The following is a 71,751-nucleotide window of genomic DNA, read 5'->3' as shown; positions in this document are numbered from 1 at the left end:
GCCATGAGGATAGATGAGATCAAAAAAATGAAATTCAAAGACTTAGCCTTAGGGCACTCCAACACAAATAGAGGCCAGGAGAAGAGAAGAATCAGCAAAGAAACTGATAAAAAAGCCACCAGTAATGCAGGAGGAAAACCAAGAGAGGTTAATGTCTTGGAAACCCAGTGAAGAAAGTATATTAAAGATGGGAATTACAAACATTCCCATAGAAATTTTTCATTTGTTCCAAAAGGGTTGCATCACTTAAGAATGCATTTGTTGGGCTTCCCTGGTGGCGCAGTGGTTGAGAGTCCGCCTGCCGATGCAGGGGATGCGGGTTCCTTCCCCGGTCCGGGATGATCCCACATGCCGCGGAGCGGCTGGGCCCATGAGCCATGGCCGCTGAGCCTGCGCGTCCGGAGCCTGTGCTCCGCAACGGGAGAGGCCACAACAGTGAGAGGCCCGCGTAACGAAAAAAACGAAGACCTAAGCAAATGAAGAGATATAGCATGTTTACAGATTGGAAGACTCAATATTGTCAAGAGCATATGTCCTTCAACACAAGCAACCTTCAAGTATCTACTGTATCATGTCTGATAACATCCTGTTAGTCAAAGACAGTCACACAGTCAAGTCCAACATCAATGAAGGGAGAATATCTGCTCCTATGAGGCTGAGGGGGAGGAATAGAGTTCCAAAGTATAACTCGATTAACCACAATGTTCACTGAACGTTAGTGCTATTAGTATCCCTAGGACTTAACATATATGGAAAATGGTTGCTGAACAATGACTAAATAAGTGTCTTTTTAGAAAAGTATGCCAAAATATCACTTTATATTTCAGTTTGGAAGGATCCTTGTTTCCAAAATCATAACTAGAAAGTCATGACCTTACCATATGGTCATGATATCACCTCACCATCCACATCTTTTAGACTCTACCATCACTATAGTCTCACTCTGGTTGCAAAAGGAGTTACGACAGCAGCTGAATGGCAGCACCAAAATACAATCATTCTCTTTATTTTTTCTTTTTCTTTTTTTGCCACCTTGAACCCCTACGTTGTGTTTTGTTTTGGTTTAATTTTTATTGGCGTGCAATTGATTTACAATGTTGGGTTAGTTAAAATACAATCATTCTTGAAAGTCTGGGAGGATGGGTGTGAAGGGGGCCATGGTGTCTGGAATCGAGCAAGGGGATTGCAGGAAGTGAGGCCACCAGGTCTGGCTACCCTAGCCCCAGCTCCCATTCTCGAACGTTCCAACAACACTTGTGTCTTCTGGTTGCAGAAAAGCTTTCTTTTTATCAGAAGGTTCCATCTACATCCTACTCCTCTGGCTCTTTGTTACCCCCAAGTAAGGACTGTGGCCTCCACCTACTGCAGTTCTCGGCTCTGTGCTGCTCTACTGTCCCATACCGTTCCCCTCAGGTAATTAGCTCGTTGGAATCAGGTCTGCCAGCTGCCTCATTTAGGCGTAAGCATTCTAGAGATCAAGGAAACAAAGAAAAGGCTGTTCTCTAATATGTATTTGTTGAAGGAATTAATTAAAAAATGACTTTCTGGGGCCGGATTATTCCATTATGTTCTCACACATTTTCTCCATTTAGGAAGAAAACCCCAACCTTTCTACAAAGAAAGGATGTCTAATTATCTCAGGCTAATGAAAGACACATCCATTCTGGAATTGTCTTCATATATACCAGATATCACACGCTATCCTGTAGGAACTCAAAAAATTAGAAATGCAACGGGCTTCCCTGGTGGCGCAGTGGTTGAGAGTCCGTCTGCCAATGCAGGGGACACGGGTTCGTGCCCCGGTCTGGGAAGATCCCATATGCCGCGGAGCAGCTGGGCCCGTGAGCCACGGCCGCTGAGCCTGCGCGTCCGGAGCCTGTGCTCCGCAACGGGAAAGGCCACAGCAGTGAGAGGCCTGCGTACCACAAAAAAATAAAAAATTAAAAAAAATAAATGCAGTGTAATCCTCAGGACAGAGAAGAAAAAGGTTTTCTTCATTTCAAAGAGTTACTTAATTCCTAATCAAGCCTAAAACTTTAACCAACCAAACAATCGGCAGCTTATGCGCCACACAGAAAATACTGGATCTGATTCTCTTTGGAGCAGTCAGCATGAAACGTAATGAAATTCAAAATAGACAGGATACACATGCTCCAGAGGGAAGTCATTAATACCCATGAATAATGATAAAGCAAAATACCATCTGCCAGGATAATGTGGCAAATCTCTTTAAAATTCCAATTAGCTTATAAACCAGAAACAGTGAGCAAATATGCTTCCCTGGCCACGTGAGACCATGTGTCCTTGACGTCTCCATCGCTTTAAATGTAGACAAGAATGTGGGTGATGGAAACATTACCCATGTATGAATACATTTGGGAGGATACACCCATTATTCTTTAGGACACGGGTGCTATTTATGTAACTGGGTGGAACAGAATGTTGGAATCTGCTAATTAAGGCCACATTTATATTTTCACATATATTTTAATGATGAGGGTAAAAAATTGTGTCTGTTATAAACACAGTATATTAATTTTGCTGTAACAATGTGGTTGGACTTAATCCTTATATGTATTTGGAGTCAGAGATAATAAAGCATTTCTATCGCCCTGTTATCCCAGGGAAAATTGCCTAGTTTATGATGGTTTCAGATATTCTAAGCTATTTCCCTGAGCTGCATTTTATGAAGCACATAGCTATTAAAATCATAATGTCCATTATTAGAACTGTAGTACAGCCTGAAAAGAGATTGTTCTTATACAAATGCATAAAACAGTTCTATAGACTGGCTAGTCCATCACTTGTCTTTTGAAATATTTCAAGAAGCAAAGCAACCTATTTCTGAATACTGACATTTCCCAGTAACTCTTGCTTTTCCATGGTGTGTTGTAGTGCAAACAACACTGGAATTAGTATATTTGGAATTTCTAATCCCAGTGCTCTCATTACTGTTGTATGATTTTTAGAAATCATGTGGTTTCCCCAGCTATAAAAGGTCTTCCCTGCCTCAGTGTTACTGTAAGATTCAAAATAAGTAAACATGAAAAGGATCTTTGAAAAAGTTTTAAAACCTTCCAACAGTAAAAATCATTTTTATTATTATGACTGTATAAAGTAGGAGAATTGCCTGCGTTAAATTAAGAGGTAGAATTATACATTAAAAAAGGAGAACAAAAAGATCTCTCGGCAGTGCTTGGAGCACTGATTTGATGCTAGATTAGGAAGCTATTGTTTAATCAGTAGGATTATTGTTCCTGATGATCTACCTTCTTCCTGGGCTGGAACAGAGGCTGAGCCAATATCCAACCTGCAGCCAAACTCCTTTCAGCTTCAACTCCAAGGAGGCGTGCTTTAATCTGCAGCCTACCTGAACATGGGCAATAAGGAGTTACATTGGAATAGGAGGCTATATTCCAATTAACAACATAATCAACCTGCATTATCCATGAATTGAAAATAAGACGAATTTATCTTTTTATTACTTCCTAAAGTCTTTTGATTTGGCATGCTTCAGAGCCCAAAACCCCACATCCTCCCACACGTCACATCAGTGAGCACTGTGAGGCAGAGGAAACCCTGTAAAACTGCAAGTAATTAGCAAAACAGACGATTCACATGCAGACATTCCAGAATTTACTGTGACAATCATATCTGGAGACATGGGCTCAATATCAGTTTACTTCTGCACACCATTTGGCCTAGCAATTTATTTCTATGAATTTGTCCTAACAAAACACTTCTGTATGTGCACAAGGATGTATGTGCAAGGACGTTCAGGAAGTCATTTTACATTTTTAAAATTTTATTTTATTTTATTTATACATTTTTAACATCTTTATTGGACTATAATTGCTCTACAATGGTGTGTTAGTTTCTGCTTTATAACAAAGTGAATCAGCTATACATATACATATATCCCCATATCTCCTCCCTCTTGTGTCTCCCTCCCACCCTCCCTATCCCACCCCTCTAGGTGGTCACAAAGCACCCAGCTGATCTCCCTGTGCTATGCGGCTGCTTCCCACTAGCTATCTATTTTACGTTTGGTAGTGTATATATGTCCACGCCACTCTCTTGCTTTGTCACAGCTTACCCTTCCCCCTCCCCATATCCTCAAGTCCATTCTCTAGTAGGTCTGTGTCTTTATTCCTGTCTTACCCCTAGGTTCTTCATGACATTTTTTTTTCTCTTAAATTCCATATATATGTGTTAGCATACGGTATTTGTCTTTCTCTTTCTGACTTACTTCACTCTGTATGACAGACTCTAGGTCCATCCACCTCATTACAAATAGCTCAATTTCATTTCTTTTTATGCCTGAGTAATATTCCATTGTATATGTGTGCCATATCTTCTTCATCCATTCATCCGATGATGGACACTTAGGTTGTTTCCATCTCCGGGCTATTGTAAATAGAGCTGCAATGAACATTGTGGTACATGACTCTTTTTGAATTATGGTTTTCTCAGGCTATATGCCCAGTAGTGGGATTGCTGGGTCATATGGTAGTTCTATTTGTAGTTTTCTTTTTTAAATTTTTTTTATTTTGCGGTATGCAGGCCTCTCACTGTTGTGACCTTTCCCGTTGCGGAGCACAGGCTCCGGACGTGCAGGCTCAGCGGCATGGTTCACCGGCCCAGCCGCTCCACAGCATGTGGGATCTTCCCGGACCGGGGCACGAACCCGTGTCCCCTGCATCGGCAGGCGGACTCTCAACCACTGCACCACCAGGGAAGCCCCTATTTTTAGTTTTTTAAGGAACCTCCATACTTTTCTCCCAAGTGGCTGTACCAATTCCCATTCCCAGCAGCAGTGCAAGAGTGTTCCCTTTTCTCCACACCCTCTCCAGCATTTATTGTTTCTAGATTTTTTGATGATGACCATTCTGACTGGTGTGAGATGATATCTCATTGTAGTTTCGATTTGCATTTCTCTAATGATTAATGATGTTGAGCATTCTTTCATGTGTTTGTTGGCAGTCTGTATATCTTCTTTGGAAAAATGTCTATTTAGGTCTTCTGCCCATTTTTGGATTGGGTTGTTTGTTTTTTTGTTATTGAGCTGCATGAGCTGCTTATAAATTTTGTAGATTAATCCTTTGTCAGCGGCTTCATTTGCAAATATTTTCTCCCATTCTGAGGGTTGTCTTTTGGTCTTGTTTATGGTTTCCTTTGCTGTGCAAAAGCCTTGATGTTTCATTAGGTCCCATTTGTTTATTTTTGTTTTTATTTCCATTTCTCTAGGAGGTGGGTCAAAAAGGATCTTGCTGTGATTTATGTCATAGAGAGAAATGCCTATGTTTTCCTCTAAGAGTTTGATAGGTTCTGGCCTTACATTTATGTCTTTAATCCATTTTGAGCTTATTTTTGTGTATGGTGTTAGGGAGAGACATAATCTCATACTTTTACATGCACCTGTCCAGTTTTCCCAGCACCACTTATTGAAGAGGCTGTCCTTTCTCCACTGTACATTCCTGCCACCTTTATCAAAGAAGAGGTGACCATATGTGCGTGGGTTTATCTCTGGGCTTTCTATCCTGTTCGATTGATCTATCTTTCTGTTTTTGTGCCATTACCATACTGTCTTGATTACTGTAGCTTTATAGTATATAGTCTGAAGTCAGGGAGCCTGATTCCTCCAGCTCCGTTTTTCATTCGCAAGATTGCTTTGGCTATTCGGGGTCTTTTGTGTTTCCATACAAATTGTGAAATTTTTTGTTCTAGTTCTGTGAAAAATGCCAGTGGTAGTTTGATAGGGGTTGCATTGAATCTGTAGATTGCTTTGGGTAGTAGAGTCATTTTCACAATGTTGATTCTTCCAATCCAAGAACATGGTATATCTCTCCATCTATTTGTATCATCTTTAATTTCTTTCATCAGTGTCTTATAATTTTCTGCATACAGGTCTTTTGTCTCCTTAGGTAGGTTTATTCCTAGATATTTTATTCTTTTTGTTGCAATGGTAAATGGGAGTGTTTTCTTGATTTCACTTTCAGATATTTCATCATTAGTGTATAGGAATGCCAGAAATTTCTGTGCATTAATTTTGTATCCTGCTACTTTACCAAATTCATTGATTAGCTCTAGTAGTTTTCTGGTAGCATCTTTAGGATTCTCTATGTATAGGATCATGTCATCTGCAAACAGTGACAGCTTTACTTCTTCTTTTCCGATTTGGATTCCTTTTATTTCCTTTTCTTCTCTGATTGCTGTGGCTAAAACTTCCAAAACTATGTTGAATAAGAGTGGTGAGAGTGGGCAACCTTGTCTTGTTCCTGATCTTAGTGGAAATGCTTTCAGTTTTTCACCATTGAGGACAATGTTGGCTGTGGGTTTGTCATATATGGCCTTTATTATGTTGAGGGCAGTTCCCTCTATCCTTACTTTCTGCAGGGTTTTTATCATAAAGGGGGGTTGCATTTTGTCGAAAGCTTTCTCTGCATCTATTGAGATGATCATGTGGTTTTTCTCCTTCAATTTGTTAATATGGTGTATCACGTTGATTGATTTGCATATATTGAAGAATCCTTGCATTCCTGGAATAAACCCCACTTGATCATGGTGTATGATCCTTTTAATGTGCTGTTGGATTCTGTTTGCTAGTATTTTGTTGAGGATTTTTGCATCTATGCTCATCAGTGATATTGGCCTGTAGTTTTCTTTCTTTGTGACAACTTGTCTGGTTTTGGTATCAGGGTGATGGTGGCCTCGTAGAATGAGTTTGGGAGTGTTCCTCCCTCTGCTATATTTTGGAAGAGTTTGAGAAGGATAGGTGCTAGCCCTTCTCTAAATGTTTGATAGAATTCGCCTGTGAAGCCATCTGGTACTGGGCTTTTGTTTGTTGGAAGATTTTTAATCACAGTTTCAATTTCAGTGCTTGTGATTGGTCTGTTCATATTTTCTATTTCTTCCTGATTCAGTCTTGGCAGGTTGTGCATTTCTAAGAATTTGTCCATTTCTTCCAGGTTGTCCATTTTATTGGCATAGAGTTGCTTGTAGTAATCTCTCATGATCTTTTATATTTCTGCAGTGTCAGTTGTTACTTCTCCTTTTTCATTTCTAATTCTATTGATTTGAGGCTTCTCCCTTTTTCTCTTGATGGGTCTGGCTAATGGTTTATCAATTTTGTTTATCTTCTCAAAGAACCAGCTTTTACTTTTATTGATCTTTGCTATCATTTCCTTTATTTCTTTTTCATTTATTTCTCATCTGATCTTTATGATTTCCTTCCTTCTGCTAACTTTGGCAGTTTTTTGTTCTTCTTTCTCTAATTGCTTTAGGTGAAAGGTTAGGTTGTTTATTCGAGATGTTTCCTGTTTCTTAAGGTAGGATTTTATTGCTATAAACTTCCCTCTTAGAACTGCTCTTGCTGCATCCCATAGGTTTTGGGTCGTCATGTCTCCATTGCCATTTGTTTCTGGGTATTTTTTGATTTCCTCTTTGATTTCTTCAGTGATCATTTCGTTATTAAGTAGTGTATTGTTTAGCCTCCATGTGTTTGTATTTTTTACAGATCTTTTCCTGTAATTGATATCTAGTCTCATAGCATTGTGGTCGGAAAAGATACTTGATACAATTTCAATTTCCTTAAATTTACCAAGGCTTGATTTGTGACCCAAGATACGATTTATCCTGGAGAATGTTCCACGAGCACTTGAGAAAAATGTGTATTCTGTTGTTTTTGGATGGAATGTCCTATAAATATCAATTAAGTCCATCTTGTTTAATGTATCATTTAAAGCTTGTGTTTCCTTATTTATTTTCATTTTGGATGATCTGTCCATTGCTGAAAGTGGGGTGTTAAAGTCCCCTAGTATTACTCTGTTACTGTGGATTTCCCCTTGTATGGCTGTTAGTATTTGCCTTATGTATTGAGGTGCTCCTATGTTGGGTGCATAAATATTTACAATTGTTATATCTTCTTCTTGGATCGAACCCTTGATCATTATGTAGTGTCCTTCGTCTCTTGTAATAGTGTTTATTTTAAAGTCTATTTTGTCTGATATGAGAATTGCTACTCCAGCTTTCTTTTGGTTTCCATTTGCATGGAATATCTTTTTCCATCCCCTTACTTTCAGTCTGTATGTGTCTCTAGGTCTGAAGTGGGTCTCTTGTAGACAGCATATATATGGGTCTTGTTTTTTTATCCATTCAGCCAATCTGTGTCTTTTGGTGGGAGCATTTAGTCCATTTACATTTAAGGTAATTATCGATATGTATGTTCTTATTCCCATTTTCTTAATTGTTTTGGGTTCGTCATTTCTTTTCGTCAAGGTCTTTTCCTTCTCTTGTGTGTCTTGCCTAGAGAAATTCCTTTAGCAGTTGTTGTAAAGCTGGTTTGGTGGTGCTGAACTCTCTCAGCTTTTGCTTGTCTGTAAAGGTTTTAATTTCTCCATCAAATCTGAATGAGATCCTTGCTGGGTAGAGTAATCTTGATTGCAGGTTTTTCTCCTTCATCACTTTAAATATGTCCTGCCAGTCCCTTCTGGCTTGCAGAGTTTCTGCTGAAAGATCAGCTGTTAACCTTATGGGGATTCCCTTGTGTGTTATTTGTTGTTTTTCCCTTGCTGCTTTTAATATGTTTTCTTTGGATTTAATTTTTGACAGCTTGATTAATATGTGTCTTGGTGTATTTCTCCTTGGATTTATCCCATATGGGACTCTCTGTGCTTCCTGGACTTGATTAACTATTTCCTTTCCCATATTAGGGAAGTTTTCAACTATAATCTCTTCAAATATTCTCTCAGTCCCTTTCTTTTTCTCTTCTTCTTCTGGAACCCCTATAATTCGAATGTTGGTGCACTTAATGTTGTCCCAGAGGTCTCTGAGACTGTCCTCAATTCTTTTCATTCTTTTTTCTTTATTCTGTTCTGAACTAGTTATTTCCACTATTTTATCTTCCAGGTCACTTATCCGTTCTGCCTCAGTTATTCTGCTATTGATCCCATCTAGAGTATTTTTCATTTCATTTATTGTGTTGTTCATCATTGCTTGTTTCATTTTTAGTTCTTCTAGGTCCTTGTTAAATGTTTCTTGCATTCTCTTTATTCTATTTCCAAGATTTGGATCATCTTTACTATCATTATTCTGAATTCTTTTTCAAGTACACTGCCTATTTCCTCTTCATTTGTTAGGTGTGGTGGGTTTTTATCTTGCTCCTTCATCTGCTGTGTGTTTTTCTGTCTTCTCATTTTGCTTATCTTACTGTGTTTGGGGTCTCCTTTTTGCAGGCTGCAGGTTTGTAGTTCCTGTTGTTTTTGGTGTCTGTCCCCAGTGGCTAAGGTTGGTTCAGTGGGTTGTGTAGGCTTCCTGGTGGAGGGGACTAGTGCCTGTGTTCTGGTGGATGAGGCTGGAGTTTGTCTCTCTGGTGGGCAGGTCCACATCTGGTCGTGTGTTTTGGGGTGTCTGTGGACTTATTATGATTTTAGGCAGCCTCTCTGCTAATAGGTGTGGTTGTGTTCCTGTCTTGCTAGTTGTTTGGCATAGGATGTCCAGCACTGTAGCTTGCTGGTTGTTGAGTGAAGCTGGGTGCTGGTGTTGAGATGGAGATCTCTGGGAGATTTTTGCCATTTGATATTATGTGGAGCTGGGAGGTCTCCTGTGGACCAGTGTCCTGAAGTTGGCTCTCCCACCTCAGAGGCACAGCACTGACTCCTGGCTGCAGCACCAAGAGCCTTTCATCCACACGTCTCAGAATAAAAGGGAGAAAAAGTAGAAAGAAAGAAAGAAAGAAAGAAAGAAAGAAAGAAAGAAAGAAAGAAAGAAAGAAAGAAAGAAAGAAAGAAAGGAGGGAGGGAGGAAGGAAGGAGGGAAGGAAGGAAAGAAAGAAAGAAAGAAAAATAAAATAAAGTAAGATAAAATAAAGTTATTAAAATAAAAAAATAATTATTAAGAAAAAATATTTAAAAAAACAAAAAAAGGAAGGATAGAACCCTAGGACAAATGGTGGAAGCAAAGCTATACAGACAAAATCTCACAGAAGCATACACATACACACTCACAAAAAGAGAAAAAGGGAAAATATATATATATATATTGTTGCTCCCAAAGTCCACCTCCTCAATTTGGGATGATTCATTGTCTAGTCAGTTATTCCTCAGATGCAGGGTACATCAAGTTGATTGTGGAGATTTAATCCACTGCTCCTGAGGCTGCTGGGAGAGATTTCCCTTTCTCTTCTTTGCACGCACAGCTCTGGGGGTTCAGCTTTGGATTTGGCCTTGCCTCTGCGTATAGGTCGCCTGAGGGCGTCTGTTCTTCGCTCAGACAGGACGGGGTTAAAGGAGCAGCTGTTTCGGGGGCTCTGGCTCACTCAGGCCAGGGGGAGGGAGTGGCATGGCGTGCAGGGCGAGCCTGCTACGGCAGAGGCCAGCGTGACGTTGCACCAGCCTGAGGCGCGCCGTGCGTTCTCCCGGGGAAGTTGTCCCTGGATCCCGGGACTCTGGCAGTGGCGGGCTGCACAGGCTACCCGGAAGAGGGGTGTGGAGAGTGACCTGTGCTCGCACACAGGCTTCTTGGTGGCGGCAGCAACAGCCTTAGCGTCTCATGACTGTCTCTGGGGTCCGCGCTTTTAGCCGCAGCTCGCGCCCGTCTCTGGAGCTCCTTTAAGCGGCGCTCTTAATCCCCTCTCCTCGCCCACCAGGAAACAAAGAGGCAAGAAAAAGTCTCTTGCCTCTTCGGCAGCTCCAGACTTTTCCCGGACTCCCTCCCGGCTAGCCTTGGCGCACTAACCCCTTCAGGCTGTGTTCACGCCGCCAATCCCTCCCCGCGCTCCGACCGAAGCCCGAGCCTCAGCTCGCAGCCCCGCCCGCCCCGGCGGGTGAGCAGACAAGCCTCTCGGGCTGGTGTGTGCCGGTCGGCCCTGATCCTCTGTGCGGGAATCTCCCCGCTTTGCCCTCCGCCCCCGTGTGGCTGCGCTCTCCTCCGCGGCGCCGAAGCTCCCCCCTCCGCCACCCGCAGTCTCCGCCCGCCAAGGGGCTCCTAGTGTGTGGGAACCTTTCCTCCTTCACAGCTCCCTCCCACTGGTGCGGGTCCCGTCCCTATTCTTTTGTCTCTGTTTTTTCTTTTTTCTTTTGCCCTACCCAGGTACGTGGGGAGTTTCTTGCCTTTTGGGAGGTCTGAAGTCTTCTGCCAGCATTCAGTAGGTGTTCTGTAGGAGTTGTTCCACATGTAGATATATTTCCAATGTATTTGTGGGGAGGAAGGTGATCTCCATATTTTACTCTTCCGCCATCTTGAAGCTCCTCCCTCTATTTTTTTTTTTTTTTTTTTGCGGTATGCGGGCCTCTTACTGTTGTGGCCTCTCCCGTTGCGGAGCACAGGCTCCCGACGCGCAGGCTCAGCGGTCATGGCTCACGGGCCCAGCTGCTCCGCGGCATGTGGGATCTTCCCGGACAGGGGCACAAACCCGTGTCCCCTGCATCGGCAGGCAGACTCTCAACCACTGCACCACCAGGGAAGCCCCTCCCTCTATTTTATTTATTTTATTTTATTTATTTTTGACTGCGTTGGGCCTTTGTTACTGTGCGCGGGCTTTCTCCAGTTGAAGTGAGCAGGGGCTACTCTTCGTTGCGGTGCACGGGCCTCTCATTGCGGTGGCTTCTCTTGTTGCAGAGCACGGGCTCTAGGCACGCAGGCTTCAGGAGTTGTGGCATACAGGCTCAGTAGTTGTGCTCATGGGCTCTAGAGCGCAGGCTCAGTAGTTGTGGTGCATGGGCTTAGTTGCTCTGCAGCATGTGGGATCTTCCCAGACCAGGGCTCAAACCCGTGTCCCCTGCATTGGCAGGAGGATTCTTAAACACTGCGCCACCAGGGAAGTCCATGAAGTCATTTTAACAGCAAAGGATTGGAAACTATAAATCTATCTATAGGAACGAGATTGCATAAATTATGGTATATTTACACAATAGGATACTATGCAGCTGATAAAAAATTAGGAAGGTTTACCTATATACACTTGTGACAGAGATCTCTAAAAGATAGCACTTAAAGAGAAGAAACACTGTGGACTCTGGTGATAATGATGTGTCAATGTAGGTAACAAAGGTACCACTCTGTGGGGGATGGTGATAATGGGAGAGGTGGTGAATGTACGGGGGCGTATGAGGGAAATCTCTGTACCTTTGCTCGATTTTGCTATGAACTTAAAACTGCTCTAAAAAAAATTAAGTCTATTAAAAAGAAAGAACAAAGCACATTACAAAGCATTACATAAAGTACAACCCCATTTAGGTAAAATATAAAGCAAAGTAGAGATGTGTATATATGTATATAAGCAGATGAACAAAAAGGGGGCTGAAAGGATAAAAGAACACACAAAAAAGATGCAGTTCTTCCTCTGGGAAATGGGACAGGGACAGGGAAGAAGATACAGTGAAAAAAGACTTTAACCTTTTATTTTACGTACTTGAACAATGTTTGAACCGGGTCCAGAGTAAATGCAGTCTTGTATTCCTTGTGCAGGGGAAAATGCACAAAATGCTACTATAACAAACAATAGACAGGATCAAAGATGAGCTAGGTGCCAGTCATCTTTAAGCCAAATGCTGGTTCTGAGAACTAACGACCTCAAATAATGTTTGAAACTAGAATTTTCTATTGGTTTCATTAAAACCATAATACAGAGTCCTACTAGAACGTCACTAAAGTAAATTAAACAGGATTGGTTTAATTTATGGTTAAACTAAAGACAAAAATGCTAAAACCTTAGCATAATTTAAAATTATATATATATCTCATTTATTGAAATATAAAGATCTTCATTTACACGTTTTAAAACAAAAACATGAACGGGGCAATTTGTAATACAATTGTATCGGTAGACTCTTCCTATCGAGTTAGTTCTCCAACATTCACCACACCACCGTTTTGGGAACATTTACGTATTTTTCTCTTTATTATTTCTAAAATATAAATTTTGGACATTCAAAAGTGCAACAGTTAATGTGCCTGTGGGGAATATCACAGTTAAAAAAATATAAACAAAGGCAGTGATACAGCTTGTCATAAATGTTTTGGCAGTATTCTCCAAGTCTGTATAGAAATACATATATACATATTGATGTATAACATCATTTTATCTCACGTCCCTCTTCACAAAAATAGGACCATTTTGTACAGATTGGCAGACCACATTTTAAGGACATAATCAATCATTTAAAAAGTCACAAATTGTGTTTCTCAGGCCAACTTTGATTGTCTTCATAAAAATAGAAAGCAGGAAGGATTGACAAATTTTCATCTGGGGTCTTTGCAGGAGGCCAGAAAGGAAACAAATCTGTCATACACTGAAAACACTATTTAAGAGAGAAAGAAAAAAAAAAAAAATGCAGCCACATACAAACTCAGGTGACAGCATTTGTCAGGACTAGATCCTGCTGGTCTGAGAATTTTCATCCAGCCTCATGATGTCATGCAAGACTCAAAGGACATCAAAATGCAAAGCACCAACAAAAGGAGGCTGTATGATAAACAGGGAGCGATAAACAGAGTGCTTGAGCTGTGATCCTAGAAACACAAACGTATTTCAAGTCCAATTGGCTCTACAGAACCTAGTCAGGTTTTCTTTTTAAATTGGCCAATCTGGCTCAGTCTTCACACTTACCATGAAAAAGGTGGGGCTTGCATTGAGATTACACCAGTAGGTAGTCAAGTACCTTGTTATTGCTTCTACATCTTCCAAAGCATCACCTGCCACGAGTACGCACAGTGATTGCAGTAATCACAGCCCATGTTTCATTCATATGGTGTCAGCAATTAAGTGGTATAGCACAGAATGCCAATGAACCCACAACAACCGGTTTGACAATCTGGATGGATGTGACAATCTGTCCTCCCCCCTAACCCCAAAGTATCAGTGAAACTTAAAAAAATTTTTTTCACCAAAATAGTGACCTGGTCATACAGAGACTTGGTACACTGAATTGCATCATTTTTGTACATGCCTTTTGGCGGGAAACTGGTGGGGAGGGGGTTCAGTTCCCCATGCAGTGAGATCTACTAAACCAAGACTTGGCTTGCTCAGTCTCAGCTAAGACTGTGATATTAAATTAAGTGTGGCAATTGCCAGATATATGGCATTAAATGTCACTGACCCAGAGCCAAAGATTTAAATGGAGGCTTCCTACGTGGTTGATTTCTATTTCCAATTATTTTTTTCCCATGGCAACTTCCTGTCATCTATGCCGGTGTTCCCCAAATCTGGCTGATCAGAACAGCCAGGATGTTTATAAAAATACAGGTCTCTGCTCCCCCAGACCTAATTAATTCAGAATCTCTCGGATGGGGACATAGAATCTCATGATTCTGGTTGCCGGTTCCATATGGGGACCAAGGATCCAGGCTATGGCATACACAGCCTTCACTAAACAATGCCTTTATTGTCTCAGAGTTCCAAACTATTCCTCCTGGGGGTAAGGAAGGGGGCTCCTGTTCAGGGCATCCTTCTGACTTTTTCAGGGTTCGCAGAATTTAAAATATCTATGTGTTGAGATCCACCAGAATTATCACCAGGCATGAAAAAAAAATCTCTGCAAATCCAGTCTTTTTGCTGATGATTACTTTTTCCACTGGGTAATAATATGAGAAGTCATGTTAGGCAGAGACTCATGCCTTAATATTGAGAACATTTAGGATTTAGGGGTTTTGTTTATTTATTCCAAATCGCATTACTTCAAAGGGCAGTTAATTGCTTTTAGTACAATGGATTAGGGAACTATTCAGTACATAGTTAAAAACTCTGACTTGCTGGAAGACACTACTCTTACTTTGTTCTCTATGTTCAACTAAATTTAATCCACTAAAGCTATAACCATATTTTATAGAGAAACATGTTATTTAATATAAATGTCAAAAACTGTCAAACTTGTCACCTACTTAGTAAGGATTTTTTTTAAATTGTGCTTTTTCTGTAGGGAAAACGTGTTACATATTACACATTTAGCGTTACTGATAACAGTAGCATTATTATAAACGTAGATTACAATATGAAAATGAGTTGTCGGGCTTATAAATGACCCAAATCTAATAAACAAAGTTGGTTAATTATTATCTTTTATCTCCTCAACACTAAAAAAAAAAAAAAAAAAATGTAAAATGCTATAGTACCAGTACCTTTTAAGGTTCAAAAGTGGTTTTGCATGTACTTCATAAGAAAGTCCAACAGCAGCTGATACCAGGTTTCAAGCGTGAAGTACATGGGTGGACTGAGTGGTCTCTCCAGAAGTCCAGAGAAGATAGTTAATACAAATCAAAACACATCCTTGGTTAGAGTTATTTACATAATTACAATGCTGGAGTTTTGTTGCAGTAAAAGTTGTGTACGTTGGAATCTCACCAATGCCCCTGAATCGCAAAGTTTGTCTCCTGTGGCCCGTTATCTCCTTGTCCATCTACCTCCATACTTCACATGCCAATGAGATGCTACTGAAGTATTGCCAGAGGCCACAACAAAAAAGTTCATTTCAGAATATCCCATTCATTCGTATTTAGAAGGTTCCCTGAGGCCCTTGCCTGGGAACTTCTCTTTACACATCATCCAAGTCCTCCCCTCAAACTTTGCATTGCAGTAAAGTGGTTTTCTTAAAAGGATCCAAGTTGGTTCCAGGAGTGGAAGGTCCCCTCCGAATCTGCCAGTTACAGGAAGCTGTCTTCCACCAGGTCCGAGGAGTCTATGCCAATGTCGTCCATCATGTCGATGTCCTCGATGGTCTCATCCTCTCTCTTGATGAAGGTAGAACTGCTGGAACCTGTCTCAATGGCACTCTCTTCAGAGGTCTGCGAGCTGGAGAGGGGAAAGAATAGAAAAGATCACAGTCAGACCAACTAGACCATGGGGGTATTTCCAAGGTGGCCCCCCCAAAGGCAAAGGAGCTCTTCCTGCAACATCCTTTGGCATTCAAACCCAGGCTACCCAGCTGGGCAAGATTTTGCCACCAAGCCAGACGCAGCCCCCAGCACACTGCAGTGGGCCGTATGGAAAACCCAGATCCACAGGTCATCTCCACACTTCAGCTTCCCTTCTCTTCTGCCAGATCTTCCATCAAAGTTGCTAACAAGCTGTGACAAATTCTATTTTCCCTACTCAACCCCAGTGGAAGAGAAAAGAAGCAATGCCCGATCAAAAGGCCTGGGGAAGAAAAAGCAGAGGGATGAAATTGGGGCAAAGTGCAGCCGGGTCAGTCACTTGCTAGCCCTGAAAGCTCCTGAACGTCCAAACTGTGATCTCAGGATTTCACCCCACGCCCCAGGAATGCCCTCCTTCCCCTCCTCTTACATCCAATCCCCCCTTGAGTCCTAAAGGCCCAGGTGAAGGCTCTTTACTTACTAGAGTGGCGTCTGAGAAGGGAGTTCTAGAGTCAGACAGCCTTAGATGTGGAATGGTCCACCACTTACCAGCTGTGGGACTTCACACAAGTCCCTTAACCTCCTGAACTTGTTCCCTTGCCTATAAAATGAGATGACAACAGTGCCTGACAATATTCCTGTTTGTTAGGGAGACTAAATACAGCAGTAAGGCAATAACCATACAGCACTGAGTAGAGTACCTAGCACATAATAAGTGCTCGATAAATGTTAGTTACGATTATTGTTTCTGTTATCCAAACTCTGAATTTGAATAGGGCCCGGATATTAGATGATATCAAGGAATAGTTGTCAATTTTCTCATGTGTGGTCATGCTATTATGGTTATGTAGGAGAGTCTCCTTATTCTTAGGAGATGTGTGCTGGAATCTCAAATGATTTTGTTTCAGGTGACTTAGCAAGAAAAAAAAGTATGAGTGTATGTTTGTGATACACACAACACCTACCATATATATGTATATTATATATATGATATATAGGTAAAGCAAATGTGATACAGTGTTAACAACAGCTAAATCTAAGTGGTAGATATATTCTTACAATTTTTCTGGACACTTAAAATTTTTCACAAAAATTTTTAGAAAATATTCTCTAGGGTCTCCAGACTGTCACTATTGCCTGTCTTCCCTTCTCTGAACTCTTACTCTCTTACTGTTATCCTGCCCTGTGTTGCTGAATTTTCATGTATCTCTTTTAGCTCCAAGCAGATTATCACCTGCTGATAGGCAGGACCACAGCTTCACCTCCTCATGGCGAGGCTGCAGCACCATGCTACACACACGGCATAGAAGCCATACCATCAGCTGGGTGGCCACATGACGGAGTCTCACACATGCACACCAAAAAAGAGGCTCTCTCCCCTCCTTTCCGTATCAGTTTCCAAGCAGAGAACCAAGCCTGGCCAATAGAAGCCCACGGGAAACAGTCTGCTACCCTCCACCGTGGGGCCCCGGTGGCCCAGAGAGCTCTTAGAACCTATGGGGCTACTGGACTGAGTTCCCCTTCATAACCCTCCAGATTGGGCCCTTCCTTTAGACTGAGCTTTTGCTCAGTTCCTAGTCTGTACTCCACCTTCCCTCCCCACTTATACCCTGGTCCTAAAGCCTCACTGTGAATCCTAGTCCACTTGGCTGGTCTTAATAACCATCTAGTCCCGGCAGCCTCTCTCCCCAAGAGGCCAAACCCAGTTCCTGGGACCTTGGCCAATGGCTGGACTGTGGGCACAGAAGAAGCTAGCTTCCACCAAGACTCAGCACCACATCATCCTTGCTGCTCATCAGGCTTCACGGACGGGGGTTCCTAATGCTGATGACTGGGCTTATTTCTGGTTCCCAAGCCACAGTGCTCATCTTGTAGCCCAGGACCTGACTCCTGATAGGCTCTGACCTAGCATCCCCAAGTCCTCTACAGCAAGGCCCTTTCTTTCTCAGGCCCACTCGCCTCCCAAGGCCAAGCATCCTGAGCCTGAGGAGGGTGTTCCACAAGACCACCATGCTCACTCCTGCCTGCCTACACCCAGAGCATCCCAGATCTGGAATCCCCCATCTTTTATGGGCTGAATTGTATCCCACCAAATTCATATGTTGAAGCCCCAACCCCCAATGTGAAAAATGTGGAGACAGGGCCTTTAAGGAGGTAATTAAGGTTAAATGAAGTCATAAGGATGGGGCCCTAGCCCAGTAGGATTGGTGTCCTTATAAGAAGAGACACCAGAGATGCACACACAGAAAAAGCCCATGTGAGGACACAGCAAGAAGGTGGCCGTGTGCAAGCCAAGGAGAGAGGCCTTGGGAGAAACCAAACCTGCCAACACCTTGATCTTGAATTTCCAGCTTCCAGAACTGTGAGAAATTCCTGTTGATTAAGCCCCTTAGTCTGTGGTACTGTGTTAAGGCAGCACAAGCTAAGACACTCACCATCTCAGCCCACCTGTCAGGGCCACAGTCTCGCTGACCTAGTGTAATCATTTGGGACATACTTTGTGTGATTCAGAGAAAACCAAATGTATCACCCTTACAGAGGTCCCAGTTTTCTAATACAACAACTACCTACCAACTAGAATTGCTCTCTCTGTGGAATACATGTCAAATTCTGAAGTCCAGCCTTGTGTACCCCTAGAACAGTTCTTGGCACCTTTCTTATGTTATTTATCCCAAAGTGATTTTCTAACTTTATTTAGAAGCAGAACCCTTTTTTACAGTTGAAATATTCAGGGCCCTCAAACACAAAGTAACCAAATGGATGACAGATCTGGGGTATAGCGAGCGCTCCAAGACCCACTGTTCAACCTTCTTCCCACCCCCAAGAAGTTCTACAAAAACTACCCAAAACTTGGAGAAACACTGTTTACTAAAGGAACATAAACACATTTAAAAATTGTTCTGAGCAGAGGATAAACAGAAAGGTAAGTCAGACAGCCCACTTTTCTTCATCTCCAAATCTCATCACAAAAACAAACAATCAAAAACTATATTTTTAAAATTACCTGGTGCATACACATAAACAAGGGCTGTCTCTATCTTATACCTAAATTGGTTGAGAGAGGTCACAGTTATAAGCCTCCAAAATAATAATGTCATGTGCTTCTGCCTAAATATTTATACGTATTCAACTGAATGAGAAAGAGACAGCAATATCCTGAATGAAGAGAGAAAGAGAGAAACTCATAAGCAACTTGGACCTTGAACTTGGGGCCACTATCACCACCTACCTTCTCCTGCCTCTGTCCAAGGGTTATGCAAAGAGAGCAAGGAAGTGGGGCATGGCCCCTCCCCCTGGACCACACAAACCAATGGTGCATTAGCATCACGTTGGTAATAAATTAATGGGTCTAGGTATGATCACCATTGGCTGCTATTGTCACAGAAAGAGACAACGGTACAGCATGTACCTCCTGTACACTGCATCATCTTTGAAGCACACTTACCCAAAATCTACTGAGTCAGATCAAGCCTCTAGACTAACTACCAATTTCCAACAAATATAGGAGACAGAAGCATGTGATAAAACTCACAACAGTAATGCAAGCAGCAAAATTCTGAATGTGGGAACTCTACAGGCAAAGGCTCTGGTTTTTACACAAACAATATGCAAGGGGGCTAAAAGAGGCAGAACGAACTTATAGAGCTCTATCAACCAAAGTCAAGGTGTGACTCTTATTTGGGTCTTGAACAGAACAAACTAAATGTAAAATAATATTTATGAGAGAATCAAGGAAATTTGAACACTGACTGGATATCGGATGCTTTTAACTATTTATTGTCAATTTGGGGGGTGAAATAATGGTACTGTAGTTATTTTTAATAACTATAGTTATTTTTAAAAATAGAGCCCTTATCTTTTTGAGATGTATGCTGAAATATTATGGGTGAAATGATATGATGTCTAGGATCTGCTTCAAAATAATCCAGAGGGAAGTGGTAGAGGAGGAGTAGATATGGCTACGCAAGCAGACAGGTCATGGGTTCATCAACACTGAAGTTGAGTGGTGGGTACCTGACAGTTCACTATACTGTTTGAATTATGCACGTTAGAAATCTTCCATAATACAAAGTTAGAAAGAAAGAAAGAACAAATCAGCCAGAGAGTGCTGTGCCTCACTCCCAGAGATTATCATTTGTTGGCCTGGGTGAGGCTTGTATAGCAGTAGTTATCAAATCTCCCCAGGTGGTTCCAACTTGCAGCCAGGGTTTAAAACCGCTGATGGGGACTTCCCTGGTGGCGCAGTGGTTAAGAATCCGCCTGCCAATGCTGGGAACATGGGTTTGAGCCCTGGGTGGGGAAGATCCCACATGCCGTGGAGCAGCTAAGCCCGTGTGCCACAACTACTGAAACCCGCACGCCTAGAACCCGTGCTCCGCAACAAGAGAAGCCACCGCAATGAGAAGCCCACTCACCACAATGAAGAGTAGCCCCCGCTCTCCACAATTAGAGAAATCCCAGGCGCAGCAACAAAGACCCAACGTAGCATGAATGAATGAATGAATAAATGAAACCACTGATGTAGCGTCAAATAGCCCAGTACAGCCTGCCTCTCAATTTTCTCCTCGGTTTGAATTAAGAAACTAAATAAGAAAACAGGAAGAAGGATTTCTCTGGCAGTCCAGTGGTTAAGACTCCAAGCTTCCACTGCAGGGGATGCAGGTTAGATCCCTGGTCGGGGAACTAAGATCCCACAAGATCCCACCCACAGGCTGTGGGGCCAAAAAAGAAAAGAAAAAAGAAAAAAAACAGCAAGAGAGGCTTATATTATTTCAGTAATCATAGTTGCTGTGTCAGTTTGATCAAATTACTTGAGGACTTAGGTCAAAGGTTCTCCATCAGGGAAACATGTCCCTTCCTGCCCCAGACCTCCACCAGCTCCAGGGAGCAAATATAGGCAGTACACTCTTTGACATTGGTCTAAGCAATATGTTTTTGGACCTGTCTCTTCAGCCAAGAGCAACAACAACAAAAATAAACAAATGGGACCTGATCAAACCTTTTGCACAGCAAAGGAAACCAATAACAAAATGAAAAGGGAACCTACTGAATGAGAGAAGATATTTGCAAAAATATGTCTGATAAGGGATTAATAACCAAAATACATAAAGAACTCATACAACTCAATATCAAAAAACCCCAAACAATCCAATTAAAAATTGGGCAGAGGACCTGAATAGGCATTTTTCCAAAGAAGGCATACAGATGGTCAACAGGCACATGAAAAGATGCTCAACATCACTAATCATCAGGGAAATGCAAATCAAAACCACAATGAGATATCATGTCATGCCTGTCAGAATGGCTATCATCAAAAAGACAAGAAATAACAAATGGTGGTGAGGATGTGGAAAAAAGAAAACCCTAGTACATTGTTAGTGGGAATGTAAATTGGTGCAACCACTATGGAAAACAATATGGAGGTTCCTCAAAAAATTAAAAATAGAACTACCATACGACACAGCAGTTCCACTTCTCGGTGTTTATCCAAAGAAGATGAAAACACTAATTCGGAAAGATACGTGCACCCCAGTGTTCTTAACAGCATTATTTACAATAGCCATGATATGGAAGCAACCTAAGTGCCCATCAACCGACGAATGGATAAGGAAGATATGGTATATACACACAATGAAATACTCAGCCATAAAAAAGAATGAAATCTTGCCACTTGTGACAACGTGAATGGACCTGGAGGGTGTTACACTTAGTGAAATGAGTCAGAGACAAATACTGTATGTTTTCACGTATATGTGGAAGCTAAAAAAAGAAAACAAATTAACAAACAAAACAAAAACAGACTCACAGAGAACAAACTATTGGTTACCAGAGGGGAGAGGGGCAAAGTAGGTGAATGGGATTAAAAGGTACAAACTACCAGTTATAAAATAAATAAATCACAGGGGGCTTCCCTGGTGGCGCAGTGGTTGGGAGTCTGCCTGCCGATGCAGGGGACACGGGTTCCTGACCCAGTCCGGGAAGATCCCACATGCTGCAGAGCGGCTGGGCCCGTGAGCCATGGCCGCTGAGCCTGTGCGTCCAGAGCCCGTGCTCCGCAATGGGAGAGGCCACAACAGTGAGAGGCCTGCGTACCGCAAAAGAATAAATCGCAGGGATGTAATGTACAGCACACATAGGGAAATAATCTATAATTTATAATAACTTTGTATGGTGTATAATCTATAAAAATATCAAATCACTATGTTGTACACTTGACACTAATATAATATTGTAAGCCAACTATATTTGAGTAAACAAACAAACAAAAAATTTAAAGAATCATCTGGGAAGCATTTTCAAAACTAAACAGACCCCTGGGGGTTCTGCCACTGGCTCCCCCAGGACAGATTGAGCACCAGGAGGGCCTCACAATGGGGCAATGGCTCCTCCCCTTCAGGTGCGCTGGGAGAGGGGAGGGGAGAGAGCTCGGCGGGAAGCTGAGGTCTCGTGTCTACCTGTGTCTGTTCCTTTTGCCCAGGTCTTCCTCTTCAGGAACAGGGTCGATGTCAGGCAGCGGGATGATGTAGCCACTGTCTGCGCTCAGCCTCTGCTCGTCGAGGCCACCCTCCCAGTCCTTCAGCTTGTCCTCCTCGTTTTTGTAGGTGACGCCAATGTACGCATTGTCGGAGTCCACGCGCATACGTGCCACAGCGGGATGGTCACTCTTCAGGAAGTCCAGGTGGATCTTTTCATAACTCTGCAAATGTTCATTTCACATAGTTACTCAAGGGTTACTGACAGAACTGCAAAAAAGAACACTGATGCTCAGAGCTTACTATTTTTTAACTGTTGACAACTGAAGGAGAGTCAGGTGTTAACTGTTCCGCAGAGATGTGTAACATGAAGAAAGGGCCACCCGTGGCAGAGATCTCCTGCTGGTAGGTCTTGAGATACCAAGAATCCCTTCTCAGTCAGTAGCTACAACTGTGTCCCCAAACACACACACTCCCTTCTCTGGGACTAGCATGGACCCTTCTGGTCCCCATCACACAGTCTCTCCAGGGCTTGGATGAGTCCCAATAAGAGGTGAACAGGGCTTCCACTGGGAGCATCATACCAGAAGTCTTCCTAATCCCCAAACACTGGAGAAATGTAATTCAAACCTTAGGGACCATTGATCTAAAAAAGACCCCATTTTCAACAATAGTTCCAGTCTGTTCCCATCAACACGATTTCACCAACCAGAGTGTCTCTGACTTTCCTATCGTTAATTTCCTTCCTTCCTTCTGCCTCACTTATGGCGGTTGTAAGGCGCAGTGAGATAATCGATAAACAAAAGTATTTAACTTCCAGTTCAGCTAACACTGCTCTTCCTCGAGAAGAAGGAAGAGAAGCAATAAGTATGGAAAACCTACATGGTGACTGAATCTAAGAAACTGAGTTTATTCCACAAGTGTGTCTGGGTTTCCTTCTCAGCATCTCAGCAAAAATTTGTTTCATTCATTACCGTATCCTGCTTGGTTCCATGAAATTACATTTGTTCCTTTGAACAATGCTTCCTATTCCACAAAAAACCAGCTGGAGCCACAGATAACAGCTGAGGTTGTTCCTTCCAGTCGGCTGGTAAAAGCCAATTTCGCATGGGTTTAAGTGCATTCAAATTAGCGATTTAATGGCTGTGGGTGCTCTGAGACTTCTAACTGCACAGTAGCTTCAGATACTCAAGCATATGGAGAATGAAGTGCTTACAGGTGTCGCACACTCAGGATGAAAGGGAGCCGTGCAGGAAGAGGAGGGTTTCTACTCATCATTGCTACCAAGGGCCCAGGGAGCACTCCCTGAAGCCCCGGCCACTGGATCACACAATCTTTTTCCTCCTTTAACATAGTGTTGAACAGTACTGCTCTCCTGTGCAATGACCAGCTGTTGTCTCCTCCTTTTGCCCATTCCTTTCCACTCACCAATCTTAAGAGGCTCAGACAAACCTTTTTATATTGTCCAGGCAGCAGATTCTCCACAATCTCACTCAGGTGGTAAAAGGAGGGTCTCTTCTCTGGCTCACTGTTCCAGCACTTCACCATGATCTCGTAGCTGGAGAAGCACAGGACTCACAGTGGGCACAGGGAGGAACGTCAGGGCACCCCCTACCCCCATAGACCCACCAGGCATGAACACAGGCCCACGGGATAGCAAGGGGGGGCTCACACTTCACTGGTGGCGTGGTCAGGCTTGGCCATCCGGTACCCACTCTTGATCTTATTGTAGAAAGTAGAATCCACCACCATGCCAGGGTAGGGCGTACCACCTGAGGACCCAAGAAGAAAACGACCAGGACTGACGAGTGTGTGGTACACTGTTGAAACACTTGACACCTTTAGAAAATGTTTGGGGATCCCCGCCTTGAAGTAGCGGTTCTTCCAAAGAAATTAAGTGTTATCATCTGCTTGATTTCACAGCCTTGCCCAATGGAAAGTCATTTCCATCCGAAATGTTCAAATAATTAAGGCAGCAGTCTTGAAATGTCTAGATAATTCTCTGTTTGTCACAGAATACGAGACTCAGTTAGGCCACACACTTGGGTGACCCACAGTGACATCTACGGAGGGATGAACTAGGGTCGACAAAGGAGAACAGGCAGGGAAAGCCCTTTACTGTCACATCAGGACAATAGTGGATTCATGAAACATTTCCCATTTTTGTGGCCAAGGCCAGGTCAAGTTTAGTTTCCTTCCAAAACTACTCCAGGACTCCTCTGTTCTCTGAGCTTCCATTACGATTTTAAATCAGGAACACACAGCTTATCATTAAATGTGTAAGTTTCACCTCCCCAGGTGAACCGTCTGGAAGTCAGGGGCGTGAATCACCCCCTCGCAGGGCCCTCACCTGGTAGCTCGGGGCACCTGTGTTCTTCAGTAACCGGTGCCTGACTTACTGAATGACTAGAAGGTTTCTCTCCTCCAGAATGATGACCAGGAAGGGAGTCACCATTCCCCTTCCCTCACTGCACTGCTTTCACTGAGGGTCCACCACCATGAGGTGAGGGAGGGCGAATCCCCACCGGTGAACCCACTTAACCCAAAGTCCAAGGTGAAGAAGCAGCGGGTGAGTGAATGTCATCATGAGCATTTCCAGCAGGAGACAGTCCCTCTGATGTAGCTCAGAGGAGAAGGGGGGCAAAGGCCAGGGGTGAGGGCACAGTTCCCCAAGACCCCTTCTCGGTCTGCTCGGAAACACACTAGCCATCGTAAGTGCACAACGTGTGAATCGGCTGCGGTGCACCTGACCCACACTAGGTATCTTAACACTGTTTACATCCTGGAGCTTGGCAAACACAGCATCTCCCTTCCAGTGCTGTTCCAGAACAACCCAAACAAGCAGAGATGTCAGGCCCATACCGAGGGAAAAGATCTCCCAGAGCAGAATGCCGTAAGACCAGACGTCGCTCAGTGTGGTGTAGAGGTTGTCAAAGATGCTCTCAGGAGCCATCCACTTCACCGGGAGAAAGGTCTGCAGGGAAGCGGGGAGGACGTTAAAGCCAGCAGATGCAGCTATGATCTACGGCAGCAGGAATAGAAAGGGGTCCTCTCTGGGCTAATAGCTTGCACTGGCAACCTTGCCCCACAGGAGCGTCTCTTTAGTTCACTTCTGTACTCTCGGCACCCAGAAGAGTACCTGCCACCTAGTGGGTGCTCAATACGTATTTAATGAATGATGGATGGTCACTGCTGCCTCTTACCCTTCCAAGGAATAACATGCCAAGATATTTAATCCTGAATGTCTACCCCAAAAGCGTGAGCCCTGAATGGACCTGGCCCCTATTTTCAGGTCTTCCTAGGAACGAAATTAAGACCAGACCTAGTGACCCGAGAACCAATTACATTTTTGAACTATAAGAAACAGTGGGGAGAAGGTTCAAGTGTAGGACAGAACGACTATCTTTAAGGAAACTGCGCCTCTAAGATGTATTAACTCAAGTGGTTTTAACATTTTAGGGGTCGTAGACACCATTTGAACATTTGATAAAAGAGGTGCTCTCCTTGGAAATAAATGCACAACTTACGTATTAATGACTAACACTTACGGGCTTTGTATGTGCCAGGCACTGTCCTAAGCATTTTACATGAATCCAGTGATCTAATACTCTGCAGCAACTCAGGAGATAGGTACTAATGTCACTTCCCTGATACAGACAGGGAAACCGAGGTACAGAATGGCCAAGTAACTTGCCCCAAGTTCCCACACTAGTAGGTGCTGGAGATGGTGCTCACACCCAGGGAGTCTGTCTGTAGAGCCTGTGCTTTTCATACTGACCCCTGGAGCCCATTCATGAATGTCATGGACTCTGTGGTAAAAATCTGGGCACTGAATGGCTGGAAGCAACACCTGCTTTCAGAGATGCAAGTGAGGGAGGGCGAGCTTGCCAAACAAGGTGAGAGCACGTACGCTGCCTTTTGACACGTAGTTCGAATCATGCATGATGTCTCTGGCCAGGCCAAAGTCACAGATCTTCACGATTTTCCCTTGCGCCAGGAGGACATTGCGAGCGGCCAGGTCCCGGTGGACACACTGCGCAGAAAGGGAAGAAATGACGGGGAGTGTCAGTCCACCTGCGCTAGACAGCATCACCCCTGCAAGACTGGCCACTTCACGGGGGCGCTTGGAGCTGCCTGGCACACAGCCTCAGGGAGGCTGTCCTGGCATAAAGAGCTCCCCTCTCTCAGGCTCTCATCCCAGTCCCTCCCGAGAGGGACAAAGCTCTGGAGAAAAGTAGACACCTGATCCTGTTGGATGCCCCGCTCTGCTTTGGGGATGAGGAAGAGAGAAGCAGCCATTGCTACAGGCTTCTCCACGATCTCCCTTCCACGCTCACCTTGCTCAGATCTGTGGCCTGGGTCTAAAGAAGTCTCTGTCCCCTGAATACACTTACATTTTTTGAAGCCAAAAACTCCATTCCTCGGGCAACTTGATAGGTAAAGCTCAACAAATCCAACAAAGTAAGGCCTTCTGAGTTATCATCCGAAAGGAGGTTTTTGACTTCTGAGTCTGCAGGAAAGGAATTAAGTGTGTTGGTGCTGGCGGACAGCATGAAACATCACCCACCTTGATACTCCCGAAGGGCTGGGCCACTCGTCAGACTGCGGAGGCTTGTCCAAAGAACACACTTAAGATCATTTTGTTATAGTTTCTAAACCTCACAGGGGTGTGTGTAAAATATGCAAAAGTGCTCTCTTTAAAAAGAAATACATCTGTAGAAACATATACCTGGTTTAAGTATATATATAAGTATATATGATTCCATAAGGACCAGTATCATGCGTTCTCACACATATTTTGTTCTTTGCCTCCCAAACTTCTTTTTTCAATCTTAGTTAGCAAATCACCTCAGCCACTTTAAACACACACACACACACACACACACACACACACACACACACACACACACACACATCTTCCGTGAGGAATGTACACGAGGGCTCTTTGAAAAAGCAGCTTCTAGGAATTGCTTTTTTTTTCTTTTTAAAGCCACCTTCATAGTCCTTGGCTTACTTTGTGAATAAAATTAGCCACCAGTCCAACTAGAGATAGCGATCTTAAAGGTCAGTGCCAAAGACTTCGCGCGTAGTTCCCTTTCTTTGTAACTTGTCCACTTTCCCCAGTTGGTCCCCTCTGGAAGGGTCCCAGGGTTTTCGAGGAAGGAGGCAATCTAGGCCAGCAGTTCTCAGCACTTTTTGAAAAAGTTCAGGCATGTGAAGAGTAGCTGCAGCCCTTCACATTTTTCCAGCCAGAAAGCAATGGTCTGCCTGCCAACTGGGCCTGGGTTGAGCATGAATCAGGTTCCCCTGACATCTAGAGCCACGTCCAGCCTGGGAAGCAACGTAAACTATTTTTAACAATACAGGAGGGGAGAGGAAGGACTGGTTCCGACAAGTCTCACTGGCTAATCTTTTAAAAGGGCTTGGAAGTTTACCCAGTTGGCAATGAGATGTGAATGGACCTTGGAGCTGCAGGAGTGGAAAATATTATTCTGTACTGCGCTTTGCAGAACAAGCACATTCTTTTCTTAATGACTGTACCTTTCACTTAAGAACCCTGAAAGCATCCAGAGTACATTAATGATTTTCAAAACAATTTCCATGACAGCTCAACACCTTTTTGCAGGGACCAACGGGAGGTCTCAGACCCAGTAATACAAGCTTATGGAACAAGGCATCGTCAGATCTATCTAGCAGCCTCCTCCCCACTCCAAGCCTGTGATGAGAGTAGAAGCCTGGAAGGACCACCCCCAGCAGATGTGGGGTGGTCCATCTGCTATGGGCATCAGCTAGGCTCCCTGGAGTTTACAAATCAGTTCAACCCTGCCACATGCTCATCTGCTTTGAAAACAAACGGATCTTCCTTCAAACAACATTCAGTAGAAAAACCCAACACCCTTGTCAGAAAATATAACCTCAAATTGCCCACTTTCCAGTTTCTAACACAAACTGGATATTAGCAAAGCTAAAAACGAGGGCTATGGAACTCACAGATATTAGAGATTTATATAATTAAATTAAAAAAAATATTAGGAACCAATATAAGATTGCCAGCTTTTAATTGTTCCAAGTAAGGGTACTGAGAAAAAACATCAACTACCACCATACTTTCACTTGAAGAAGAAAAAAAAAAAAGTCATGCTAACACCAAAAAATGAATATCATTATGTCAGAATAAACAATTCTTTAAAATGACTACATTTTAAAATGTACATTACAGGGATATAATGTACAACATGATCAATATAATTAACACTGCTGTATAGTATATATGCAAGTTAAGAGAGTAAATACTAAGAATTCTCATCACAAGGAAAACAATCTTTTTCTTTTATTTTGCATCTGTGTGAGATGACGGATGTTCACTACGCTCACTGTGGTGATCATTTCATGATGTTTGTAAGTCAAATCATTCTGCTGTGCACCTTAAACTTACACAGTCCTGTATCTCAATTATATCTGAATAAAACTGGACAGAAAGATAAAATTAATAAAATAAAATAATTACATTTAAAGTCTGAAAAATTTATTACATGAGGTCTATCTTTATCCTTTTTCTTTTTTCAATCCACAGGCCACAGACCTTCAAAAACATGTCCTAGACTCAGGTGTGCAGATCTGCAGTTAGGAACCATGTGGCCTGGCGGTCCTACTTCCCAGGCCTGCTCAGCATCTTCTGAGTATTTTAGGTATCGTACTAAACCACCGGAAGATCACAACACCCAAAGCATAAGCAGAGACGCCTTTACCTAACATGGATTTCTTCTTATATGAGGCTGGGCGATCATACAGCGCTCTCTGGATGTCTGAGTACTTAGAAACCTCTTTCCTTTCCAGCATGGGGACATACTGTGTAGTGTCAGCTTGCTTCATGTCCATGTAGTCACCGTTGTTTTCAAAAGATAAAATAACGTAACTGTAGAAACAGAAAAAGAAACCTTAACCAGGCTGTCCTCTGGAGTGATCGCCCGACATTCAGTAGATGCCAACTAGGTACCCGCCGCATGCGAGGCAGTGGTGGCCATGGGGGCGGCACAGGGAACAAAAGCACAACCACCCATACCCTTCACGACGGTGGTCCAGTCGGGGGGATGAGCATCAATCAATGATCACACAAACCCATGGACCATCTCAACTCAGCTGTGTCTGTCTTTATTCTGTTTTTTAGTTCACGGGCCATGAACCTGCACCCCATGACCAAGTGGCTTGGGCAGACAAATCCTGCTACTCAATACATTTAGCACCAATCTGGTGTCCACTGAGTAAATTAATATGAAGTGAACTCACGTCCTTTCTGATCTTACGGAACGTCGTATCTACAGAGATCTTTTTAGCCACTTTAGACTTCTGCAGTGGGGACTAATAGGCACAGGGTTCAGCAAGGACCAGTATCTCAAACTTAGAAGTTTCTCACAAGGTACGAGTACTGGGGCATCCCTGGCCAGAGATGCATTTAGAGGTCTTAAGTAGAACACACATAAACAGCAAACTGGTTCCCAGAACTATTCCAACCCTCACTCTCATTCAAACCTATCAGCAAACCCATCCCCAACATGATATCCTGGTTCAAAACACCTGCAGACATCAGGTATCTCTCAGCACCATGTTACAGGATGATGGAGCAGGGTAGTTGACTCTAAGTCTTGCTACCTCCTGGCACTGAATCTGCAGACATGGCCTCTATCAGGACATGGGTTCTCTCCACTGGTGAAGCTCATAAGACGACGATTCACAACAGCGTCTCTCTTCGCACCTACCTTCGTGTGCTTTCGTCAGCAGGGTTCAATCCAAAAATGTCCAGCTCTTTCTTTGGCTTCTCTGGGTGGCGGCTCAAGAAGCTGTCCCTATTCTTATGCAAATAGTTGACCAAATCCCCGTAGAAGCAGTACTCAGTGATGATGTAAATGGGGCCTGTGGGGTCCAAAACCAGTTGGAGGTGAGCATGAAAGTGAAGAACAGAAGGGCCATGAATTACACTGTGTCTACACTGCTAAGAGACGCTGCTCAAGAACAGGGAGCTTCCCTCAATAGAATCTAGTCAACAGCTCCATTCAAGGGACTTATATTTGCTGGCGTGTTTGGGCATTTAAAGCCTAGACAGTCTTCACAACCGTAGTGTTCTATGAAAATCCTCACTCTCAGGTGAGCAAGCCTACCTGACTTGGTGCAGGCTCCCAGCAAGTTCACAATGTTTAAATGCGGCCCCAGGTGGGTCATTATCTTCAGTTCAGACATGAGAGCTTGTTTTTCACTGGATCTGGCTGTGGCTGTTGAAGAAATCAATCACGTATCGGTTCAACTAAACTATTTACTACCCAGAAAAAGCCCAAAACATGGCTAACCCGACGACTGGACATCATTTTATTTAACAACAGTCTAAAAGAGAAACAGGGACTCAGTCTAGACGCTAATAACTAATCCCTAGGCTTCAGGGTAAAAAGAAGCCACTACAAATAACTCTTGGTTTTCCAACATATAGGCAACAAGAACAATCTAAATAAAACTAACTGACAAAAGAGTCTAAATAAGCATAAATCCTAGAGTCAAAAGAACCAAGATCTAGTCCTAAACTTGGCATTTACTGGCTGTGTGATTTTGAGCAATTTACTTAATATCTCCATGTTCAAAAAATCCCCAGAAAGGGGCACTTACGTTTTAGCATCTTCACTGCTACCTTCATGACAGGTTGGGATCGACTTAATCCATAGGCAGTTCCTTCAACCACTTTCCCAAATGCACCAGAGCCCAGGATACGACCTGTGGGCAACCAGCACCATCAACACATGCAGAATCAGGCATCTCGTCAGCTTCATTTACCGCGGCCAGCGCTCATGGGTACACAGCTGGGTGGTGTTTCTCCCATATGGAGGAAGCATAATGATTCCTCCGAGTCATCATGTCAAAACCAGAACTGAGCCCACAGGGAAGGAAATTAGTATAACTGCTTTTGTCAAATAACGTTTGCAAAAGAAAGGAAAACACAGGCGGGAAGAAGGAGGGTGTAGCCCTCGCTGGTGTGAGCACTCTGTCTACCAGCTGGAGAACCGGGCCAAATCGTGGGCTCTGTGGTACTTGCTTTCTGTGGCTCTGGCCCAAACCTCCTGGTTCTCTACCCTTCTGTTTTCCGCACACAAACAGGGGCATCTTTTGCATCAATAAGCCTTTATCCACTGGCAATACTTCAGTATTCAAGACATCACGGATTCTAAGCAGTGATGAAGACAACTTCGGGCTGGCTCCCTTGCTGCCTGTTTCTTAGAAAGACTAGGAAGGGCAAAGGCTAAACATGCCCTAGGAGCACAACACTTTGCCGCACGCTGGGAGATACAAAATGAAATGGAAGCTCTGGTCCCCACTCTTAAAAGAGCTCACAGTCTAAAACAGATGTGTCTGCCAAGCCAGGGAAAGACTCGGCTCATAAAAGGGCACTAACAGCCAACACTGCCTGTGACTGCATGTCTGCACGGCTGGAAACTGTTCCTGGAAAGGTACTGCTTCCCTAGCAACTTGACAATACACAGAAGCAGAGAGACACAGGACTGCCTCTTGGTACGTTAGGGATGTTGCCCTTTTTCTCCGTATTTTATTACTTTTTAACTTCCCTAAGCTCCTCATCCCTTTTTGTAAAACAAGGGAGAAAATATAATAAAGAAAGCTTAGTTCCCAGGTATAGGTATGTGAATAGGGTGTCTCGTTTGATTTCAGTTTAAGTAACTCTGTAAGAAGACCTAACTTGGCTGTACTTTGGAATGAGACAAGTGGATAATGTTAAAATGCCTTTGGCATCCTCTGAAGTACATACTGTTAGAATAGTCATGATGACACAACCTCTAGCTCTAACTTTCATTTGTCTTTGTCCTGTTTTCATTCAATCAGGATGTGATTTTAAAAAAACCAAAAAAAATCCCTTGGACTAAGCTTCATGTTCTTGGTCTCAGCCCAAGATTGAAATATTTGAAAAGTCTGTGATAAGCTGGCTTGATGATTTTTTCATGTTTGTTTTAAAAGGAACCTATATTTTTATATTCTGTATTTTAAAGAAGTATCTAATAATCCTCAGAATGTACTGAGTCAAAATATATTTTCCGATTGTCCTCATTCATTTCTCATCTGTTCCTTTTTAGTTGTAGAACTTCGTCTCATTTTCAGTTGGTGTCATTTCCAAAGCAAAGCCACTTTGATGCGTAGCTTTGGCAGGCCTCCTCATATTCTCTTCTCCCTTTGTAAAATGTTCTTTAACCGTAATTTGCTAGGGAAGGAGGTAAAAACAAGTCATTGCTGTGATTCAATTAACTCATTTTCAAGAGAGAAAACTATTTCTGAAAGCCAATTTCTAATGCTTAGCTTTTACTAAGCACAAGCGCAGATCCTTTATTCCTCCACAGGCCCGTAAAGAGTAAAGTTGCGTACAAATCAAAGGGAGTCTTGGGACATCACCCCAGTAGGAGCTTACCAAGCACTAGTCCATCTCTTGGAAACTCCCATCTCGAGTCATAAGGCAGTTGCATCGGGTCCACATAAATATATTCATGTCCATCGGGGCTGATTGATTCAATGACCCTCCAACGAATTTCATACCTTGGTTTCTATAAATGACCAGGACAGGTAACTGGTGAATTACCAACGTCCGAATGTACCAAAGCTTAACCGCAGCAGCAGAATGACTGGACACAGTAGGATTCAATAACGTTCACTCATCATCTTGTTACTGAGCTCCTTCTCTGTGCCAAGCCCTGAACTAGGTTGCTCTTCTTCTTGTTCTTATTGGTTTCAAATAGTTTTAGTTCTTTAAAAAGAAAATCTACCTGTTTCCAAATGACAACCAGGACAATGAGTGAGATGATTACAATCACCAACAACACCAGGACTGCGGCCGCCACCGTGAGTTCAGAACGCAGAGCTAGAGGACCAGAGAGAGAGAGAGAGAGAGAGGCACGGTGGAGAACTTGCACAAACACGCGCGAGGGCAGGAAGGCAGGGTGGCTGTTTCTGGGCCAGAAATCTTTCACTACTGGTGGAGAAGCATAAGAGCTGCCAGGCTTATTTGGAGGATGGGCAAGACCATCCCTCAGTTATCTACATGCATGAAACTACTCCAGCTCTTCCCTTAGACGTGAAAGGGACAAAATTCAGTTGGGAACAAAATACCTTCCCCAAAGGTCCTCCAACATTAACCTTCTGGACAAAATATGAACTGGAATATAAATATTAATAAGTGAGATTGAGAGCTACCATTAGTAGCATAAGTTTAGAACGTAAGTTCAGAAAATCAAGTTCAGTTATTTTGAAAGGTTGCAGTTTACTTATATTGCTTTTGGCTTCATTGATTTTTTTTTTTTTTTTTTAAGAATTCAACCTGTCTCAACTGTTATGAAGAGCAACAAGGAGGAAGACCCTTCTTCCCCATCCTCCATCCCCACATGCTCAGACCAAAGAGACTGGGTAGCTGTACGGCTAGACAATCAAAATGCCTAGGGGCCTCTGCACAGTGCGGTTTGGGATTTGAATCTGAAAGAAAGGGCTCCCACAGAGATGCCCAGAGAAGGCCCGTTAAGAGCATCCGGAGCTGAATTTCCACTGAGGGACCTTCATTCCTACGGGACCCCATCTGGGATTCAAAGTTCCCCTTGAGAGAGGAAGGGCTCGGCTGCTGACTTGGCGTCGTCCTGACCCACGAGCTACTCACTGGGAGCCACCAACTTCAGCTCTCGGCTCTCCACCCCGAGGAGATTCTTAGCCAGGCATCGTACTGCAATGGTCTCCTCCACCTTGGCGAATGTCACTTGGCCCTCCACCATGCTCCTGTCTCGGGGGTGGACCTCCGTGATGATGTTTGAGACATTGTTGGCCAAAATCGTCCATGAAGTTTCGTTATTACATCTGGAGACGGAGAAAAAGGGTATAGGTATAGAGCCAGTTACGGGGAGTCATGGGGGTGGGTGGAGCAGTGAGAATCATCTAAGACGGCAGGCAGCCCCGACTTTGTCTGCATTTGGGGGGCTACAGGTCAATTTTCTTATTTTATGTGCAGATTAACATTCAACACCTTGTTCTCCAAGAGAGAATAAGCTACATGTGGGTATTTAAAAGTTAACTGGTTATGAGGACAAGGCAGAGATAAACAAGTTCAATCCAACAGAACTACCCATCCCAAGCCTTGAACCCATGAGCAACCTGGACTTCAAGAACTTAACTATCCCAACGTCCCACCCCTCCGAAAAGGCCTGCTGCCCTCCCTTCTCTCCACCCACACTGTGAGGACCCCCTCAGGTGTCACTAGGGTTAGACCTCGATACCAGCTCCAGTCTGGATCCAAGTCTGCTGCCTTGTGGCCTGCGGGGGGCGTAGGTCTAGGAGTCTCCTTCTCCAGGAGAAGCAATGAGGTTTCTGAGCACAGCAGTCACTACAGGTGGGAGTGCAAATGTGCTGCTCACGTGCCCGCCGGAGAAGGGTGAGGGGTGGGGGCTGAAGGAGGGAGGGGGACCTTAACTCCCGCCACAGAGCAGGTAGCGAGAAGTCACCTGGGCAGTACCTTCATTTATTTTCACGTGCCAGTCTAACCACCAAATAACATTCACCACAGATGAAATGGGAGATGAAACTGTGGGCCAGGGTAGTAAAAATCCTCTTACAGCAGTTCTTTAGATTCATGCTCTTTTCAGATTAGAGACCCTTTGAGAATCTGCTGAAAGCTGTCGACCTTCTTACAGCTACTCAAGGACACAGAAGTGCACCTGCGTGCATGCACGCCTGCATGCACGCACACGCGAGGTCCATGTTTGGAACCCTATCTTGCAGTTTATGAGACTTAGGCCAAATAAGAATCACAAACACAAAAACAAGGGCCAGCAAAAGAAGTAAAATGCACTTGAGGTCCTCTGTCCCAAGGAAGAAACATTCTGACCACAAATGGAAAGGGAATGTGCGATTTCCATACTTCTTAATATCTTTGCAAATCAGCCACTCAATATCAGGAAGAGGGGTTCCTTCAGCTGTGCATCTCACTGTCTGGCCCCCATTAGAGCCATGGTGGTCGTCGACCAAGTCCAGAATGGATGACGGAACTGCAAGAGGTGAAAAGAAATCAGAATTGAATTGGTTCGTGTCCCAGAACTTCTGGGAATTACGAAGTGGAACTCCAAGAGTTCAGAACTTGTCCGCGTGACATTCAAACCTACAAACCAAGCGGCCACTGAGTCATGTGCACAGTTAACACTCCAGTTTGGACAGACCCACTTGGGTAAGAGCATGGTCACATTTTCAGTGATTTGGCATTTATGCCCCATGGTGTTTTAAATCCTCAGTGAAGAAAGCAAAAAGCCCCTGTGGTTATTTGGCTTGAAAGGCAAGAAGGCTCTTAAAATTATATTATAGCTTGGGAATCATCTAATGGATTCATCTAAATCTAGAGCAGCATTTACCAAAGTGCATCTACGGGGTATTATTAGGTTTTAAAGATGTTTTTGCAACCTGGGATCAAATAATTTAGAAATATGTTGATACTTGTATCATAGATTGACTGTGAGGGTCAAATGAGCCCACCTAAGACAGTATGTGGCCCAAGGTAGGTGAGAAGGTTCTGAACCAGGATGTAAAGACTTGGGCACTCCTTTCTGGGAAGGGCCACTGTACGAGGTCTACAAGGAAAGCAAAGCAAAAAGGCCAAACACTCTGGAACAATCTAAGGTCATCCAGACCAAAAAGCATCATGTCACTCTGCCCAGACCACATTGAGAAGCAGATGGTAAGGAAGCTAGTGGAGCCTAGGAATTCCCAAATGATTCCAGACTAGCCTGGAACCTCCCAGAATTATGTGGATTTGTAAGTCCAACAAAGCTATCCCTGACATGTGACATCTACAGTCCCTGCTTCTCCCCTAAAAGGGCTGCTTTTCCCTCCACGACCTGGGGGGAAAGTGCCAGGATCTCCTCGGGAGACTCTCAGTCACGCACCCACTGAGCTGGCATTATCTTTATACGGCCCTTACATACCTTGAGTTAAGAGTTCAAAAGTATAGCTCTTCACATCATCTTCATTTTGAACTACGATAGTATAATGGCCGCTGTCTTCTTCCTTAGCTCGGATCAACTTTAATTTGCTTCGATACCTTAAAAGTAAAGGACTTTGTTTCAGCAAGTTGTAGCCAAATAAATTCTAACCATTAAGTAATAACCATATTCAATTCAAATTTTGTTTTTTGTAAAAAAGTAAAAACATCTTTTTTTCTTGTCCATATCATCGCTTTTCTGGGATTTTTGATACACTTTCTACGCACTGAAGGTCTGAGTCATAGACACTTAATTCTTAAACATAAGACGGGACAACCTGAGATGAGCAATGGCTTATGTGGCTACAAGAGCAGTCAGCTCTGCTAAGGCCAGACTTCTAAATGGGAATAAACCCACCAACTTTCCTTTTTTTTTTTAACCCTTGATTTTTACCTTCTAAAAAAATACTTGCTTCCCCTAAATATTCATCATTTGAGTGATTAGCCAAACAATGGAACATCCTTGGAAGAAAGAACGAGGACACTGTCTCTGTATCGATACGAAGAGGTCACTAGGGTATAAAATTCCTGCTTGCTTGTATCTGCTTTAAGAAACTCTGGAAGGTTTCATAAGAACCTAACAAAACTAACAAAAGTATTCCCCTGGGGGTGGAGAGGAGCGGGTACGGAGGAACACGAGGACAGGAGTGGAATAAGGTTTCTTGCAATGCACTGTCTTTAGGCTTGAATGATTTTCAAGCACAGGATTCATCTTAAAAAATAAATAAATTAGAGAAACATAGTCCTTCATACTTCACTAATGGGAAGTTTCTCCAAAAGGTTTCTTACACGTACAATAAATGACATTTGGCCATGAGTGTGTGTGTGCGTGCACGTGTGTGTGCGTGCATCTATAAAGGAATGGCCCATTTGGCTGTCATTAACAAAACAGCACAGTGTGATAGGCTTCCCTGGTGGCGCAATGGTTAAGAACCTGCCTGCCAAGGCAGGGGACATGGGTTCGAGCCCTGGTCTGGGAAGATCCCACATGCCACAGAGCAACTAAGCCTGTGCGCCACAACTACTGAGCCTGCGCTCTAGAGCCCATGAGCCACAACTGCTGAGCCCTCGTGCCTAGAGCCCGTGCTCCACAACGAAGAGCAGCCCCCGCTCGCCGCAACTAGAGAAAGCCCGCGCACAGCAACAAAGACCCAACACAGCCAAAAATAAAAATAAATAAACAAATTTATAATTAAAAAATACAGTACAGTGTGGAACTGTGAGTGAAAGGAAGGTGGAGTGAGGGGAAGAGCACTGGTCATGAAGCGAGGAGATCTGGGGCATGACTGAACTTCTCCATGCCTCAGGTTCCTTATGTGTAGCATTGGAAAGCTGTATGCAAGTGTCATTTTGAGCATTAATTACATGAAATAATCTAAAGCATTTCACAGGCTCCAAAATACCCTGCTAATGTAGAGTCTTCTAGCCCAAGACGCCAGGTGCTGGGACCTGTGAAGGGAGCATGCTGGGCTGGCTCTCCCTCTGCCACACCACCCTGGACACACTCTGGAATAGACTTCCTTAGAGTCCCCTTAGCGACCCTGGCTGCCAATGACCAGACAGTCTTTTGTTGTTCATTTTCTGCACTCGTTCGGCCAAGGAAGCTGGTGGATCCACTAGTTTGTTTGGGGTTTTTTTGGTTTTATTTATTTATTTATTTTTGGCTCTGTTGGGTCTCCGTTGCTATGCGTGGGCTTCCTCTAGTTGCGGCGGGCGGGGGCTACTCTTCATTGCGGTGCGCAGGCTTCTCATTGGGGTGGCTTCTCTTGTTGCAGAGCACAGGCTTTAGGCACACGGGTTCAGTAGTTGTGGCTTGCAGGTTCTACAGCACAGGCTCAGTAGTTGTGGCGCACGGGCTTAGTTGCTCCGCGGCATGTGGGATCTTCCCGGACCAGGGCTTGAACCCGTATCCCTGCATTGGCAGGCGGATTCTTAACCACTGCGCCACCAGGGAAGCCCGGATCCACTAGTTTTAAGTAAGCCAGACACCCCTCCATCATATGCATCCTATGTTCCCTTGCCCTTCATGGGGATCAGATGTGCTGGAGGAACTCTCGAAGCACCTGAACAGGCCGCTCTCCTGGACCACTCAGCTGACGACCGCTACCTGGCCGTCGCTATTGACTGTAGCTCGCAGACAGTGCTCAGACGGGTGTCTCAAGTGTTGGCTGTGCCAGGATCACCCTATTCCTCTCTGGCCTCACAGCCTAGTGGAAAGTTGGGCACTGCCCACCTCTTTGTGCACCTCCATTTCGTGTCATCAGAAAGCCTTCCAGATTCAGTATCCCACTTCTTTTTCCATCACTGTTCCACAGAGGTTTCCACGTCCATTTTCCCAGATGTCGCTTCTCAATTACACATGGAATTTAGTTCAGAAAGAAGAAAGCAAATCCTGAGGTTAAGCGAACTGATGAGAGAGGGGTTCTGTGTTCTCTTCTTCCCTGAAGGCTTGAAATAGAGGACTGTGTCTCCCTGGGATGGTTTCTGACAAAGGTGCAGGGCTGGAATAGCTGAGCCCTTCAAGAGGTACCTTCTACTCCTAAATTCTAATCAGAGCTTAAAACTGCAAGAGACCTCAAAATATCATCTGGTCCAGTGCCTTGCCTTGAAGGACACAAGGTATTATTAACCCTACCTTATAGATGGGAAAACTGAGGCTGAAGGGTGACTTACCCAAAACTCCACCACTGGTTAAGAGATGACAGCAGTCTCCCGACTCCTCAGAGGGCAGGGATCTAAACTATTCACTGTATGTCTTCTCCTAACCACAGTTAACCAGACACTACTCTTATTTCCCATGGAGGCCTCACTGGGGCAAATGCGTTTCAAATGAAGCCAGCAACGTTTTGTTTCATGTAGGTTTATGTGCTAATTGCCCTGGAACTGTAATCACCATACAAGTGGGTCCAATTTTACTTTCTTTCCTCCATCCCTTGCTGAATCCAGGAACGTATCTTTCATCGGGAGCAGAGATTTTCAGTTCTTCTTTCTCTCGTTTGATCATAAACTTACCAACATACTATTATTGCATTGCAATGTTATCGGAAGAGGTACTCGATTTCCACTATCTCCTATTTCTGACTGCTAAATTTTCTATATGGACTCTTGGTTTGGGTTGTAAGACAAGCACAAGCTTCAGTCTATCTAGGAATACACACACAATAAAAAGAAAAGGCATACTCAGGAAGGGTGTTTCTTTACCTGATTTCCTGAATCTTTTCTATGTCAGTGGTGATCTCCGTGAGATTCTCAATCAGAGTCAGGTTGTCCTTGAGCCAGGCTATCCTGGGAGGGGGGTAGGCCTGCACGTCCACCACAAAATGTTTGACTTCATGCAGGTTGACGGCTTCCAACGGGCTGAAGTTGGGTCTGATTTCAATAAACCCTTTCTCTGTACAGGGAAAAGTTTCCGTTAAACAACGCTTACTGCATAGTGGATCCCCGAGCAGCACAGTCAGTGGACATTTTGGAAAGCAGAATGTACCGTGCACAGAGATGGTGACTTTCTTCATTTCTTTGACCTCCTTGGTGGCCTGGCGGGCAGCACATTCGTAATCTCCACTATCTTTCACCGTGGCCTCAGGGACCATCAGAGTGTACACCAACTTGATGGACGGGACCTTGGTCTCCTCCAGCATTGTGAGGCCTTTGCCTTTCTACAGAAAAAGGGGAGGAGAACCGACTTTAACAAGCTAGCTCCTAAGAGCGAAGCCTCACGTAGGCTACGGACCCTGGGAGATAATGACGCACCGGTATGGGTTCGCGGACTGTAACAAGGGTACCACCCTTGTGGGGATGTCATGCGGGAGGCCGCTCTCGTGTGAGCCCAGGAGCTATGCGAGAAATCTCGGTACTTTCCCCTCAATTCTGCTGTGAACTTAAAACTGCCCTAAAAAATAAAGTCTAATTGACAAAAAGGGTTTTTTCAAGCTCACTCCTTTGAAAATCCTGTTTTAAAAAGATATTTAATGACATAGGAAGGTGTCTGTGCTCTACTGCCGCAGGAAAAATACATAACAAAGTACTATTTAAAGTATAGTAGCTATTAATTATTACATTTATAAAGTATTTAAAGGATTTTATCTCCCTAAAATTATAATGGAGGTGTTCTGGGAAGTGACTTTTCCTCTGTTTCTCTAAATTTTATGAAGTTACAACAATAAGCCTACGTTATTTTTAATATCAAACAAAAATATGATTCATAAACCAATACTTTGATTATATATTTGGGGCCAAACAGCACATAGTTTGGTTTCGAGGGGAAAAATATTTTATCTCCAATAAATGAAAAGTTTCTGTTTTAAGGATTAAAGGCAATCAGGTATGAACAGAAAAATCAGATAGCTTTACATTTCAGCAAAGATATATATATATATATATATATATATATATATATATATATATATATATATAGGTCTATGAATGTCTCTTCAAAACATGAGGTTTATAAGGCAATATGTGAAAATGCACAACTTCCAATCAGACGCCCTGGAGAGAAAGGAAAGGGGCAGCAAAAGCATGGGGGAGAGAAATGGATAAAAGAAGAGACACTATAAAATGCCAAAAAAAAAGAGCAAGAAGCCGAAATTTGCAAACTAGGAGTGAAGGGGACAAAAAAGCGTATATATACATATATGTTTTTTGTTCTCCATGAGGCCCCTGCATTCAATACTGTTAATTGTTTCTGCGTGGGACCATCATAGCCTTTCACAATGGTTCATATACACTTACCACAATGCATTAGAATGAATGAGACCCGGGATTAACATATACGCACCGCTATATATAAAACAGGAAAACAACAAGGACCTACTGTATAGCACAGGGAACTATACTCAATATCTTATAATAACCTAGAATGGAAAAGAATCTGAAAAAGAATATATGTATGTATAACTGAATCCGTTTACTGTACACGAAACTAACACCACATTGTAAATTAACTATACTTCAATCAAAAAAAAAAAACCAGAATGAATGAGACCCTATGTGTAAGTCCCCAGGGATCAGAGATGGCACGGCGGCTCCCCTTCCCCGCTTCCATCTCCATTCCTCCCTCCTTCTCCCTCTTTCTGTACATGGGCCAGCTTTTAACAGAGTGCTTGGGATTTGGCAAACATCATTAAATCTTTGTTGAATGACTCGAGTTATGCCTGTTCACTGAAGAAAACCAGGCAAAGAAAGACCAGGCATGCAGGAGGCAGAAGTGTCATGCGTGTCCACAAAGCAGAAATAGAAGGGGGCAGACAACCAACATTATCAAATGCCTCAAAACCCAAAGGTATGAGAGCCAAGAAAAGGAGAATTCATGACTCTCTCAGCAATCAGCAAATTTTAAAATCCATTCTCTTTTTAATTTTTTTGGTTGTTATCTTGTAGCCATAGAACCTTCCGGTTTCTTTCATACTTATGAGAAAAAGGGCTCAGTGTGAAATATCTATGCATTCTGTCCAGCTGTCATCATCTCAGACTCTCCCATTGCTCCAAGAGCCATGAAGCCATCTGGTCAGTGAGCAGCTTAGAGATGGGAAGCTGGGGTCTACAGGAGGTCAATATCGTGCCCCATCAGCGATGGGTCTTTGGACCCCTCCTGTACTCCATTCCATGCCACCAGGGGCCGTGAGGGTACCTACCACTTGTCCAGGGTAAGTCCACTGAAGGTCCACAACCTCATTGTTAAAGACGGCGCAGGTGACCACAATCGATTCCCCTGCCTTATAGACAGTTTTAAGAGCTTCCATTTCCAGATCAAGTTCTGATGTTGCTATTTAAAAAAACAACAAACACAAGGACCTAAATATCCACAGTATAGTTAGGATCTTATAAGGTTTGGGCTTTTTTAAGATGACCCTGAACAATAATTTGCAAACCACCTTGATCAAGACAAAATATTGAAAATCTCAGAAACCTTGATTTGAGTTGACATACATAATTTGGCACAAAATAAGACACACACACACACACACACACACACACACACACACACGCAGAACAATAACAATAGTAAAAATAAACTCCAATTAAACAGAAGACATTTGAATCCGCAAGCATTTGGGTTCATTTGGGTTAATTACGACTGCAGCCGCCTTTACTGATGGATCTACTCAGTCTTTACTGACCTGCGCTCCCCTATAGGCACTAGTTCCCACCCCATCGCTCATTCTCCTCTCCCACTCCGCTCCCCAGGTATTCTCAGCACTTCGAGAACCTAGCACAGAGCTGGGCATAAAAGAAGCCCTTCACAGAAGTTCAATGGCACACTCTTGCTAACGCCACGCCTACACGTAAGCGTTCGATAGATCTGTTGCCCCCCAAGCATGGTTTATCCTTTCCCGTTTGCATTAACCACTCGCATCAAAGGGATGAAGTCGACAACCACCAGCTTTTCTCAAAATCAAAATCACTTTTCTTAAGTTACTAAAATTAACCTAGGGGTCCAACCCTCACAGGTGTGTGTTTGTTGTTAGGGCCTTTGTAGTCAGGAATGTGACTAAACAGTAAGAGGCTTATGCAAGAAAAGAATTCCTTAGAGTATTTTGAAGTCAACTGATGAAACACGAAATCTTCCAGGGGTAGGAAAGCTTTTGCCTTTGGTATTGCTAAGCTTCGTACTGTTACAGCCACAGAAGTCAGCTTAACATTGTACGGTAAAGGTGGGATCCTAAGTTCCCATATCAGAATTTGGGGTCTCCCATCACCAGGGACTAAGATCAAGGGAAAAAAAAGCTACATGCATCTGACTGTTTTGCCCGTAACTCTTATTTTAAGAAGGAGGGGGCTTCCCTGGTGGCGCAGTGGTTGAGAGTCCGCCTGCCGATGCAGGGGACGCGGGTTCGTGCCCCAGTCCGGGAAGATCCCACGTGCCGCGGAGCGGCTGGGCCCGTGAGCCATGGCCGCTGAGCCTGCGCGTCCAGAGCCTGTGCTCCGCAACAGGAGAGGCCACAGCAGTGAGAGGCCCGCGTACCGCAAAAAAAAAAAAAGGGGGGGGGCCGGAGAGGGCACAAGTACCTTTTAAAGCATAAACATTGAATGGGATCGTCTGGAACTTCTTCCCCCTGACGGTGGCCTCGCAGATATAGGGTCCGACAGTGAAGGTTCCATTAAAGCCTTGTCTGCTGTCATAGGAGGCGTGCACCACCCCGTCACTGCTGAGTAAAATCACTGGCGTCTCAGGATCAGTCGTTCGACAAGGGATGATGGCAGAATCATCGTCCTCCACGATGACCAAGTAATCTGTCATTCCTAGAGGTACGAAGGCTACATCTGGGTCTGAGGTTTGAAAAAGAAAGAAAAACATGTTAGGGATTAATTTCATCTTTACACATATATGCAGACAAATTATTCCTTTACCATTAATCAAATTCAAAGGTATGAATTTTACCTTCACACATATATATAGAAGTGTCACCCCACTGACATTAATCATCATAAAAGCTAGAAGGTTCATACTTCTTAAAGTATGAACAATACCAAATTGCCTATACCCTCATAAAAAATACTGATGCTAGGGCTTCCCTGGTGGTGCAGTGGTTGGGAGTCCGCCTGCCGATGCTGGGGACACAGATTCGTGCCCCGGTCCGGGAAGATCCCACATGCCGTGGAGCGTCTGGGCCCGTGAGCCATGGCCGCTGGGCCTGCACGTCCGGAGCCTGTGCTCCGCAACAGGAGAGGCCACAACAGTGAGAGGCCCACGTACCGCAAAAAAAAAAAAAAAAAAAATACTGATGATAAATATAAATATTAGTCAGGAATTGAGGTAAAAATTTAAACAACTACTAAAAACAACAAAAAATGGACAACAAAATAATCAGGTCTGTTCAAAACATGAGAAAATACTTATAATTTTTAAATTATGCAATGCTTTTGACAATGCTTATGGCCTATAGTCAGTATTATTGAAAAGTAGTACAGAAACCTACCTATCAAAAAAAATGACTCTCAAATAATAAATAAAATGTATAATCCCATAGCTTGAGAATTTCCTTTTCAAAAGAAAACCAGCTACTTAAGCTACTATAGTAAGAAGTACTGAGAGTCTCAAGCATCAGTTTCGCAAAGGATGTGCAACTCTTCATAATAGCAAACAAGATCTCTGACAATGCAGGGCCTACCCAGATGATGTTTGTGCTAGGGCAAGGGAGGAACAAGAAGAACCTTTGGACTGGGAGTTCCCTGGTTGTCCAGTGGTTAGAACTCCGTACTCTCACTGTCAAGGGCCCAGGGTTCGATCCCTGGTCGGGGAACTAAAATCCCGGAAGCTGCACAGTGCAGCCAGAAAAAAAAAGAAGAAGAAGAATCTTTGGGCAATCTTAGGCAGATCAAAACTCCGAGACCCAGGGACCTTTAACAAACCTACCTTCCTACCATTGCCTTCACAACGGGAGGGGGGGGGGGGGTGGTATTTATGGTGGGAATGACAGGTGACATTCTAAATACCTACTCTTTTTGAAACAATTTTTTTTGATTGGTAGGAAGAGAGGCTGATACAGATAAGAGTGTCAGAACAGAAGTGAAGAGGGTCTAGATCCATGGAGCACCCACAGTTAACAGAAGGCAGGAAAAGGAGCCAATTTTAAAAACTTGAAAAGACAGAAAGGTATGAAGATACACTTCTGAAACCCCCTTACTCTACCTCTGCTAAAATGACACGGATGGCAAGAGCTGTAAGTGGTTTATATGTTTATTTGAAACTAGCTACTCTGGCTGTATTCCTCTTTAATTCACCCATCTATATATTACAACTGCCATGACTTGAATTTGTGTTTAGAGTTCCAAATTCTTGAACTCTGTTAGCAAAGACTCCAGCAAAGTTAATTAAGCTGCAAGTTAATTTCAGGTTAAAATATACAGTGTGATATCCATTACACATCAGCCAGAGCTTCCTTTAAAATGCAAGTCTCCCCTACCATCATGCGTTACCTATGCAATGTTTAAATAACATGGTGGTCCTTCTTTTAACAACTGTCCTTGGAAGAAGCCAATATATACAGATACAGATACAGATACAGGTACAGATATAGATATAGGTACAGATACAGACATAGATCATTACAAAGGAGTACCCAGGCAATGCCAGGAGGGTGGCAGACCAAATGCATCTCAAGCTCATGGCTAAGGCTAGTTAATGAGGGTGGCTGCTGTGGGAAAGCACCACACCTTCCTCCAGCAACAGGGCCTGGCTCTGAAATCCATCACAACCCTAGGCCATGCCCTCCAGAGATGCTTCCAGACAATGACCATGTGGAACAGGGGTTCCTTAGGCTGGAGGACTCCCCAGCTTTCTTTGCCCAGAGGTCTAGGACTCATCTACCCCACCTTCCTACCCACGGTCCTTCATTCAGGGTCACCCTTACAATGCAGGCAGACAGCTCTCCCAGCCTCTGCTGGATCCCTCCCCATTTTCTCTCATAAGCCTCTCTCCTAGTAAAACCCTTACATACTTAATCCCACCTTACTCCTATCCTGGCACGTGCTTCTTGGAGGACAAGAGACAACATCAACCTGAATTTTTATTAAAAAGAAAAAAAAAAATTCTAACTCATCAAGAGTAAATACAGGCACACCTCGGTGTATTGCGCTTTGCTTTACTGCCCTTCGCAGATCCTGAATTTGTTACAAATCGGAGGTTTGTGGCAACGCTGCATCAAGAAAATCTATCAGGGGCTTCCCTGGTGGCGCAGTGGTTGAGAGTCCGCCTGCCGATGCAGGGGACGCGGGTTCGTACCGCGGTCCAGGAAGATCCCACGTGCCGCGGAGCGGCTGGGCCCGTGAGCCATGGCCGCTGAGCCTGCGCGTCCGGAGCCTGTGCTCCGCAGGGGGAGAGGCCACAACAGTGAGAGGCCCGCGTACCGCAAAAAAAAAAAAAAAAAAAAGAAAAAAAGAAAATCTATCAGTGCCATTTTTTCCAACAGCATTCCCTCAGTCCGTGTCTCTGTGTCACATATTAGTAATTCTTGTTAATATTTCAAACTTTTTCATTGTTATTATCTTTGTTACAGTGATCTGTGATCAGTGATATTTGATGTTACTATTGCAAAAAGATTACAACTCACTGAAGGCTGAGACGATGGTGTTTCTAGCAATAAAATATTTTAAACTTACTGTACGTACGTTGTTTTTTTAAGACATAATGCTATTGCACACCTAATAGGCTGCAGTATAATTCAAACATAACTTTTATATCCACTGGAAAACCAAAAAAAAATTTGTGTGACTCGCTTTATTGTGATATTGGCTTTAATGAGGGGGTCAGGAGCTAAACCTGTAACATCTCCAAGGTACGCCTGTACATGTTTTATTGAATTTAAGAAATAGCATGGTTATTTGGAAACTATTCTAATGACTATGGGCAAGTCCATGATAAGGCCTACCTAATTACTTTGTGGCCCCAGCACTTAGCAGTGCCTGTCACACAAAGCATACACAGTAAATATTTGTTGAACTCGATCGAACTGAATAGAAATGAGTACATTTCAGACATTCTGCACAATGCCAATAAAAGATGCCACAATGACAATGATTTTCAAAACTTAATACAGTTCCAAAATATTAAGTGAATATTTCTAGATGCCGGCATGACAAATGATCTTGATTTAAGTTTGTGTGTTCGCCTATAGTTTTCAAATTTTCTCCGATGAAAATTTATGATTTTTATACTTATAAAAAACTCTCATACAATCAACAGGAGAGACGGGACGACGATAAGCTTGGTCCAGGGGACCCAGGCAACTCACCTGGCACATAGATGTAAATGCGTCTGCCCTCGATCTCGCTTTCTTCCAACTGCGTGTGGTTGTAATAGCAAGTGTACAGCCCCGTGTGGGCCGCCGAGGCACTGACCACTTCCAGCACTGTCACAAAAAGGCCACTGTTGTTCTCCTCGTCCCTGATTTCCACATTGGGGTTCTCTTCTTCAGACATGGGGTACTGCCAGCTCACTTCACTCTCCCCAAAGCATCTCAGAGAAAAGGATGAATTCAGCTGGACAATCCTCTCGTTTTCATTGGGCAGGATGGAGGGTAATGAAAGCTGGCAGAGGATGAGGCTTGGCCCTGTAAAAGGAAACATGCTCTGAATAGGATGCAGGCCAAAAGGACGGTCTCACCCAGAGCAGCTTCTATGAACAATGACCATTTCTACGCAAAAATCCGCTAGCCTGGGTGCCCCTGAAAGGCCCCCCATTATAACGGCACCGCATCTGCTGAGAGCAGCAAATGCTCCTAAGGCCTCAATAGTCCCGCTAAGCGCCCCTGGATTCACCCCTCCAAACACTCCAATGGATAGAGGACGTCTGACTCCAACTCCATATTTTAGACTCTTATGTGTGACCATGAAACATCCCAAGATAGTATAAGCCCAAGCACACATGCCTTCTTTACTGTGGACAGGGAACGCGGACAGTAAAGACACAAGGCAGATTCGTGCTCAAGAAGTACGCGTCTTCCGTTCCTCTCTACCCTCTGGCGTGCCTCCTCTCTAATGACTTCCAGAAACCAAAGCAGGAGGATGTGGATTTCAATTCAAAAAGAAGAGTCAAGCCCAAGAGCAAAAACGCCTAAGTTCATCTTAGAACCTAAAATGTCAGTCTAGCTGCTTCCTCTGTCTATAAAACTGGTAGAAGAGATGTTATGACTTAATTCATTATTCATTAATGTTCTCTAACCTCCCTCTGAGCCTGGTGTGGGAATCCCACCCGACTTCAGTATGTGTCCACTATGATTGAACAGCTTTTGTTAACGGGAAGTGGTAAGTACACCTGGGTCACTATCCCGCAGGTGGGGAATACTGAGTGGACTTCAGAACTCTTCAATCACTGACAGTGCTTAGTTCTACCATATCCATCTAGATACGACCTGAAGAGACTAATAGACTTAAGTTAACTCCTCAGATTAGAAAAACACTGGTGTCATGGTGAACATCTGCAATTTATAAATATCTGGATGAAAACTAAGAAAGTCCAATAAATATTTCAACAAATGGCCCCAGTGGCATCCCTCCTGTTGGAAGAGAGTTACTAAGCTTCCCCAAAAGTCAGTCTATTAACTCAATTTCAAGGCCAAAGGTGATTCTAAGATTTTGTAGCAATGAAAGCATCTTCCACCTAAGACAGGTATAACTTTAGACAGGTATGATTTTCTAGATGAGATTTTTCCATTATGTGTTCCCTTTGAGCATTCTTGAATTCCCCTGATCCACCTCTACTGGAAACCCATGTCCCAGGAGATGGAGGAGGGCGGTGGGCAAATTTAGACTATTATTCCTAACAATATTTCAACGCCATGATGACACACATAAAGAACATTCTTTTTTGAACTGGAATTAGTGCAATACAGCAGAGAGAACTGAAGGTTTGTGGTCATTCTAGATAATGTCCCATAGGTTTCTACTTCTCTTTACTCTTTTGGACTGTTTGCAGTATGCGCAGTATAGGTCGTATACCCGCAGAGCACAGAACTTAGGGGAAAAAGAGATTTCCCCTAGGACAATGAACTCAGATAGGCCTGTGATCCATACCTGTGACGAGACAGCCTAAGACCAGGAGTGCCCAATGGGAAGTCCCCATAGTTCTGGAAAACTGAAAAAGTCAAACAGAAACAATGTTAGTCAATAAAACAACCCGTGAGCCTAGTTCTCTTTGCGCTTTGCACTATGGAAAATGTTTTTTTTTTCTTTTTTTAGTTATTAAATTGCCTTTTTATTTATTTTTAAATTTAATTTTATTATTTTTTTTATACAGCAGGTTCTAATTAGTCATCAATCTTATGTTAACAGCATCCTTTTAGTCAACAACATCCTGGGTTTTAAGATTCACAGTTAAAACAGGAAGATGCCTAAGAAGCAGAAATCAGATGGCCTTGTGCGGCCCCGAGATCATGACAGGAACCATCTGAAGCCCAAACCCTTTTTGATTGTCTGCAGCTTTCAAATTCCAAAAAGTCTGATTTTATTGTCTTGGAATATGTCCAAAAGTACAGAAGAACGGTTCCTCTTAAACCATTTAAATTAAGATTGCGAAAAACAAATAAACATGTATTTACTCAACTGCTAAACTTGAGCTGTTTTCACTCAAAATGCATTGATTGGCTTCGTGTTTCGCTAACAGAAAATACTTGGTCACATCCTCGGCAACTTTTGGGAAAAGATGCTTAGGCTGCCAACAAATATCTTAATACTTGAGAGCCATCCGGGTATAGACGTTTTTACAAGTTGCACTAACCCAGTGTCACTTAGAGGATGTCATAGGCAGGCCTGTACCAGGCTCAGGCCTGGGCCCCCAGCCCAAGTTCTCCCAGGACCTGCTACATTCACAGTCAAGCTGAACAAGGCACAGAAAAGCTGAGGGCACAGGCATGGAAAGAGGATCCGTAAAGGAAGTGAAAAAGGGAGAGGAAGTGCGAGAGAAAAGTGTGGCTAAATTCTTGTGTTTCAGGGATGCAGTAAACCACGGGATAAAATTCAATGGATGATTCGTTCTCACACAGGTACCTGTACCTGCAAAAGCCAAGTTCTCCACCCTGATCTCCTGCAACAAATTCTAGGGAACGGAAGAGAAGTAGAGAGAGAGAGAGAGACTGAAACTGAATGTCCCTAAGACAAAACAGGGAAAAGCAGTGGGCAAGAAAGGGGGGATAAGGAAAATTAACGGAGGGAAAAATGAAAAGCAGGACCCATATTGCCCTGCAGTAAAACCACTGAAAAATCCGTTCTGGTCCACCCTCTGAAAAGGCCCCTCTTCTTTATCCTTTTCTTTCCATGCACACCCCACAAATTTTATTATCTCCCGCTTCACTTCCCACATGAAGTCACTGAGAAAGTGATCTTCCTGAAGTCGACCACGATGAACTTCCAGGTATTGGGTCTGCTGAGCATCCAAGTTTCAATTAAAGAGGCTCCGCGGAGGGGCCTGGGCAGGGGCGCAAGCTTTAAGATGACCCATAAAAATCACCTAAGCCTTGGCCTGGGAGGTACTGGGTCTCTGAGTCGCTCAAAACCCCAACTCATGCAACGGAAATGAATTCATGGGGCTTGACTTGTTCCATCACTGACTCTGATGTGTGTACAGGATTCCTGAGTAAGCCGTCTAAAAAACAAAACCAAAGAAGGAATTCACGTACGCCTGTGTTTAGCCCTTGTTTTCTTCTTTTTTTTTTTTTTCGTTGCAGAGGATCCAGTTGATAATAGCCTAGTAGTTTTTGGTGGAGCACGAGAGCTTTGTCATGTATTCTTGCTTGGAAGTGGCAACTGGTCTACCTGCAGACATCAGATTAAATTCTACCAGTTAAATGGAAGAGGAAGAAAGAGTGAAACATGGAATGCTGGTAGCAGTGAGTGGGCTGGACAGGAATAAAATGATAATTCTGTTTTCTCCAAAGCGGGAACGAGAAACCAATATGTATGAAGCCAAAGTTGTCATGTGTATGCCGTGTTTGTTGATAATAACCCTGTGAAATATCTGATTTTAAAAAGGGCCGCTTGTGGCTCAGAGAGGTTTAGCAAATGACCCAAAATCACGCTGTTGGTGGTAAAGCCAGGATTGTAACACCGCGTCTGTGTAATGCAAACACCACGCTCTCTGCAATCCACCATATGTTCTCTCTCAAGGGAAGGTCAGTGTTTCAACCTTCTGTGCTCCCTCCACCCCCAACTATTTCCTAATGCAAACTGGGGCCCTGCTTTCCTCCTCTGCTCTCTGCCACAGTGAGAGCAGCACAATGTGCCGTGAACCCAAATGCAATTTGCACAATGCTAGCTGGCTGATGGCTTCCAAGGATCCTGGCGTGTGCCCAGGGATGCAGGGTCCCCTCACTGCTGCGGTGACGGGCACAGCGGGCCCCAGAGCCGGGCTGGAAAGACTGACTTACCACAATTAGCAGTAACGGGCCTGTGTGTTTGTACATATAAATATCAACCTCCCACTGATAATCCACTTAGCAAACTTCAAAGGAGCCCTCCAGAGCCAGCTTGATGTCTTGGGTTTTATCACATTTATATCCTGCATTCCTTCAGCTGGGCTTGCCAATGATGCATCTTTAAAGCATTCCCAAGCTTAAGAGAGGGGCTCACTGCTTTTACAGCGCAGGCTCTGACGAGCGTTTTGCCCCGGCCAGGCCCCACCATGTTTCCTTCTGTGCATCCAGATATGGGGGACCCGATGCCAGGGAGGATTACTTACTGACATACAAAGTGGGCAATGAAAACAGGGCCTCGGAGCAAGCGATAATGATACAAATACTGAAAATCAACATGTGTTTACTTATGATTTCAACCTCCCTTCTCTGATAAGAGTGGTTCCCTGGCTAGAAATCTAGGCATATTGGTGAAGTTTCGTGTCATTACTCGTCTGTAACTCAGACAATTTACTCGTGAATAATTGCAGACTGTTAGCCCTACAGGGAGGTAATAGAAAACAACTGGAAAGAACGGAGGCTTCCCTTCCTATTGGCCCTGGAGTGAGAATCTCTAGGAGTCATGTTGCTATTTCCAGTGCTTTTCTACTCTGGGAGTAACTGCTCATCCTTAATCGGTAACCCTATCCTAGAGCTCCTCCAAAAGTCGGACATGCAAATATCAGGAACTGAGGTTACAGATTCAGGGAAACACAGCGTGTTATGAGTCAGCAAGAATAAACCACTTTGCAAGGACGAACAATGGATTTCATCCAAAAAACATTTTTTTAATCATCATCATTTCTCTCATGCCAGCCGTGCGCTGAGACGTCAGTCTCAATCCTCTATACTCACAACTCGTTGCCACGGGTTAGAGAAACGACTGGAGAAAAGAGATCTCTTCCGTGTTCACTCTCAGACAAATGAGTGTGGTCTCTCCTCCCACCCCCCATTCTCTGGTCCTTCATTCCTTCTCTCAGAAGATACGATAGAAATGGCATTAGAGCAGGCTTTGATCCCACATCTGACACCTAGGCCACCTCTCTGAACCTCAGTCTCTTCTGTAAACCAAGACTAACACCTGACTCGCTGGCTTGCCTTACTGCATTATTATAAAGACTAAATTCTATAGTGTAATTGAAAGGGCTTCAGAAACTGCAGCTGTTAGTTTTCATACTGCCTCTTTTTCTGCAGGCTCCAAAAATGTTTTAGATGAGAGGGACATCAGAGGGGCTACTGCAGCTTCTACTTACTGAGACCAGTCAGGCCCCAGAGGCCACTTGACTGGCCCTGTACCACCTGCGTAGTGGAGAACTGAATCTGAACTCGCATGTGGTGAAGCCTGGTGTAGTGATCAACACTGTTTCAAGTTGAACCAATATATACAGTCATGTAAACAGAGAAACAAATCTGTTTGCAGCCACTATTCTTTCTCTTTAACAGGTTGCCATCTCTGTCCCCGCAAACAGAAGCAAAGAGCCATTAACTATGACTCTACAGTCAAAAACAACATGCTAAGCTAGAGAGTAAGCACAGGGCAAGCAATGCAAGGGCACTATTTCCAGAAGAGAGAGCATGGCATTCTTCTCACAAAGCCAGAGAGCTGGCTTCCGGATCACCAGCTGCACAATGCATCCCGCTGCAGAGCCGCTGAATACTGAATTTCACCCCACCCTGGCATGACTAGAGGCCACAGAAGACTCTCTCACAGTCCCAAAAGTCACTGACGACCTCAAGATTCAGATTTCCGAGGTTCAGTTAATTTCAGCTCTCTTCAGTTAATTCTAACTGTGAAAATTACATGGGCTGCTTTTCCCCTGCAACAAATGTTCTTGCAACTTCAGCCCAGGCAATCCAAATGCTGGTCTACCCTGGTGGCAACTTCAGCGAGGGTGTGTTTACTGGGATCTGCACCTCACCAGAGCCTGTTTTACTGTTTTTATCTCCTTGAGTTCCATTAGACATTCCAGTGATGGGCGGGGGCTGGAGCATTTTTACATGGGAACATTTTATGGGACCGTCTGAGCTCATAAACCTTTCTGCTCTCCTGCACCAGATATTTGACCACAGGAGACTACAATGTCAACTTCCTTTTGATTGTCACCAAACTGGTGTGACACCTAATGGGACAACCTTAGGCGTAGCAGCTTGTAGTATACTTGATCTCACCAAGTCCCCAACACTAGGGCTTCACTGTAAAAGGAAATGCAAATAACCCACCTATCTTCTTCACAGGTCTGTTCTGATAATCAGATGTGGTAGGTCAGCACTTTGCTCATTAGGTAAATACAAAGGATTAACAACTAAGGCGAAAGACTACCCAGAAGTCCATAAAATAAATGTTGTCAGCCCAATGATTCTTGCAACTTCACAGAAGAAGAAAACTTGGTCCTACCGGGTGGAAAATGCATCTTCCTGGGGCCACGACTCACTTAGAATATCCGCGAAGCCCATTCTCGCAAAGGGTCGTTGCAGTTCTCAAGTAAAACCAGCAGGTGGCAGTATTGGTCCAAGGGACAGGCAGTCCGGCTTAGATGCTGCTACAATTTCTGTACCAAAATGTCCCAAATCTTAACTTCCAATCTCTTATTTTATTGGGTTGTACATTTAGGTTTCGTGGTGACCTCAGCTCAAAGCCCGCAGAATAGAAACAGGAATAGGGTAACTGCCTGCGAAATGGCTTAAAGTTCCGCGGGGCCCCAAGAGAATTCGCTGAAGGCCAGACATCACCACCACCACCATCACCATCACCATCACCCCTGCCAGAGGGTCGGCCGGGGACACTGAGCTTCGGGAGCCAGGAAAATGGCGCTGCCATCCCAGGTCGCAAAGGTTTAGAAAGTTCAGCAGGAAAAGCCACTCGGGAGGAGGTCGGGCGGTTCAGGGTTTTGTTTCACCAACGCTCTCCCCACCTTGCAGTTTCCGCCCGCTCAGGGGAGGGAGACCACCTGGGCAGCGCTAGGTGGGGGTCCCGACGCCGTGGCCGGGCCCGCGCTGCCCAATCTGTTCGCATACCATTGTCACCCCTCGTAAAGCCCCCGGCGGGGGCCGCGACGGCCGCGCAGCCCGGGAACTACGGGCTGATTGGAAACGACTGCTCCCATTGCATAATAACGCAGGGTCGTAAAACAAACAGCAAGAGGCCGCCTGCGCGGCAGGAGAACTTTCGAGGGGCTTGACACCGACCCCCACCCAAGAGCGCCCAGGATTTTACATCCTCCGCTTCTCCCACATGTAATTACTATGACGCCCCTACCCTTATCCCCAAACCCGGAGACCTCCGCCCCTCTCGTCCACCCAGCGCCATCCGGGCACACAAAGTGCCCGCGAGGCGTCAATCTGAGGCCTCCGGGAGGGGGTAAGGTGACCGAGGTTAGTCTTCCCCTGGGTCTCAGCGCTGCGCTCCGACCCGGCGGCTGCGGGGACCGCCGGAGGCTAGCGGAGAGCCGGATTGCGAGCCGGACGCCCGCTAGAGGGCGCGGTAGCCCCGAGAATCTTACCCGGCTAGCTCCTCGCTCCGGCCGGCCGCTCTGGCTCCGGGTCCCCGACAGCGCAGCGGAGACCGCTGCTCGCCCACCTTCGCCGGGGTGGTTCCGCGCTGGCACAGTCCGGCCTCCGGCCCCGCCACGCCCACACGAACACCGAGCGGGCCGCTCCCCCTCCCGCTGGTCCACGTTCTCGTCAGCTCAGTCACCCCGGCGCTTGGGGCAACGACCGCTCGTTCCCAGGTTTAGCGCCCGCGTCCGCCGCTGCGCCCCAGGCACGACGCTAGGCGTTTGCATTGTTTTCGGCTGAGACCTGAGAGGGGGCCGGACGGGGTGGAGGGAGAAGGACCGGGTGGGTTTAGGGTTACAGTCGCACGCTAGCGCCTCCTATGGGTCGGAAAGCGCCACGGCCGCGGACAGCTGCTCGCAGAGAAGGCCGCCGTGGCTGCGCCTCCTGCGCTTTTAAGAACCCAGCCTTTCCCCAGTGTCCCCCTTGCCCGACGCTCGCTCAGCCGCGGCTGCCCTAAGCACACAAGCGCCGCCTGCGCCCCTCGCTCCCCTTTCGCGGGGAAGGGGAAGACTGCTATAGGCGGGGAAGGAAGCACCCTGATTCCGAGGTCGTCCATCCCCTACAATCTACTTTTCCAACGGATCCCTGGCTCACTGTTCAGTTTAAAACAAAAGGAAATGCCACCAAGCCACTACAGCACAAGACAAGCACCGGCAGAGCCCGGACTAGAGTGTTGTGGGGAAAAGCAATTTGCCCCGACTCTGCCTCCCGCGCTCGAGGCAAGACCACAAACCTTACCCCCCGCCTCGCGTACCCCGCTGGCTGATGCTGCGCGCGGACCCCGTAAGACCAGACGCAAGGGAGGCTGAGAGCCGTACCTTTCGGCGACCAAGCAAGCTTTTAGCTTTCCCCCATGAATTGCCACTTTTCCATCAACAACATGTAACCCTATCGCAGCTCCCCGGAGGCCAGAGGGAGTCCCACCCACCGGGGTCTGCAGGAAGGCGCCGGTCACCACGTCCCCAGGATGCGTCCCGGCACTGCGCGCCGCCCACGGCCGGTCCCCAGGAGGCACAAAACGGGCCCGCCTCGGCGCCAGACGCGTTTGCAGCTGGGAAGCCCGGCCCGATGCCCCTCCCCCTACACCCCTCCCCAGTCCGTGCCCCCGGAGGAAAGCGGACCTGGGGCCGGGAGCCAAGGCTCCGTTTCGAGTCCCTCTCGGTCTAAAGGCTGGTGCAAGGGCCGAGGGGCAGCTGAGGGCTCCTTCCTGGTGCCTTCTCCCACCTCGTCTATCTCCCACTCGCCACCACCTCTCGCTCTTGGGGCTCCAATCCTGGACCAGCTACACTTGGGTCAAACCAAAAGCAAGACTGTCCAAGAGCCCGAAGCAGGGACTCACTAGGGTGTCAGTGAGGCTGGTCGGGCCCTCGCCTGTCGGGGAGTGGAGGAAGGGCCCCCTTTACCGTAAGGACTGTGAAGAGGAGAAAGGCAAGAGAGAAAGAAAAGACGGAAGGGGAGCAAAGCAGCAGTACCAGAGCCTGGGTCGGTCAGATGGAGGTGGAGATTGGGGATGGGAGGGAATGTTAAAACCAGAGCCAGAGCGGAAACAAATGAGGTGCTCACGTCCCGGGGGCCCCTTCCTCCCCTCCAGCGGCCCCCGGGCTCGCCGGTCTCTGGGGTGTTAGTCCCGTGAGCTGTGCGGCTGGTTGTCGTGCCCCGTTTGCCCCGGATGTCTCTCCCTGCTCTAAAAACCTGCCTAGTTCTGTTCGAAGGCGACCGCGGCGAGGCGAGGCGGTCCAAAACGTTGAGCAATTCGGTTGCAGAGCCAAAAAGCCATTTCCCACACAGCGAAGCCAGGGGCTTTTCCAGGCGGCCGGGCCGGGCGCGGGGCAGTCCGGACCTGATAAGTGTCATTCACGCTCCCTCTCCAGCCCCAATCTGCCTCTCACCCTTGGAGATGGGCTGGGGGAGCAAAGGGCGGGGGTGGGGGGGCCGCTCTGGCGGCGGGAGAGACAGCGAACCGACAGCCCCTCGCTTCCTCCACGGCTGAGACGCTTGGCCAGGCTACTGGCAGCTCCTTCACACCTGGCCAGGCGGCCGGGGTTCATGGCCCCCTCAGACAGCGGTGCTCGGGTCAAGCCACACTCCCTCTCACTCTCAGCTGGCCGAGACCCTTTCCGACCTGAACCGCTGATCCCAGTTGTTTCCGAGCCAAGTGGACGCCGCCCGCTCCCCTGGCGCTGCCTGGAGAAGTTAATCTCACGTATAAAAGCCGATTTCCATGGGGATAGACGGTGGAAGAAGGAGGGGCACGAGGAGAGAGCTCCGAGGCGGGCAGAGACTCTGGCCGGCGCAGGGAGTGGAATAGAAACAGGGACACTGGAGAGGGTGAAGCACGGGCGGCGAGTGCCACGCATCCCCGCGCGGAAAGGGGCATTCGAGGGGGGTGCAGGGTCCGGGTGCCCCGAGGGAGGTATTTCGCCTCCCATCTTCCTGTCTTACCTGGGAACCAAGTTTCTCCGTTACGAGTTGTCCCTAACTTCCCCCACAAGAAGTTCTCCACTTTTTTGGCGATCTTCCTTCTTTCCTTCCTGCGGCCGGGACTGGGCAGGAGCAGAGCCCCGGGCTTTGCATAAACGGTTCGACCAAGGAAGGGGGCGCGCAGAGATTGGTGGGGGTGGGGACCACCGCGCACAATGAGGGCCCCTTGGAGCGCAGTTCGAAATTCCTCAAATCCCAGTTGCTGGAATGCGAGGCGACGATGACTTCTTCACTCGGGGCCAAATGTGTTTGTCATTACTCCAGACCGCCTGCCTGCCTGCCCTGGCCGCCGTCGCCCCCGCGCTAGAGCGCGCAACCAGAGCGCACTGCGGGGCTGGCGCCCGCTCTCCCTTGCACTTCACTGATCCCACAAACCTCCGAGGAGCTCCCCAAACCTCGCCCAAATCCGCGCCCCCTCTGCTTGTCTCGAAGCCGCCAAGGCTGTGGTGAGTCTGGCCCCGGCTCGCACCGGGCGCAGCGTCGTCCAGTAATTACGCGCCCTGGGTCGGCGCCATGTGCACCCGGCGGGCACCCAAGGTCCGGCCCTCTCCAGCCGAGCCTTTCACGCCTCCCCTCCCTTCAACCCCTTCCGCGCCCCGCTCCGCGCTCTTCTCTCCCCACCTCCCTCGGTCCACCGGCCGCGCTCCACACCACCCGCTACAGCGCTGTCGCGCCAAACTGCGGGCGAGGAATGAAAATACTCGTTAAAAACCTGTCGCCTTCCAGGACCCAATGCCAGGAAGAGGGCAAACACCTCTGCCCCAACTCCCAGCAGTACTAGGTGCTAGTCCCAGTATACAGGAATACCACCCCCAATCCCAAAAGAAACCTCAAAAATGTAACCTTAAACAATTTCTTTGGGAGGCCATAGAGTTGCTAGAAAAACACTGCTTTTAAAAATAGGTCTGGAAAATGTGGTTTTTTTTAAAATGCCTAGACTTTCGAACTCTATAGTTATCTTTCCTCCAAGTGAAGTTTATTCAAAATAAATTACTCTCTGGACACACAACTAGAATTCAACTCCAATTTTTTTTTTTCTGATCGCCCAAACTTTAAGTGAAGTTACTTCACTTCTTGTAGCCCAAAGGGCCTGATTAGGGACTTCTCTTAGAAACAAAAATCCTTTTTCTCCTCCCTTACCTTCTCCTCCTATGTCAATTCGCAATGAAAATCCTACATATGGAGCAAAAAATGTGTCCACGGCCTTCAGTCCTCTCCTGTAGTCCCCTCCTCTGTTTCTCTCACTCTAGCTCCAACCGTAATGGGCTCAAAAACCGCGTTTTGTAATTGATTCAATGTTATAGTCCATCCTTCTAAAACTAATCATTTGCTCTAAGTAAATAGCTGTCAGGAAATGAAGGCCCCCCCTCCCCTCGGCCTCTTCAAAATAAGAGTTTCCCTCGAACTCCGTGCGCTCTGAATCTTCCAGCCCCCAGATTGCGCCTTCACTTTTCGCTCTTACGCAATCAGGGGGTCCAGCCCCAACCTCCAGACTTCGACAACAACTGGGGGGCGGGGAGAAGCAGACCAGATGGGGTGGGTGGGATGGAAGAGGGAGGTGTGGATGCTCTGCCGGGGAAGGGGTTCGCGAAGATACAAACTGCCCATCATTTCCAGAATGAGTTTGCCTCCTGATCTGGGGGACATTTTCCTACGCAGCTAAGTTGCTTTGTATTTTCTTTGAAAGGAAGAAAAAGAACACGTTAAATTGTAGTTAATGCCCAGAGAGAATATAAATCTGGAATCGAGAAGTGGCCCTTCTGTAGGAATTCCTAGCCCGACTATAACTGGGGCCGTCAGGAGAGATCTCCGAGCGCTTGCGTCGTTTTGAACCTGGGGTCTTTTAGGGAAAGTTCCGTGCAGTTGCTAATCCTTTAATGGGATTAGGCAAACTGTTGAGTCTAATAAGAAGATGATGGGTGTTTTTTGGTTTGCTTTGGTTTTGTTTGGTTTTGTTTGAAAACGGGTTTGAAAGAGGGTACAAAGAGTCGAGGGTCTGCATAGGTTTGGAACGTTCTCTGACAGAACGACCTTTACTCCCTTGGAGCACTTATCTTGTCATGTCTTTGTTTTCATGGTTATCTGGGCGAGGTTGTCCTGGCTTCTATCACGCACACAAAAAGGCTCAGGCTTGAGCGTCTGGGGAATCCTCTACAAACAGCCTGTCACCTCCGCGCTCGGGGTGGGGGGGAGGTGTGTGGGGGGTGTTGGGGGTGCAATTTGACTCTCCCTGCGCTCCCTCCCGCCGCCTAGGTCGGACCTTACCTGTGCCCTGGGGGTTGAGAACGGAGCCCCAAACCCTTTGCCGGGGGCGCGAGGCAAGAGACAACGCCGGGAGAAAGCGATCCTGCTCGCGAAGGAAAGGGGGCGCTGACGCTCCAGGAACCAGACCTGGGCGGAGTGGGGCTGCCGAGCGAGGGCGGGGGAAGGGAGCGAGTTCACCTTCCCCGCCTTCCCTAATTTTGAATTCTCTTGCTGGGTGGAGGGGCTCATCCCTCCCCCACCCTCACTCCCCACACACAACACACACACTCCTGAGAACGGCCAGCGCGGCCTGGTTTAGGCTGGAACGTGAGACAGCCATCACCTTTACCTCATCCAGAGGATGGACGCGGGACAGCCTGCAGGGGATGGTCCCAGAGAAGTACTCCAAGGGGTGCTGTATTGAACTGGGACCGGTTCCTGGGATGTCAGGCAGGGGAAGACGCCTGAGGCTGGGCTAGGGGCCCTATACCCCCAGCCCTTCTGCGCAACCGCCTCTCCTGCATCTTCGGTTCGGGTGACTGCCCTGCTCACTATTACTTCCACATGTTCTTTCAGGAAATCATTGAAGGCGAATATATGAACAGCCCCTTGTTCGGAATGCTAACAGGATACCGTAATGTTTGTAGATAACGAACGGGAACTAAAGACACCACCCCCCAAAAAATTGGAGTGCGGAATAATAGGGGGAACGCGGGTGCTGGCTTTCATGCAATTAAAAAAGTCAAGCTGAGATCTAAGTTTTTATACCAAGTACCCAAGAGGGTAGGAAGCGAGGCAGGGAGCAGGGCCTACCCAGGAAGGCCTGCTTTGCTGCTAAGAGATTGCCAGACCGGTCACGCCGGGATCTCCCGAACGCAGGGCCCCAGCACTCCCCGCCCACAAATGGTAACTTCACAGTTCATTTCAGAGAAGCTTAAAGGGGCCCGAAAAACGGACTGGGCGGAGGGTGTCTTCGGACCATAACTCCTCGCCAGTTTAAAGCAGAGAATGGATGAGCCAGTAAGCACTCAGTTGTCCTTCTGGTAGTAATTACCTGCCTAATTTGAATGATGCCTTTGTTATGATCATTAACAAACATTTGCTAAAGGTTTCCATGTGTGACATTCCAGACGGTTTAAAGGCCTGCGGAGCAGACTCCCGGCATAGAACACCGGTGGGGGGTGGCGCAGAGAAGCAAATGGTTGGGAGAAGTTTTCGCCGAGTCTGGGCCGAGCAAAGATGGAGAGAGGGCAACATCTGCCTCTCCAGCAAAAGCAAAATAAACCCAGTGGTCAGGAGCGACCTCGGGGCTGGAGGTCCTCGGGAAGGGGCGGTTCGTTCCTTAAGACGAGTCCCGCCCAGCTGCCCCTCCCACTGCTCATAGGCGGGTTTGAATCTTGCTGTCCGCCCTCCGCCGCTGGCCAGAGGCTTGGAGAGGTCGGGGCTGCGCCCGTCAGTCAGCCCGGGCGTCGCTGGGAGGTGGGGCGAGCCGAGTTTCGCTCTCCCCGTGTTGTTCTAAGATCCTCCAGATTGCTCCCCCCGATGCCCGGTGTCCTGGGTGGTCCTGGAGCCGCAGCGGGCAAGAAGCGCCTCCTGGCCGAGGCGGACTGAGGGGGTCTCTTCTCGTCGGCTTCTGCCTGGGGCATCGCGGGTGACCGGGCCACCCCTGTGCGCCCCGAGGAGTGACCCTCGCCGGCTTGGGCAGCTGAGCGAAGGTCTCAGCCTGCACCCGGATTTTGATTTTCAACCTCTTCTGCTTTTCCCTTGAGGGATCATCATGGGGTTAAGAATGAGGGTTTATCTCCCCAAACCCGGAGTCTGGGCAGCTGCAACCCTCTGGGAAGGAGGCCCAACTCGGGAGTTGAGCCAAGTGGGAAGTTTGGGGAATGAGGTGTTTCTGGCGTGACCTTGCGCATCTAGGCGCTCAAGCGACTGTGAAAGTGGAGGCAAAAGATGTAGCAGAGCCAGCCATCAAAAAGAGGACTCCACAAAGTTTTTACAACCAAATCGAAATGGTTCCTGAGAACAAAAACAAAATCTCCCCCTGCCCTGCTTCCCGGGCTCGCGCTTTCGGTCCCCACCCCACCCCTGGGAGACCGCTGCCGCAGCTCGGGGCGTCACACCTTCGGCTTTCATGGGCGTTCCCCGCTGAGTTGGCTTTTTGTTTCTCCTTTACTCCTCCCCTCCTCTCCGGCTCCGCCCCCCAATTCTACTTTCCGCGGAGAATTCAGCAGGTCCTTCGGCTTTAGGAGACCTTTGGTTGCAGCAGTTATCAAAGCCGTTAGTTAACGGAAATCACATTTACACCAACCTGCAACTGGTTTTTCATATGAAATTGATGAGGGGGGCACATTTCTGGCTTTCTGAATTGAAAATGAAGGGCCGTTTGATGGTTGGGAGGGAAACAAGGCTCTAACTGTCCCTTTTCCCTCCCCCTTCAATTCTCGATTGGGCCTGGAAGGGACGCCTCCGTGGGCCCACCGAAGGGACCTTCGTCGGGAAGGCCCGGAGGGGGCTTGTGGACGTGGTGCACAGATGTGTGGAGTCCCCGCAGAGCGCCGGGAACCCCGCCCTTGCCTCGGGTCTGCCCCGGCTAAGGCTTGGAAGCTTGCTGCGAGCCTCTGCACGCTCAGAACGCAGAGAGGCCCAAGTCTCAGAAAGGGAGGAGAAAGAGGGTCCAGACCGGCCTGTGTAACTTGGGGTGACAGTTCTCTCTGGGGCCCCTGGCACACCTCCTCTTCTTCCCAGTGTCTGGCTAAGGGCGCAGCGTCTCTTCTGGGTTCCTTGCTCTCTCTGCAGAGATTCGTCTCCCGAGAGACGTAGAAAGCGGTTCCCCGTGGCTGGAGACCAGAGGCACCCTCTGCTAGGGTCCCTAACACTTCAGCCTGCTTACCGACCTGAGGACCAGAGACTGTGGAGTTGGGAAAGATGTGGTAGGACTAGACTCCTCTGCGTCTGGATTTATGGATACCCTTTTCCTAGGGAGAGAGCCCCACTTCCTCAATCTAGGGATGTTTCTGTACCTCCTACTCCCCTCTCCTCCTCTTAGGCCTTAGCTTTTGGTTACTTTTAATTTGAAACCCGTGTGAGGGGAGAGGGAAGGAACGAGGAGATTGGGAGGTCTGCTCTTTATTAGGGGCCCCAGCTTCCAGCTTTCCAACACACAGCTGTGGCTTGGGAGGGGAAGGAGGGCTGGCTCTGTTTAGGTCAGCTTGACTGAAGAAAGGGCCTTGTCCTCTGGAAGTCCCAGGAGTACAGCAAGGCCCAGTGATGTTATTTAAAAAAAAAAAAAAAGCAAAGCAAAGCAAAAAAGCTTCCAGCTGAAACGTTGTTCAGGGGAAAGCCAGTGGAAACTGGGTTCCACAACTACATTAATTAGAGTACCTAAGTTTGAATATGAGCCACATTATTTCATCAGGGTATTATTTAATCCCCGAGACAACCCTGGGGGTTGTGCGTGATTACCCCCCGTTTAACAGAGGAGCACACGAAATCAGAGGGTTAAGCAATTTGTATACAGCAGTGCCGGGATCTGCCTAACAGACACCAGGTACAGTGTGATCTGGTGAAGATAAGTCATGTCTCTGAACCTCAGTCTCATCTGTATGAATGGACATAATGTCTGCATCACACGCCCAGATTGTCGTGAAGGTTAAATGAAATGAGGTAGAAGAGCCCAGGAAGCCACTAGATAAAATTTCTCTTTCTCATCTTTCTTCAGGCTTTCCACAGGCACAGTCACTGTCACAGTCACCTCCAGTTCTCTGCTTCCCCTGGATTGGCCTCCAGAGCTGGGTGAAGGCCAGTCTAGTTTTCTAGTTCATATTCTCAATTAAGGGTGGGTCAGGGGCGTCTTGGTTCCCAACTATTAACCCCCGATGTTTCAGGCCCTCTCAAAAAATGGGGCCTAGGCAAGAACGCAGCGGGGGAGCCAGGCAGGAGTAGAAAAAGCAACTGAAATGAGAAGACAGGCCTGGCATCACCAACAAGAGGGTCTGTAAGAAAGTCAGGAAAAAGAGAAGTTGAGGGCTTAGCCTCGGGGTGGGGACCTGTGAGGGAGCCTCTGGGATGTCTTGTGCACCAGATGCCCGGACTTTGAGAGGATGCACTTGGTAGGGCAAGGTGTCCCATACATGCATCTCCCGGACAGCCACCCTCCCCCACCAGACTTCCCCCAACCTTGATTTTGGAAGCGTTTCTTTTCCCATTTTTCAATTCATCAAAAACTTAAGGCAGGGCTTCCCTGGTGGCGCAGTGGTTGAGAGTCCGCCTGCCGATGCAGGGGACGTGGGTTCATGCCCCGGTCCAGGAAGATCCCACATGCCGCGGAGCAGCTGGGCCCGTGAGCCATGGCCGCTGAGCCTGCGCGTCCGGAGCCTGTGCTCCGCAGCGGGAGAGGCCACAGCAGTGAGAAAATACCGCAAAAAATAAATAAATTAAAAACTTAAGGCACACCTGAAACTAACACAACACTGTAAATATACTCTAATATAAAATTAAAATTTTTTTAAAAGGAGTTTAAAAAAAACCTTATGGCATGTGCCAATCAGAGTTTCCTCTCAGCTAGAGAGAATTGGTTCAGGGAATTCTTTGGTGGTCCAGTGGTTAGGACTCAGCACTTTCACTGCCGTGGGCCCAGGTTCAATCCCTGCTCGGGGAACTAAAATCCAAGCCGTGCAGCCAAAAAAAAGAGAGAGAGAGAGTTGATTGAGTCAAGAAACATTTATTGAGCATATGCCTTGTGTCTGGTTCTATATTAGGCATTAGGGTTACAATAGTAAACAGAATGGATATGGTCCTTGCCTTGAGGGACTTGCTACAATTTTCTTGTCTAGCCACCAGTGCCCCCTCCCCATTGCAGACTCACTGCTGCAACGAGAGAGCCCCCATTAGAATAACACTCATTTTTTCATGAGACTGTAATGAAGAAGATGACTAGAGAAGGCAGACCTCTTGAATCGTGGGCCACAGAACACACACACACCCCCCACGCCCGAACTCTCCAGAATGTGTACAACTGCGATCTCCAGCCTGCCTGGAGAGGAGCTTATCTTTATCCAATTCAATATAATAAATACTTCCAGAGCCAGAAATGCCCAAGACTCCATGTCAAGGGTTGAGGATACAGCCCTGCCTGCATAGTTAGCTGAACAAACAATCAATAAAACATAACGTTGGGATATAGTGCTGTAAGCGAATGTTAGGGTGCCCAGTGATGTCAGAGCACATAGGAGGAGCCTAACCCCAACTTGGAGGTTGGAGAAGACTTCTTAGAGGGAAGGGATGTCTCCTCTGTGAACCTAAAAGGAATAAGAATCTAGTTCAGGAAGACTCTTGTGAGTCTCCAAGCATGGGCTTGGAGATGAGAGACAGCAGGAGGCCATCAGCAGTGAAAGAAGTTTGGAATGACTGGAACTTGTAAAGGTCCACACGGGGAGGAGCTAGAAAGAAGTCAGATCCTGGAGGCCTTCCAGGCCATGTTAAGAATCTGGACTGAATTCTATGGAGATACTAGAATTGATTTAAGGAGGGGCAGGACGGGAGCAAAGTTGAATTTTAGGCAAGATTAGCCTGGAGGATGCCAAGAGGCAGGGAGGCTACCACTGTAATCTAGCAGGAGCGGGTGCTTCCCTGGCCTGGGGCTGAGGGCAGGGAATTTGGAGAAAGTGAATCGGGAGAGAGGGAAGTTGAATGTGAGCTGTGAGAGAGAGTGGAGTCCTTACCTTAGGCCATAGCTGGTGCTGTTGACACAGCTGGGGGACAAAAGGAACACAAATTTGGGAAGGAAAATGGAGTCCGCTCTTCAACCTGATACATTTGAAAACAACTCAGGCAGGGAAGGATTAAAATGAGGAGAAAATCCAGAACAGAATCTTGAGTAACTCTAGCATTTTCCAGTGAGCAGAGAAGATGCTGAGAAACAGCTAGGAATCTTTATCTCCCGAATGTTCAGCTCTTGTCTCTGAATCCATAAGACGGGCTTTGGTCAAATTTAAAGAGCTATCTATGCTTACCATCTAAGTTCAACATTATAAAATGTGGCCAGACATATCAGGTGATTTTATACTTATGAGTGATTATAAACATTCTATGAAAACATGAGAGCTTTAATTGTTATGTGAGTGGCAATACTAGATTATTTTTTCCCTCACTCATACTCTTCTTCTTCTTTTTTTTTTTTTTTTTGTGGTACGCGGGGCCTCTCACTGTTGTGGCCTCTCCCGTTGCGGAGCACAGGCTCCAGACGCGCAGGCTCAGCGGCCATGGTTCACGGGCCCAGCCGCTCCGCGGCACGTGGGATCCTCCCGGACCGGGGCACGAACCCGTGTCCCCTGCATCAGCAGGCGGACTCTCCACCACTGCGCCACCAGGGAAGCCCACTCTTTTCTTTTAGACAAGTATGAGAATTTATTTGCAATTGAAATTTTTGGAATACAAATCAATAATAATCATTATTTTACAAGGTTTTCTAACATGAATAAATAGGCAGAACATTTTAATAGTAACAAACAGAATTATGTAAATTAACTGCAAAAACTACCCCCAAGCTGAAGAGATGCTTTTCCATTTAGACAATAACTAACCTTTGTTTTTTTCATACTCTTAAATATTTATATCCATATTTGTATCCACATTTGGATTTCAGATCACGGAGTGAGGTTGAAGCCAGATTCTTGTCCTAAGGATACACAGTGCTAGCTCTGTACCCCCCACTTGCAGTCTTTGGCAGGCACTGGAGAACTTAAGGCAGGGCTCACTTTCAGAGACAAAAAAATATGTATGATTCCAGTGACCAAGATTGCATATTGTCCTCCAGTAATCATTCTCCCCTCCTACTCAGTAATTGAGCCTCTGGGTCACTGTTGTTGTTATTTTGGTTTTTTTGTTTTGTTTTGCTTCTTGGGACAAAATCATCCTTTCACAGTCTCTCTTGAAGCTAGATGTGGTCATGAAGAAAAGTTCTGGCCAATAGGATGTAAGCAGAAGTTGTGGGTGCAACTGTCAAGAAGTGTCCTTAATAATAAAGGGCATATCGTTTTCAATCTGATCTTTTTGCTGGATGGAAAACAGGTGATGACTGGAGCTTCAGCAGCGATTTTAGACTATGAGGCAACCTTGAAAATGGAAACTACACCCTGTAATGCAGTAAAATGGAAGGTCCCTGACTCAAGAAGCTCCAAACAACCCCTTATAAACTACCTATTGTCTTCTGGGAAATGTAGCAGAGATACAATTCTATCTTGTTAAGTCTCTTCTTTTGAATTTTTCTGTGACTTGCAGCCAAGCTTGATCCTAACTAATGAAGTCAGAAAGGGTTTGCTCGTTCTAACTACAAATACAACTACCCTCACTCAAAAATGAAAGCTGTCTGGGGAGAGAAGGGCTGAAAGCGTACACACAGCTGCATGACATCCCCATTAAGCCTACCAAGACTGGATGTCTCCCTGCGACGTGCTCACATTTACGACGTTCCTGTGGAATTCTAAGTGTGCGTGTGTGTGCGTGCGCGTGTGTTTTAAAACTCTCATTCTGAAGCGCTGCTTGTTCAACTTAATTTGTCTTTAGATAGTTAGTGACACAAAAGGAAACGCAAAGAAGACAAAAGGAAGGACACATTAGCTCTCTTTTCATCTTCTTTCTCCTGGTCTCGTGGTTTCATTTTTCGTGATATCCTTGTTCTTACCCCGCATATATTCTTACAGTCTGCACATTTCTGGCCTCCTCTCTTTGCCACTTTCAGGTCCTCAACATATTTACATCCTCGTTCGATTTTTCATGCTTTAAAAATATGCCTTCAGAGTAAACTTCATGCCCACATTTCGAGGTCATAAAATGATCATGCAGGTAAACCGTCCACAGAGTTTAGGCCAACTTCCACCAGGCTCTTGGCAGAGAAAGGCAACCCCACGAGGCAAGGAGATGACGATTCCTGACTGACTCAGGAATGGAATGAGAGAACTCTGAGTTTCTCCTCTCCCTGCCCTGACACAGCTACAAATGTACATCGACCTCTGGGTGCTAACTCCAGCCTCCAATCCAGCTATCACTGAGTCTTGAATCATATACTTTTTCTGCTCAAAATTTGAGGGAAGGGAGTCCTTCATAGCCTTAAATAAGAATCAAAATCAGTTTTCCTCTGTGGCCTGTCTCCTCAGCATTTACCCCACTGGATTGCATCAGTCAGCTGACAAACGTTCATTCAGCCCCACCTGTGCCAGGCACCGTGCTAGACTCTGGGGAACCGTGGTGGAGAAACAAACAAGATCTCTGCACTGCGGGGCTTAGCTTTTGTTGGGGGGAGACAGACCAAAAACAAACCAGGCCCCGATTAAAGTGCTGTGCCATCATCTGGGGCTGTGTGAGGCTATCCTAGGAAGCCTCAGCTGGTCCAGTGCCTCAAAGGATCTTCCCTGCGTGCCATATGTGTGGAACCTAGAAAAATGGTACAGATGAACGGGTTTGCAGGGCAGAAATAGAGACACAGATGTAGAGAACAAACGTATGGACACCAAGGGGGAAAAGCGGGCGTGGATGGTGGTGGTGGTGGTGGGATGAATTGGGAGATTGGGATTGACACATATACACTAATATGTGTAAAATAGATAACTAATAAGAACCTGCTGTATAAATAAATAAAATTCAAAACAAAAACAAAAAACTTCATGCAAGGGCTTCCCTGGTGGCGCAGTGGTTAAGAATCTGCCTGCCAATGCAGGCGACACGGGTTCGAGCCCTGGTCCGGGAAGATCCCACATGCCTCGGAGCAACTAAGCCCGTGCACCACAACTACTGAGCCTGCATTCTAGAGCCCACGAGCCACAGCTACTGAATCCTGGGCGTCTAGAGCCCGTGCTCCGCAACAAGAGAAGCCACCGCAATGAGAAGCCCGCGCACCGCGACGAAGAGCAGCCCCCGCTCGCCACAACTAGAGAAAGCCCGCACGCAGCAACGAAGACCCGACGCAGCCAAAAATAATAAATAAATAAAGCTGCGAGCAATTCTGAAGAAAGTAGCTATATTCTGCTATTATTTTTAAGTCATTCAGAAAGTTAGGTCCCACAAGAAGTGTATGTTTGGGGCAGTTACGAAGATAGCAAATCACACTCTCCCGTTTCTAGAAATGAGTTTTGAGTGCCCCCAAAGGAACTGTAATATTCTGAGACTGAATCACAAAATGATTGAACACACTCAACTGATGAACTGTCCTTGTTCAACAGAGACAGTTTGGAGAATTCCCTGGCGGTACGGTGGTTAGGACTCTGTGCTTCCACTGCGGGGGGCATGGGTTCCATCCCTGGCCTGGGAACTAAGATCCCACAAGCCATACCGCGCAGCCAAAGAGAGAGAGAGAGAGAGAGAGAGAGAGAGAGAGAGAGAGAGAGAGAGAGAGAATTTGTGTCCCCTGGGATTGGTTATCGTGATATTTGAATGTAATCGAGACTCTCGTGATCTCATGACAGCCCCAAAGCTGGTTCTTCAGTCATCCTGGGGGTGGAGTTGTCTTGGGGAGATGAGACACTTATACTGTCATCCGGCCCCCTTAGCTAATGTTTCACAGGCTGACAATGACAGAGTGATTGCCTTTGATTAAGGCACATTTTCGATTATCCCCTGGGTGCGTACAGCCTGTTAGAGTTTGTGCTACAAATAAAAAACCCAAGGCCCTTCAAGGATCCCACAAGAGGTTCCAAATTCCTGATCGTGTGTGTATTTGGTTAATTATTTGATTGCTCTCTAAGCGTATTTATGAAATGACTTCACTGCGTGGTAGATGTCTGAATGGTTAATGATGATTCCTGCTTGGAGAAAACCCAACCAGTTGGTTGAGTTCTAGCTCTGCTCAGCTGTGATTTGATACCACCAGAGGGCGCAAGAGGCCATCTCAGAATCTCAGTCCACTCTGGGTGAGCTCATCATTAGTGCCTGAAACCAAGCCAAGTGTTCCCAAACGTTCTGGAGAGAAACCAGGTCAGGGCCTCTCCCTTCCCCCAAGACTCCCCAGTCACCCCTAGAAACCGCTTCAGTTCCAGTCCAGCCCTCAACAAGCTAAGGTTCCACCGGAAGGACTGACCCTGTCTGGAGTCATCCCTAGAACACTAAGGTTTGTGTGTCAGTACAAGGGGGAGGGGAGGACGATGCAATTAAAACTACAGCCAGTTTCCATCCCCAACCAAGTGTCAGGCTCTGTGCTACGTAGACAGGTAATTTCTATAAAAAGGTCAGCGATAACATAGAGGTACAAATATAAGGCCATGAAAGCACAGAATCGGGGCGCTTTACCAAACCAGAGGTTAGGGAAGGCTTCCCCTGGCTGTGTCTGAGCTAAGTCTTTTTTTTTTTTTTTTTCCTGAGCTAAGTCTTGAAGAGTGGGTAGAAATAACCCGGGAAGAAAGGCGAGAGATGTGTTCTTTGCAGAGGGAATGGCTTAAGCACAGGCATAGAGGCTGGGGAGAGGGGAAGCCATGTACCCCATCAGAGGCAGGGACGGGCACCCCTTGCCTTTGTGAGCAACTCTAGCAGATTTGAAATCTGACAGCCCCTAGGGACTTCAAAGAGACGACTCAGGACCTGAACTTAAGTTCAACTCAAATTAAAATGTCCCAAATGGGCTCCTGTAACAAACATCACTGCCTTGTAATGTTGAGTCTGCATCGATTGCTAGAATTCTCAAACACTGAAACAAAAACCTTAGCTGCTGGCAAGGAACGTCATAGTAAGTTCTTCATTTATCACCACAAAAACAGTACAGTATTTTGACAGACTGTCCTGCATCGTGGAGCTACAAGATGTAACTTTCTGAGGCTCTCCCATGGAGATAGTACTCTAAAATCAGCAGGCAACATGAGAAATATTTCTTATCAAATAATTTTCCATGGCAGCCCTGTGAAAAACCTGATATTATTACTGTAGTTTAGCCCCATTATGTAACTTGGGAGCATTAAGGTCAATTGAACCACAGTGATATATCCAGCTAAGAGACTCATGTTTTTATGTTGTCATGTTACCATAGACACAAATAACACTTGACTGACACATGCACACATCTTTAAGAAGAATCTTAATAATTCAGATCCAATACCTATTTCCATTCTAGTCAAATTCAGGCATGGTTCTGATGACTTCCAATCTTTCTTTTATTTTGAATTTTATTTTATTTTTTTATACAGCAGCTTCTTATTAGTTACCTATTTTATACACATTAGTGTATACAGGTCAATCCTAAACTCCCAATTCATCCCACCCCACCACCACCACTCCCCGCACCCGACTTCCAATCTTTGAATTGAATTCTCTACCACTAACCCATCTTCTACTAAATAAGGGTGCAATGACATGATTTTATTTGTAAAAGCACATGAAAGTAAGTTTCTTTTAAGACGTATTTCAACACTCCTTGAGATAATTAGAGACACACCAGACTATCACACACACACACACAAGAGGAATGGCTAATATAAATTTCATCGAAGTTTCCTGTGGGTCACCTAAATTTGCCAGTGACAGTATCGCTATTAGGTTGACAACTCTACCATTTGTAGCTGCTGTTTCTATAGGTCTAAAAATGGTTGGACATCAGCAATTAACATGGTTTAACCTAATACCTAGCCTACTAAACTAGTCTATTATTGCAGGTAGAAATGGACATCAAACATTTCTTCTGCACACTTAATGAAGGAATTGTCTATAGCTGGATGCTTGAATATTTAGGTTTTACCCTGGCCTTCAAATGAGATCGAATGTATTTCCAAATAGAAGACAATTTAAAACTGCAGGCTTACACTTCAAATAGTGGTTATCTTATCTACATGAGTACTGTTTGCTTTCCCCTAAGCCACCAATAAAACTTGAGAAAGTAGAATTGGCCACTCAAGAATTCCCTGCCCCTACGTACCTGGAAGACAGAGAAAGAGCTTGTCTGATTGGGTGCTGCGTAATCCTTGGTGTTTGAGCACAGCGACCTGCCAAGATGACTGGTTAAAATGCACAGCCGTGACCGTACAAGTCTCATTCTAAAGCTCAAACTTATTACAACCACACATACCATTCAGAGGATAAATGCCTCAAGTCTACATAACACCTGAAGGTTGGATGAAAAATAAATATTTCAGTTATCCTAAACTTTCAAAATCCTGACAAACCACTGGAAATATGGGTCACTTTTCTTTCATTTCAGTTTTTCTGTTCCTTTTGTGTGTGTGTGTGTGTGGTACGCGGGCCT

General features: G+C 45.7%; 1 protein-coding gene across 5 annotated transcripts; it reads right to left on the bottom strand.

The window, feature by feature from the left end:
* Positions 1–12,713: 12,713 nt before the first annotated feature.
* PDGFRA (platelet derived growth factor receptor alpha) lies at positions 12,714–58,539 on the bottom strand. Of its 5 annotated transcripts, none has more exons than XM_004327546.4 (23): positions 58,428–58,539; positions 48,880–48,940; positions 47,100–47,417; positions 43,375–43,635; positions 42,000–42,130; positions 39,851–40,022; positions 39,568–39,757; positions 36,311–36,426; positions 35,257–35,383; positions 34,006–34,199; positions 33,125–33,219; positions 32,773–32,905; positions 30,972–31,076; positions 30,476–30,586; positions 30,077–30,230; positions 29,069–29,235; positions 26,714–26,829; positions 26,230–26,352; positions 25,182–25,293; positions 23,992–24,091; positions 23,772–23,877; positions 22,302–22,543; positions 12,714–15,784 (listed from the first exon to the last, which is right to left on the bottom strand). In XM_004327546.4, the coding sequence occupies exons 2-23, from the start codon at positions 48,926–48,928 to the stop codon at positions 15,637–15,639; spliced, it is 3,270 nt and encodes a 1,089-aa protein (XP_004327594.1). In that variant the 5' UTR covers positions 48,929–48,940; positions 58,428–58,539; the 3' UTR covers positions 12,714–15,636. The 5 variants fall into 5 exon arrangements, with proteins under 5 accessions (XP_004327594.1, XP_073661353.1, XP_073661350.1 ...); XM_073805252.1 differs by lacking the exon at positions 58,428–58,539 and adding an exon at positions 57,249–57,864; XM_073805249.1 differs by lacking the exon at positions 58,428–58,539 and adding an exon at positions 54,752–55,759.
* Between the last annotated feature and the right edge of the window lie 13,212 nt (positions 58,540–71,751).

The sequence above is a fragment of the Tursiops truncatus genome, chromosome 5 (assembly GCF_011762595.2).
Source record: "Tursiops truncatus isolate mTurTru1 chromosome 5, mTurTru1.mat.Y, whole genome shotgun sequence".
Classification (NCBI taxonomy): domain Eukaryota; kingdom Metazoa; phylum Chordata; class Mammalia; order Artiodactyla; family Delphinidae; genus Tursiops; species Tursiops truncatus.
This window is presented reverse-complemented; position numbering and strand designations above follow the sequence as displayed.

Bases quoted from the DNA above. Each gene is read 5' to 3' on its own strand.
- PDGFRA (XM_004327546.4), bottom strand. From the start codon at position 48,928: ATGGGGACTTCCCATTGGGCACTCCTGGTCTTAGGCTGTCTCGTCACA. The intron at 34,200-35,256 runs GTATGGAAATCG...CTCCGTCTCCAG, and splicing joins ATTTGCAAAGATATTAAGAA to ATGTAATAACGAAACTTCAT. The intron at 31,077-32,772 runs GTAAGCTCCTAC...GGTTGCCCACAG, and splicing joins AAGAGATGGACTAGTGCTTG to GTCGTATCCTGGGCTCTGGT.